This window comes from Protopterus annectens, chromosome 3.part0, assembly GCF_019279795.1.
Source record: "Protopterus annectens isolate FY-2018-M chromosome 3.part0, PAN1.0, whole genome shotgun sequence".
NCBI lineage: Eukaryota > Metazoa > Chordata > Ceratodontiformes > Protopteridae > Protopterus > Protopterus annectens.
The window spans coordinates 1,744,949,365-1,745,021,453 of NC_056731.1; the positions used below are offsets into that span (position 1 = coordinate 1,744,949,365).

Below are 72,089 nucleotides of genomic sequence, written 5' to 3' on the forward strand. Positions count from 1 at the left end.
GCTGGAAGTGACACAGTTTAAATGGGCTACCTTTGAATGGTAAACATACTTGAAAGAGTTATAATTTGATTGCATTTGGAAAATGGGTTTTCTTTCCTCCCCCTTCCTCTCCCAGTATACTTGCTGGTCCAGTTAGACTTAGTGCAGTCAAGAATACAGAAAACAGTGATTTGAGGACAGAACCTCCTTATCACTAATATGTTGACTAAAGACAGCAAAACCCACTTGTGGGCAGTTACAGGTACTTGGTCCCTTTCTCTAGTACAGTAGGGTCTATATTAGATGATCGAACTTCCAAAAGTTCGACTGTCATATGGTCGACATCATATGATCAAACTTTCAGAAGTTTGAACATCTAATAAAAAAAAAAAACCTACAAAAATTAACCTACTTGAATGTTTTAAGCAGGGGGGCAAGCCCCCATTCACCACCCACACCCCATGATCTTTAAATATACCAATTCTGAGATCGCACTACAGTGCAGAAAAGGGAAATCTTCCCATTCCGTGCTGTACAGAGATCTCTGTTAAAATGTTCGAACTTTCAAAAGTTTGATCATATGGTGTCGACCATATGACGGTCGAACTTTTGGAAGTTCGATCATCTAATATAAACCCTGCAGTACCTGGAAAGTAGTAGGACAAGTAACAAAGCCAGTTACTTAAATGAGTTTAAATGCAAGCTGTAAAAACAGCTACATGAGCATGCTGAGTGGAGAAGTAGTAGGTGCAGTGTAATATGTTTGTTGGCAGAGATTTGTGACAGTTTGGAGTTGAGATTGGAAAAGGGACTTGACCTAGGAACCCTGTTCAAGTGCAGAGGATGCTGATGAAATCATGCAGGTTAAAAAAGAAAAATGACATTGCTACCTGATTAAGGAAAAACTGTAACTCTAAGCTGCTTGAAGACTTGAGTACAAACAGTTCCTGACTGTAGAAATTGAAAGATGACTCTGAGATAAAAGCTGTTCCAGCGTATTATTTCAATACTTTCACCTTTACCGTTCTGTCATTGAAACAAATGTCAAGCATCACAGAATCCAATGGTTTATAACAGGTCTTTTCAAACACTATTTGCTCAAACTTAGATCACTCACGCTTTGTTGTAATAAAGTGTAAAACCTCATAGGAATTTATTTCAGTCTATTCTTAGGTTAAAGAATAGCAGGCAAAGAGTGATCATTATTTACTTGTAGTAGCAATTGCTCTTTCTCCGAGATGAAGTGAACGCTGAGTGACAATATGTAATTAAGGAGATGCAAGGCTGCGGTGGGGCTTGTCCCCTACAAAAAATATTACGTCCAGTTTTCACAGTTCTGTGAACTCCTAATCTCTTTGTGCACATATGTACAGTTATATAACATATTCAAGGAAATGGGATTTCTGCTCTGATGTATAAGCTATTGTGCTTACAGCTTGTACATTGCAAGGTAAAATAGTAGATCCAAATGAAGCACTTATTTCTTTGTGATTGGGAGAATCTGCAAGTCATTTCATGTACTAGAATCACAAGCACTGTGATCTTTCTTTTCAGTTATTGTCATTAATAACAGGGACCACAGAGGAAGTCATTACAAAGTGAAACCAACTCCTAAGCATCACCTGAATTGTCTAACAATGCTTTACAGTCCCTAGATTTTGAAATGATAGCCATTTGGTAACGATGTAGCTGAAATCGAGGAACACAATACTAAAGGGGATCAGCAGAAGTAATTAGATGCTATGTATTCTGCACCATGGAAATCCCTTCTCAAGTGCTTTTCATGACAGGGGTATCAATTTACTTCTATATTATTCCCGCATTCACCTCCTTTCAAACCTGAATGGTGAATAATCTAATTTTTGCATAAGTGGAAATGGGAAAACTGCTGTTTTTAACAAAACATCCTACTAGGCTTTTCTTTTAGCTATATACAGGGGATAGGTCTGAGACCATGTATTAGATGTCATATGTCTTGAACATAGTATAATGCTACCCACATGTTCCTGTTCTTTCTTTCTTTCTTTCTTTCTTTCTTTCTTTCTTTCTTTCTTTCTTTCTTTCTTTCATTCTTTCTTTCTTTCTTTCTTTCTGTTTCTTTGTTTGTTTATTAGCTGGAATAATGGACTGATCCATACTCATCACTTTCAGCCAGTGTTCATGGCATACCAAGCCAGAATGTAGTTCTAATACAGCCATTAACGAATATAATATACTGTTCATATGATAATGACATTTCTGAGTTCATACTTAATCCCTCCCATGCAAATTAAACTTGCAAAATGAAAATGAGGTTTTGAGTGGGAAGCTGTGAGCTCAGGTGCAGGATAAACTAACTGGGCTGGGTGTAAAGGGCATGCAGAATCTAACTCAAATCCCCATGAAACCTAAAGATAGTAGGCATAAAGCAAACTGAGATGCAGCTAAAAACTCATATCAGAGAGCACATACAGAAGGTTAATAGAAAGTAGCAAGGGAAGGATTCTCACCAAAAGCAAAAGGGAGAAGGAGAGGGACTTTGGGACGTACATAAATAGCAATCCAGCCTTTGATCATCACGTGTCTACAGTGCTGAGGGAATCATTCTATGTTGCACAAATTATAAACAGAGGTATGGCAACTAAGTCCAAGGAAGTCATTGTACCACTGTATTCAGCATTCATCAGACGTATCGTTGAGTACAATGCCCCCTTTGGTATGTACCAAACCAGGCATATCCGGCAATTGGAATGTCCACAGAGGTTCCCCACTAAAAGAATACAGGGCATAAGTAATATGTCCTTTGCAGACTGCCTCAAGGCCCTATCCCTGTATTCTGTCTCCTACAGGCTTTTTAGGGGAGATCTATGCCTGGCATACAGGACATTGTCAGACCTCACTCTGATGGACATCCTGCATATCCACAAAACAAACAGCACCAAAATTACCCATTCTAAAGACTTACACCTTATCTGTGATATAAACAGGACCTGCTGGAGAGATAGGTATGTATCCCAAAGACTACCCTGTCTATGGAACAGGCTCCCCATCCACGTGAAGCAGAATTCTTCCCTAACCCAATTCAAGTGCAACTTGGACAATTGGATGGGAAACCAGAAATCCATCCCTGATTTGTCTCCTATGTCTCTAATGGACAGAGGTAACCTGCAAATGGTTCATCTCCCAGACCTATGCTTATACTTATCAAGGGTATCAGAACTTGTCAGAGATTTGGGATGCATGGCTAGGCTTAAGAAGGCCCTTGTGGTCATTAGCCTAGTAAACACCTATGAACCTGTAAGAATGAAGAAAGGAGTAGAGATGGAAACAAGGGGCAGGGCTTGACAAGGAAAGTTGCTTTTTATTTATTTTTTCTTTACATCTGTTGTTCCTTGGCACAGTGATGGAGAACTGCATTCCATCTAATTTATGGAGATTTGAGATGTAGCTGTTGAAAGAGTTTAGTGTAGCACTTTTTCAGTTTTTTGAACCGCATGAAATGAATATCTTACCTCATTACCCAAATATCAACAGCATGCCTTAAATGGACAGAGAGAAAATCAGAGAACCACTGAATGATGTTGCTCAGTAGATGTACGCCATGATTAGGGATTTACGATAAGAGGTGTGTATATCACTAAATAGGTAATGTAAGTTAACTAATCATAGGAATATGAACACGTGCATAACTTTACATAAAACTTAATGCATAAATGTAATACTCCATCTCACTAACAAACTAAGCAGTTTTACAGTTCATAGGTAAGTACTAGGCTAACTGTTTTTGCTGACCATTTTTAAGCCTAGCCAGTTTCCCTTCTTCTGCTCAAATTAACTTGAACCCATTTGGTTAGAGACTGGCCTTATCCATCCCATGGCCAATAATTATATATTACCCCTAATGAGAATAACTGGAATCATACCATAGATAATTTGAGGGGACTCATCCAACGGACAAATAAAGCATTTAGGAGATGCCTCTGTCCATTAGTGTACATGGTAGTGCTGGGGTAAATTTTCTGTTTCCCATCCATATATCCAAGTTGTGTTTGAATATTGACAAGAATGAACTTTGATTTATGTGTATGGGAAGTCTGTTCTAGAGCAGCAGTATCCTCTGCAAGATATACCTGTGCCTTCAAACCATTCTGTTTATGTTGCACAATAGGTTTAGATCCCCAGACTGAGTATTTCTGATGCCATTTGACTTGGTGATATGCATTAAATCTATCAGTACTGGGTTGGAGGATACCTTGTATGCCAGACACAGCTCACATCTTAGCAGTCTGTAGGATACCAAGTATAGTGACAGGGCTTTAAGTTGGTCCATGAAGGACATATTGTTTAGGCCTTGTATCCTTTTAGTAAGGTATCTTTGTGGGTGTTCCATTTGCGGCATGTGTCTGGACAGATACATGCAAAAGGGGGCATTATATTTAATGATTGGCCTAATGAGGGCTGATTAAAAGGGGACAATAACATCCCCAGATCCAGACACAATCCATTTTTTTTATAAGCTGTACAATATAGGACTTTCTTACAAAAATGGACTCATGTTGGTCAAAAGTTAGGGCACTGTCCACATAACTTCCCAAATCCTGAACAATTGGGTCAGCTCTTAGAGAAGTATTGTTAATGTGGTAGTTCCCTGGAACAGATGACTTCCCAAAGGATACAGTAATGCATTTTTTGGGCATTTAGTTTCAGTCCATGATTTTGGCACCGGTTATTTAATTGTACTTAGTTATTTACTTTCATCAACTATGGTGAAAGCTGTGTACAAGATATTACCTATTATACCCCTGCTATTTTTGTCTGGGTTAAGCTAAAGGGGTATAAACAACACTGGCAGAATGGTTCATGCGCTGCTCTTTGGAGCATATTCCAGTCTCAGGTAACTTTATCCTGAAAAGACACATAGAAGAAGACTAAGGCTCTTAGATACTGGGGCAAGGGGAAGGGGTGCATTTGTTAACTTGGTTTTAAATATTGCATCATCTTGTTATGATATGAAGCAATGGAGACAAATGGAACTCTAAAATAAAGTGCCTCAATATGGATAAGGGACAAAGAATAGGTATCTTGGACTTGGTAGGGATGTTACAGGTTGAGGCAATCCCACAGCACAAGTGAAATGTACTGCACAGTCAGTATAAGAAAATAAGGCAAATCTATTCTAGTTCATCTGCTTCCAGGACCATATAAAGGGATTAATCACTCTCTCATTTCTTAACCCTAAAGTATGCATCTATTAGCCACAGACAACTTAGAATAACAAACGTAAAAATGTTATTTAAGTTAAATGTTGCACTTCAAATAAGGGTACAATACTCTGTTTACCAGTGGTGATAGAATGTATGGGAAACTTTATACTACTGAATTTATTTATTCATTTAGTTGACATTTGTTAATTGTGTAGGTAGGCTTGTCCATGGTCTGTTTTCGGCTGTGACCTGAGTTATTGCAGGAGTACAAGTAAAGTAATGAAATGCTTATAGTAATGCGCTTATAAAAATTGTGTAAATGCAAAGATTATATACATTAGTAATGCACATTTGTGAACAAATAAGCATAAATTCATGTTTGAATTTAGACGTGAGAAGGAAGTATACATAGAAAAATATTTACAAGGAATAGCCTGGAATGTGCCATTAGTAATACTTTCTATGCAGTTATATAGTACATTGATTAAATCATGCAGTCATGTTGCCAGTGGTGGGAGAGTTAATACCATAATCTTTTATAATATCTTTCTAGAAGCAGTGTCATGCTGTCTACAAACATATAAAGGGTCAGTCTTATAAGAAATGCTAGTTTACATTTGGTTTCTTCATAGTGCAGGTTTAGATTATTAATATTAAAATTAAGGCTGTATTTCATGCTGAATGATCCCAAATATGAAATAAACTATATTTATATGTTATTACTGAAGTAATGGATATTATTTTTGATTCTCCTGGTGCTGGGTCACTGTAAGTAACAGAATGTGGTTACCTGCTTTGGGGCGTTAACTGTGCATGAGGCATGGGGACCACAGATGAGCATGACAATGTTGGCACATTATGCTAAGTTGCTCATGTAAGACAGGGCAATAGTCAGTTTCAAGATTATGTAGTGTGTTTCATTCCTGAAATTCTTATAAATCCCAAAACCTAACAAATCAAGTAATCCCAAAATACTTTAAAAATACAGACCTAAATAATACTGGGTTATAGTTATAAAATAGTAATATTAAAGTAGCATGGATTAGGTAAGTTTTCAAGTTCAGATTTACTACAGTGATTAAATATAAGCAGCATTACAACACAAACAGTATAAATACATCACAGTATAAAACTAAATTTAATGAATAAATGAAGTTTGTGGCATTTAAAATAGGTCATAGACCATCATAATAGGTGGATCTTGTGGGATCTCTTAAAAATGGTCAAATGGAAGACTCTTATCCCCCTGGGGAAGAAAGTTCTACACCTAGGTGGTTTGATAGCAAAAAAACAAATATCTGAGGTTTTTAAATGTGATCTGGGAACATCCATCAAACACAATAATTACGATTGGAGCTCTTTCAGATAATGGGGATGCATATCATTGAGGGCTGCATGCAATGGCACAAGAACTTTGATGGCAATATGTGGACATATTTATTAACCAGCATGGACTTTACAGAACTAGACTGATATGATGGTGTTTTATGGTACTTGTAAGTAACTGGCCTTTGAAATTTTGCATCATTTGTAACCAATCAAGTTCCATGTCTGGGAGCCCTAGTTATAAGAACTTGCAATAGTACAAATGAAAAGAGATCAGGATACACACAATGACAAAATGTTCTTAAAGATTAAGTTGTCTGGTGTGGGCAATGTTTCTTTATAATAGAAATGGAATGATACAACAGAAGACATCTAGTCCTTCATTGTCAATCTCTTGCCCGTGACCACTCCAAGATTCCGCTACATAGGTGCTTAAACTTTGGAAATGGAATCAGGTAGCAATAGCAGCGGAAAGGAAAACCAATGTAAGCCTCAGCTGAGTTTAACATACATATGTATTATGGGAACTTGCTTTAATAGTAGTTTCTGCCACTTTAAAGAAGAAAGATAAATGACTGAGGTACTGACAGACTGGATATCTAATTTCTGTTGGTGTCTAAGATGTCTTTATCATTTGGTGTTTTTTCAGGGAGCTGTGGCCTACCGTTCTGATCTGATTAGGTAGCATTACCACCTTCTGTGCAACAAAAGGTTTAGAAAACCTCCATCCAAAGTACATACAGGAGAACAAACTAGTACAGTGTAGTGTGTACCTTAAACGTAAGATATGCTCTGGAAGACTTAATTACTTACTCCACTCAGGCTGAAGAACTTCTAATCTCTGAATGTCCTCAGCCTACTGTCCTTAGCAATATAGCAATGCTGAAGCTTAGTTCTTATTTCCTACATAATGAATTATTTTAAGTTTTTCATATCTGTTTACATTAGGAGTTTAGCATACATTACTATTTTTCCTTTCATGGTTTTTATTCTTCTGCTTTACTCAGCTCGCCACTTTTTACCAAAGTTAGCAGTTTTCCTAAAGTAATCTAGAAATCTATTGTTCTATCGCTACCGTTATGTTTAATGTTTTCAGCTACAACTGTCTGGCAGTTGCCTTAGAGAATCAAGGAACAGTTAGCAAGCTGTTTCCTGTGGTCCACTGGTGCAAGGTTTGATTCCTTCAGTTTCCACTGTATAACCATGTGACTCTGAGCAAGTCACTTAACCACACTGCTCCTAATAATCATCTGCTGCATACAAAACAGTGTGATACCCTCATTTACTTGTAGGCAAACCCCAATCATTGGATTCATTCCCAGACCTGACTTGTTGTGTCTTCCTGGAAACAGGAGAAGCCTTATTAGGATAAATATCGACAGGGTAATTATGGGCCATGGGCTGACTCTACATTGTAAACTCCATGAATCTCAGAATCTTTGAAAATAAATTAGGGTGAATGACCTCAGCCAGTCTACACTAGATGAGGGGCAGAGAGCCATGATGGACCTCTCTACAGATATTCATAAGGATGAGAAATCCTTTGTGTCTAGCAGTATTTTTCCCTTACCTAGAATGAAGCCTAAATGCAAATCATCTACCACTGGCTTCAATGATTGACAAGATAAATTATGTCATTCCAGAAGGTTCCAGTTTATGACAGCCTGGCAGAACATGACCACGAGGGAAGGGTTCCATTCCACCCTCATATTGCCTTTATTAGGTACAGTGAAATTACTAGACATTCCAACCTACCATAAATTTCAATCTGCTAGGCAGCAAGTGTCTCTGCTCAACACAAAACACTACAAAGACAAAATGTCTGACTTAGAAGCATGTCTTCACCTGGAAAACACACTCATTTATGTAGCTACTAGAACTTGGTTTCAATCTGTGGAAAGCACTTTTTCCTATTGTGTGGCTTATCACATATTATTCGTCCAGGCCAATACTACCAAGGGCATATCCATATTTATTGTAGATAGAGAACCATAGTATATAACACTGATTTAATTAAGCGCTTTCGGAAGGGTCAATACCCTTCCTTCTTCAGAATAAACGAACAAACAGGAACACAGGCAACAGTTCACATTTAAAAGCACATAACTAATTAAACAATTAAAACAACCATGTGATAGCTATAATCATCTTTGCTTATTTATCCTGATTAACCAAGTCGAGCTAGAAGTTAAATAGCATTTGATATCTTGCTAAAAAAGTACTACATGACAAAACAACGTAAAAATAAAACAAGACAATCCACGTTACATTATGCATGCACAAGTGTGGTTATTGTTGCATAAAATATTTTAAAAACAATTAACTAAAAATTTAGCATAACAGCTGTAAATCCAGCCAAGCTGAAAGCATGGCACTAATTCTACAAAAAGTATGTGTCAGGGAACCCCTCTAACTAAAAGGAAGAACTAGCAGCATATTTGACAAGGTAAAAATGGAACAAAAATCTTTCTTCATGAAACTATCTTTTTAAAACTATCTTTTTAGAGCTAGTTTTTTCAAAATGCAAGAAATAGATATTTGTTCATTTAGTCCTGGAGGAAAGCAGGCTGCAGTTTTTATTTGCCAATGCAATTCCTCCATCTCAAGCTGAATTTGCCATGGACCTATATATGGGGCATCATCCACCTGTTTCAGTACTGTAAACTTAAACTGGTGGCTTGGGTGTTCAATGGTATGACAAGCCAAGGCATTCGTTGGTTCTTTTTTGGAAATAGCATAGGAATGCTCATAAATATGTTGTATTAGCTTGCGCTCAGTCTTTCCTATGTAGAAAGCGTGGCAAGCTGAACAGCTTGCCACATAGACAACTGCTCTGGTGTTACAATTAAATTTGCCCCTAACTTTGTATTCAATGTTATTGATTTTAACAGAAGTTCCTTCTTTTATGAATCCACATTGTCTGCAAAACCCACATTTTCCCATACCTAATGTGTGTGTTCTTATCATTGGTTTTCCAGCTTCTAATAGAGTTTTGAGGTTAACCCCTCTTCTAAATGTAATAGCTGGGGGACCCTCAAACATCTCTTGAATATTTCTGTCATTTGATAGTATCCTCCAATTCTTACATAAAACGTCCCTAATAAAATAATGATCTATGGAAAAAGTGCATAGGAACCTTAAATTATGCTGGTTGTTACTGTTAATTAAGTTCCTATGTTGCCTACCATTACCCTCATCCTCACCTGTCTGGGGGATCAGTTGTGTACCTAAAATCGGGCTAAAATGCCCTACACTACGCTTTTGTACTACTTCTTCCATGATCTCCTCCACAACTTTACATGGATAACTTCTGTTATAAAACATATTTGAAAGGTTAATACATTCCATTAAAAAGTCCCCCTCATCAGTAACCATCCTGGCCGCCCGCACCATTTGCCCTTTTACAACGGCTTTCTTCTGATGGTATGGGTGGCAACTAGAATAGTGTAAGAAACCATTAGAATATGTTGGTTTCCTGTAAATACTGCTTTTAAACCTTGAATTCTGCTTATCCTTATGTAACAAAATATCCAAAAAGTTGATGTGAGTGTCATGAAATTCAAAGATGAATTCCAAAAAGTTAGTCAAGTTGGAAATGGTTGCAATAAAAAAAGGAATGTCATCAGGGATTTCTTTCCATAAAAAGAACATGTCATCCTGGTACCTGGTGTACCAGGCGACATGCCTTTTAAATGCAGGGTCTTGAAACAAAAGGGTGTTTTCCCATTGCGCCATGATGCAGTTAGCGTAGGCCCCTCCACAAGGCGAACCCATCACCACACCAGATGTCTGTATATATGTACGCCCTTCAAACCTAAAAAAGTTAGAAAAAAGGATTTGCTCTAAGAGCGTCTCTACTAATTAATTAAATCAGTGTTATATACTAAATTTATTCAGTGGTTTACACCATTCATTTGCTCAGCCTTCAGCTCCGTTCTTCATCTCTTGTGTGTTCATATTTATTGTAGATGTCATAATTGTGCATGCCATTCCAAATGATCACCACCTTGATTTAGTATAGGTCCAAATCAGTAGCAACAAAACTATTTTTTAATCTACAATTATAGGTCTCTCTTTTTCCACAAAGGAACAAATCTAAACATGCCCATAGCTGGAAGTCAAACCAAGCACTTTATTATTAGGACACTTTAATTACCCAGATATCAACAAATCAGCCTGCACTTCTAACAAACCGTACACCCGGGCTTTTCTTGACATCATCATTTCCAGATCCTAGGACTAAATATTTACTATCCCTATACCTAGCATAAGCAAATGTCTTTGCCCTCTGCCTAGCTTCACAAGTATTCCAGTCTGTAATTAAATCAGTCCAATTAGTCATCACCTTCACCTAAAGACCAGCATCCCTATAAGTTCTCTGTTTATTATTTGTAATCTTCTTTATTAGAAATATGATTGTTAGATATTTTTTTTCCTTTTTTCTTCAGGCCTTTGTAAATAATATACATAGTTTATCTTCTTGTTTGGAGAATTTTATTGTGTTATTCCTTTATTATTAAAATGTATTGAATTATTATGACAATTTTATGGAAAATAAAAAAATTCTGAATAAAGACCAGCATCCCTAAGTCCCATAATTCATCTCCATTCAGGGACTTCAGCCAAACCAGCATATTACTTTCCCTTTCTGAAATGCATAAATGGTGCATTTGCTTCAAATCCCCAAGCATAAACATAGTCTTAATTAAAGAATGCTATGGCCCATTAAGTGAATGAATAAAGAAAACTGTCTCCCTCTATCATAAGCAAACAATAAATCCATCAAGCATCCAGTCTGGTAGGTTAATAGAATCAATACATTACATAACAAAAATGTACACTTCTAGCCTTATACAAACGATGCCCACTCCAAACTCATAAAAAAAACTTAATTAGTAAGGAATTTAAGAATACAGAGCACAGAGGATACCTATAAGCACAAGATAATCACCAACATCATGACAACCATTAGGCCGTCTTAGCTATGTATGTAAAATCCATCATAATATCTACCCTGCTCTGAACTCATTGTAAATGATACAATCCAAATGAATCCAGAATCCACAGCTAACACCTTGACTAATAATGACAGTTAAAATTCACTACACATACCATAACATTAGCCTGTCACCAGCTTATGCCAGCCATCTGTCTTTAGTATTAACCAAGTCTCAACTGTGTCTCCAAAGAAAAAAAAAACAGTAATAATAGCTTAAACTTGAGATATCACCTAGCTAAACTACAAGATATGTACCTGAAGAAGGGAGAAATATTTTACTTGTCCAATCAGCTAAGGTCATCCTCCACTGATCTGGGTAACTAGGTAATTAAAGGCCCATCAGTCTCACTAGCCTTATCTATGCAACTATGAAATGAATTATTTTTAGAGCTACCAATAAGAACATACAAGGCCTACAGGATCTAGAATCTTCCCCATTTGGCTTTGTCACTGGTGAGTTCTGCCTTCTTCATCTTGTTACTTTCTTTCAAAACGTCAGCAAAGCCCTAAATTAAGAGCTTCCTGTCCACAGTACTTATCTGGACTGAGCCAAAGCATTGGATACTAATCCCCACTTTTGCATCATAAACCTTTGTAGTCCTGTGAATTGCTAACTGTCTGTCAGACAGAATGCACTCAAGCAGAATAGATTGTACCCTCTCTAAAGAAGATTCTGACTAGTTGTATTACTCTCAGATCTGTCCTAGGCTTTATCTTCTTTAGAAAAATATTTCCCAAAGTAAAGGCAAATGCTAATAATCTTGGATAAATAACTTCACAGATGACTGCAAGATAGGAATCATCATGACCTCCCCCTCATATTTACTAATAGTCAACTGATGCCTCCCTCACATTAACTGGTTGCCTAATCATAGTTTTACTCGAAAATGCAATGAAATGTGGTGGTGTCACCTTTTGTAAAACTAGGACTCTTGTGCAGTATCTGTTAATTTAAATTCATCTTAACACTGAGATCATGGATTTACTAACTTACATAGATACTGAGTTATCTTTAAGTCAATATACTGTCCACATTGTCAGAAAATTCTCCATGCTTTCCTCACCTCATTTGCTATATGTGCTTGTCCAGATCACAAGCCATCCTAATTCTTTCTTTTACTCTGCCGTCATTCAAACCATCCACGAATATAATTGCTCCGCTCCATTTTGAATGCATAACTCTAAACAATTTTCTCAGCTACAAAGATCCCGTCATTTCATATACAAAAGAAATTCAAGGTTGAAAGAGTAATTTTATTTTGATAAGCTACAACATTATCATTATTTTCTGTGGCCTCTACATTCCAGCAAGGTGATCTGTGCCTTGACTTCTGAACTATGTCAAACTCTGGTCTCTGAAACTTCATTTTCCTTGAAAAGAAAGAAATCCTTTGTGAATACCTCTTAAAATGTCCTATTTTGACATTAAAATATCAACAAGTCCCTATTCAGGGGTAAGGTCATCACCCAGTTCTACCTTCATCTTTGAAACAAACTTTCACTATGTATTAGACAGTATAAAATCCTAGGAACAATCAAATGCTAATTAAATAAATGAATGAATGGGATCCTATAAATTTATTCTAGGAGTCAATGGCTGCAACCTTCTAATTATGATAAACTAATCACCATCACATTTCAGTCCTCTGCATCCCTTGTTGGCTTCCTTTTTCCTTCCCTTTCTCTAACTTTTTCCTGTTTCCCTTCTCTCAAGTATAATACTATCTAAAAATAATGTAGGGATCCTAAATAAACTCTACAGCCTATGATTATCATCTGAACTATTATCTCACCTTGAATGTTTTTTTTTTTCCTGCTATGGCACTCTTGGGTAAGCCTACAGTTGGTGACAGCATAGCTTCAGGTGATTGCAGCATTGGTGGTCAAGAGGTTGTACTACAAATGTTTAATATCATTGTGCATTTCACCACAAAGTGCTGCATTATGGTGAACCAGTAGAGAATTTTCTGCAGGGTTTTGCCATTTTCTCCACTGTGGTGCAATGGTGGAGTTGGTATACATAATTTAGGGAGGTGTGGAAGCAAAGTCCCACACATGGGGGTGTGCAAAGTTTTTTGTGTGTTTTTGTTTTTTGGTTGACTGTTTTTAAGATTTTATTTTCGATAAATGGTGAGCCAAAAAAGAGCACTGTGATGGCTCACAGGTAAATTGTGGTTAACACCTATGAACAAATGAACATAGTGTAAAATTTTTACAAAGCTGTTCTTTAATGCAAAAATATCATTGCAGAGTGCTGCTGCAAGCTCATACCTGCAAGAAGTTCAGGGTAATGTAAGCAACCTTCAAATGTAAATATAGCTTTGAGATGCTTATTTAATGTAAATGGACAAATCACCAATTTTAGGAAAAGCTATTCTTAATATTACAATGATAATAAATTATTCTGACTGTGTTTCAGTATTCCAATTAAAGTAAAGAGGATCATATGAAGCTAAAAAAGCCAGTTATCAAGTTCTAGCTGTGTCGTCTCATCCAACAGATAAACCAAGAGTTGCAAACATCCCTTTTAAGAACTAAGTTACTATGCCAACAATTCCGGATGAAATTGTTGACCAGCTGTGTTCATTGGTATAAAAATTACTGTTCAGTGATAGAATTGTTTACTTATTGATGTATAGCCACAGCCTGATATGGGAGTTAGGCAGGTAACGCTGAGATAACAAAACTCAAGATTTAAAGTAGGCTGATGTTGTAGTGATAAGATGTTTTAACTGCATGACGAACCTGATAGATTATAGTGAATTACATATTCACCTATTGTCATATCTAGCTAAGAAGTTTAACTACTTATATCAGTTTACCTTTATAGTCCTACCTGAGGAAATTCAGACTAAATATTTTATATGAATTACAAATAATTATCCATTTCATAAGGCATATAGTAGGACTTGATTTGTGCCACATTTCTTAATCTTTTATTTCCACCCTATTAGCTATGATGACCCTAATAAAGTTTAAGATATCTATTATATAATTCAAGTATTAAAACCAAATTGGTGCATTTTATGGTTAATAATAATAAAATGTTGGTTTCCTTTAAACTAGATTTTATATATATATATATATATATATATATATATATATATATATATATATATGTATGTATTTTAACATCTTGATTATATCACTATGAAGATTAAAATGGTCTGCAGTTTCCTAAATATAATTTATTTTCTTATAATGGTACATGGGTTTTTCTCAAAATATATTCTTCCTGAAATTTTTTCATCTAGTTATAATGAGGGCTCAGTGTTCCCCATACACAAGAAGCATTTTTTTTGCATCCATGTAATTTGATTAATTTCTAACTTCTCTCGAGCCTTCTTTTTATTTGCATGATTATTAAGAAATGACTGTAGGTTGCAGTCAGTTGTATTCATTTCTTTCATTGTGACCTCTTTGATCCATATCAGTTTGACTTTAGTTCATGACACAGGAATGAAGGTACTTTCATAAACTGTAAATGTCTTCTTGATTGGGAGGAATCAAAGCTTATATTTAGTCCTGGTTCTCTTTCTTTACCTCTCATTTGCCTTTGACATCATGGATGAGACTGCTCTCAATAAGTTTTTTTTTCAGGTGTTAATTCATCTTGCATCTCCTGGCTTACCAATAAGGCACCATGGGGTCTCAAATTTTAAGCTGTTATTACTCACAGTTTATGGGTTACCCTTAAGAAATGACATTCACAATAAAAGTATTCATTACCATATTGACAATGATATTTGTCTATAGCTCTCCTTATCTCAGGAATGTGTACGATTTCACAGTCTTAAGGCACAGTCTGGAGGACATCTAGTTTCGAATGTATTCTAGTTGCTTAAAACAGCATATCAAACATTGAAGATATGCTGGCACATGTCAGTCTGCATCCTTCACAAACTCTACTCCATTTTGCTTTCATCTTTTATGCCAAAAATAAGCTCATGTCTTATGTGCAAAATCATGGGAAATACTGGGCAAATCACTAGGATTTAATGGCCAGGCATCAGCAGGCGACATCATATTTCCAGACAGTATCTCTCAGATTAAACATTTTATACCTGCTTCAGACCTTACCACAGTGGTTCATGACCTTGTGTTGTCCCATCTGGATTTTGCAATGTACTTTACCTTATACTTCTCTACTATTCGAGTAGTTAGGATTCAGTGTTCTCACTGCTGCAGCTGAGTTCGATTTCTGGTCAAGAAGGTTCAATGCACTTTTTGACAGTGTCATTGGTGCAACAGGTAGCACACTCACCTTTGGTGCGGAAGGTTGTGGGATCTAGTCCCACACCATATAGGTGGATTGCTGACACTGCAGTGCAGCTATATGATGAGAGACATTATGGAGCTCTCAAACTATGTGTTACAGGCTGGTATGTGTCTAGCATTAAGCATCATGCTACCTTCACCAAGGATGATTACACAATATAAACAAAAGATAACTGACTTTAATAATTGGCTTAGTTTTTTGTGTCATTCTAAGGAGATACATTTTTTGTCAATGTGGGAGGATGTGGTTAACAAACATTGTTGCTTTACCAAGGATGCACCTGACCCCTCTAGGCTTTCAGATATTGGCTAAAACATTGTCCTCACCCATACAGCCTTTTTTAGGCAATGCCAAATTGACAAACCTTTCAACATAGCAAAATATACCCAATTAAATCTAAAGGTATTACTGCTCACTGCCAGAAGTCTAAACAAGAAATTCTATTACTGAGACATGGTCTAAAGCCACAGACAGCACACAGGCAGTGCAAGGCTTCAGTCCCTTCCACACATTTAGACCTGCACCTACACAGACGGGGACTAAAGGTGTAGCTGTCTCAACCTACATCAATAACAAGCATACTTCAAGGTTGGTTAAACAGAATGATGCACTGGAGTTTCTTCACATCCAAATTGCCATAGGCAAAATCCCATACCATATCCTACCTGGCTCTAAGTCACCTTCTACATCCCCTGAAACCCATAGCTTATACTTAGATCTACTGGAGACACTCAATAAACAACCAAACACAATACTCCTGGGGGACTTTAATTATCCCTCTATAAACTGGGAATCCTACACAACCCACATTTGCAGGTGCAGAGATACCTATGTAGGCTTTGTAAACGTAAACACCCTGGGCCAGTTAGAGAATACACTTATTAGAGGTACAAACATATTGGACTTGGTACTCACAAAAATTGGAGAATGCTGGATATCCCCCAGTGCTGTGTCCTCTCTGGTAAGTTCAGACCACATAGCAGTCTCCTTCAAAATAAGAATCAGTGCTGTAACCCCAGCAAACCCTGTAACTTTTAGAAACTACTCCAAGCCAAGCTACCTTTTAATAATTGATAACTTAGAAAAAAATTCAAGCCCCTCCAGACCCAGATAACACAGCAGCCTATGAGGAATACTTCACAGAAGCTCTGTACAACCATGTCAATGACTGTATAAAGACTACCATAAGTAAGTCCAACACTAACTAAAAAAAAAAAAAAACACCCTGGTGAATTCCAGAATTAAACAAGTTGTTCAACATAGCTAAAATTGGGAAGTGCGATACCAAAAATGATAAAAACTCTCTCATTAAACTGAATTGATAACTAAGTGGACTAATTAAGTCAACAAAGCAAATGTTGAGGTAAAGATATTGTCTCACAGTCCCAGGCCAGTGACAACCATAAGGTCTTCTTTAGCAATATCCAAAACCTCAAAGGCAGCACACAACGGTGTGCTGAACTGTTGGTAGATGAACCATGTTCATAGACCCAGGAAATATAAGTAAATCTACTGGCTGACAAATTCAGCTCCAATGTTACCCCCCACCAACCTCACCTCCAGCAACCTCCCAGGGAAAAACAGCACCTAACATAACTCCTCCATTTATCAGTAGGAAGCAGTTATTAGAAACTCCTATAAGGCCAAAAATACAGCTTCAGTGGGCCCCAATAATATCCCAGGATGTCTCCTAAATAGCCTGAAATATGATTCATCAGCGTCACTGAAGTCAGTCTTCAACCATAGCCTCTGCACAAGCTCCAAGTCACATGAATGGAAGACTGCAGCGGTCATCCCTGTGCACAACAGTCGATCATCACTGGATCCTGGAAACTGAAGAGCTGTTTGTCTGATTAGTCTCATATGCAAAGCCATGGAAAGCATTATCATGGAAATGATTAACAATGGCATAGGAAAACCCAGCCTAGTTTGATTTTGTCAAAGGCAGGTCATGCCTACTGAATCTAGTACACTTCTTTGAGAAGGTTACCAAGGCAATGCATGATGGCACACAGGACATATTGCGTACCTTGACCTAGTTAATGCATTACCCCACTCAAATATTGTAAACAAGTTCAAGGAATTAGGCATAAACCACTATGTAGCTCACTGGATAGACACCTGACTTGCAGACAGGACACAGGAAGTTAAGATTAGAGAGACCACCTCCAAAAAGAGGCTGGTCACAATTGGAGTCCCTCAGGGCTCTGTCCTAGGTCCGTTCCTCTTTAGCATCTATTTTTCTGAAATCTGGGCCAATGTCAAGGGCATCTCACTTACCAAGTTTGCAGATGACTGCAAGCTAAAAACAATCACTGAATCCCCCCAAGATACTTACTTTATCTTACAGGAAGGTCTAACACACACAAATGACTGGTGCCAAAGCCATGGCTTAAAACCCAGTGCCAAGAAATTCATAAAAGTTCCTTTTGGGAAGTCAGTTACCTCAGGAAACTACCTCATTAATAAAACACCAATAAAAGAAGACACAGTAGTCAGGGATTTGGGGACTCATATAGAGAGTAGCCTGGCTTTCGACCAACATATTTCTAAGGTAGTAAGAAAATCATTCTATGTCACTCAACTTATAAGTAAGGGCATGGCATCTAGATCCAGGGAAGTATTTGTGCCACTGTACCCAGCCCACAGCAGACCCATCATTGAGTATAATGCCTCTTGAGTATGCACCTGACCAGGCACATGCAAAAACTGGAACATCCAGAGAGGTTCCTCACAAAAAAAATATAGAGTGCAAACATAATATCCTGTGCAGATTGCCTCAAAGCCTTATCTCTAACCTCAGTTTACTACAGACTGTTTAGAGGTGATTTATGCCTGGAATACAAGGCATCCTTGGATCCCACTCTGATGGATGAACAGCAGCAGAACTAGTAGATCTAAGGATTTAATTTTGCTTACAACTTAACTTACAACTTACCTAGGGCATGTTGGAGGAACAGGTATGCATCTCATGCATCTCAGACAATCCCCATTCTCTGGAATAGGCTTCTCATCCATGTGAAGCAGAGCCCTTTTCTAACCCTATTCAAGTGCAGTCTGGATCACTGGATGGAAAACTGGAAATTCACCCCTGACCTACCACCCATCTCTGTGATGGACAAAGGCAAGAGTTAAATTGTGACCTAATTAACAGACACCCTTTGAAATAATCTAAGGCACAATAACTCTTGGGACACATTTGGGTTGCATGGCTAGGCTTATAAAGGCCCCATTGGTTGTTAGAATGGTATACACCTATGAACCTATGAAATACCCAGTGATGGCTTTGCTTGCCTTTAGCAGGTGCAGAATTCAATGACCAGTATACTTACTGGTGCCCCCCCATACAAGTCATATCTTTTACATATTGTGGGATATACATTACTGACTGCTTGCTGTGGTGACATCAGTCTCTTAGTTCTTATTTTTAACATTTCATTACCTAAGTGATTAAGTCCCTGTTATTTGAAAGAGTACTTTTGCACTACTAGGCAGCTCATATCATCAGGTCAGGTACAGTTAGTTGTTTTTATGCTCATTTTGAGATATTGGGGGCTACTATTTTGCCTACCTGGCACTACTCATCAAACAAAATTGATCATCTTTCCAAATTTAGGCATTACAAGGCTTGCATATCATATCAACCCCTTAAATACCATATGTATAGGAGAGTTTTTCTTAACCTACATATTAATCATGCCTTATTATCTTTTTAATCAGTTTGTACCATAAATTATTGCAATGTGTTCTAACCCTGGGCTATTTTTTTCTGTAAGTTTTTCTAAACAACTTAATAAATGAAAGGTTATATATTACAGGAACACAATAAGCAATGGGCCATACATAAATCTCAGAAATATTTTACCTCTGGCCACGCTTATATGGAAAAATCCGTCACAGAATCTGGCTCCTAAATTCACAAAGTTGAACTGCAGCCCATAAAAGTATTCTATTTTCACAAGCCATGTGTCTCACTGCATTTCTGTCTCTCTTTCTCAGTCTCAATTTGCTTTTGAATTTTGTGTTGCAAGTACTTGTCCTATTAAGCTTTTGCTCTTTCAACAACTCATTTAAATTAGTTGCTTTTATTAACCAGTAAATAAAGGATGCTGCATTTTTTCCACAACCTCTGTTTATATTTATTTATTTATTCCAGTTTGATGACCGGGGAGGTCCACTGGGCTCGGGGAGCCTGTTTTCAGTGGAGGCCCGGGGAGAAAAGCTCCATAATACGAAAGTTACATTACATGATGAATTACAAAGAAATATTTGCATTACAATTGATAGATAGCATTCAATGCAGAGTACAAAAATTATAGATTTGTTCATTAGAAAGTCAGGCATAACAATATCATGGCTAGATGTTACTGTTTCGTTACATAAACATTCTATATATGTGAGAGAAGTTAGGAAGGTGAGAGGGTTAGCCAGGAGAAAAGGAAGAGAAGAGCTTGGGAGATATGGGATGGAGAGCACAGTTACATTCCCTGTGTAGATAGAGGTAGGAATGAAGTTGAGTTTTAAAGGTGTTAAGGTTGTCACAGGTTCTCAGTGTGGAGGGCAGAGCATTCCATTTTTTAGCTAGGGAAAAGGATAGTAGAAGCTGACTAGCTGGGCGCTTGGGTTTTCGGATGGTTATTAGGTTTTGGTGAGTAGATCTAAGGGATCTGAGAGGGGTATATGGTTGTAGAATATTAGATAGTGCAGGGCAGCTAGTAGGTTGGAATAATAATTTGTGGAGTGTGGTGATTTGGAGGAAGACAAGTTGATTGGGGAGTTCAAGCCAGTTTAAAGAGTGAAGGGAGGTACAGTGATAAGAGGAGGATTTGGCCTTGGTAGCGAATCTGGAGATTGTATTGTAGCATACTTCCAGTTTGGAGGTAAGAGTGGAAGATAAATTAGTAAGCAGAGGAGTGCCATACAAAAGAGAGGGGAGGAGAGGAGGTAGTGGCCAGAGTTTGTCTGGCAGAGGGAGAGAGGAAGTGGTTGTTTCTGTACAGTAGGCCTAGTTTTATGTGGGTTTTCTTGATGTCTAGCTGGATGTGAGTGTTAAATTTTAGGTGGTCATTGATGATGACACCAAGATGTTTGTGGGAGGGTACGATCTCAATAATGGAGTTGTTAAGGCTGGTAATTTGAAATGAGGTTTTTATCAATATGAGTGGATTTTGAAGAAGAGAATGGAAGAATCTTAGTTTTGTTGGCATTTAGTGAGAGGTGATTTTGGAGCATCCAGTTTTCGGTGGTAGAGAAGGCAGTTTGTGTTAGAAATTGGAGATCTGTTAGGTTAGAGGCGCAGCAGATCAAAGTGGAATCGTCTGCATATTGGACAATTTTGGTATTAGGTATGGCTTTGTGGAAATCATTAATAAAGATGTTAAATAGCAATGGGCCAAGTATGGAACCTTGGGGTACTCCAGTGGGGGTGGGAAGGAAAGTGGAGGAGGCCTGGTCCCATTTCACAGCTTAGGATCTGTCAGAAAGATAGCAGGAGAACCAGGAAAGAGTTTTTTGGGAGAGGTTGAGATTTGACAGATGGTTTAGGAGATTGGGTATAGAAGATGGTATCAAAAGCTTTAGATAAGTCCAGTAGAACTGAGGAAACTATGTTACCAGAGTCACGAGCTAAATTGATGGAGTGTAAGAAAGAGAGAAGGGCTGTATTGGTACTGTGTCCTGGGTGGAAGCTGTGTTGGGTAGGAGAGAGCAACTTGTGTTTGGTAAGGAATAGCATGAGTTACAGGTGTATGCATTTTTCAAGAAGTTTGGAGATTGGGGAGAGGATAGCTATAGGGCGGAAATTGGAGATGTTACAGTTTTCACCACCCTTGTGAAGTGGAAGGATAAATGCAGAATGTCATAGTCTGGGTACATAGGATTCAAGTAGTGATCTATTTATTAGGATGCTGATAGGGAGAGCAATACCGTCTGTGGTTATTTTTAAGAAGGAGGAATAAATGCGGTTGGGGGCATTGGTGCAAGGCTTAAGTTTGGAGCGAAGTTTTTTTATAAGGTAGGTGGAGACGGGTTTGAGTTCAAAAGCAGGGGGTGGGGGAGAGGAGGGAGGAGAAGTTTGAGTAGAGAGGGGTTTAAGGTTATTGTTGGGGAAGGTCTTAGTTAGCTCAGCAATAGAAGAGGTGAAGAAGGTATTGAATAGTTCGGCAATTTCAGGATCAGATTTGCTAGTGTCAGGACAGGGGTTGTTTTTAGTAGTTTAGTAAGGAGGGAATTAACAGAGTTCCAGAATTGTTTGGGGTTTATTGCATGATTTATTTGGAGTTTAATGTAGTAGGATTTTTTATCTTTAATGACTTGTTTTTTGGCTAGGTTTCACAGCTGTTTGTATTTAAGTAAAATTTCTGGCTGTTTATTTTAGAGGTAATCTTTCCAGGTTTTGTCTCTTTGTAGCATAATCTTTTTGGTGTCTTTGGTTAGCCATGGGGTGGTCTTTGCTTTAACACTTTTTGTTCTTATTGGAGCTAGGGAGTTAAGGACAGTTAATGTTGAGTTGAAATAGTCAACGGCTGTGTCTAGAGGTACAGTTTTTAGTGGGTTCCAGTTAGTAAGCTTAAGGGAGTCAGAGAAAGTAGTAGGGTTGAAGTTAGTGAGGTTACGAGTATGGATGAGCTGGTGGGAGTGTGTGAAAATGGGTGTAGCTCGATGGGTGAAGGCAGGGAGGTGGTCTCCTAATGGGTCAGGAATGACACCAGATTTTATGACTTTGTTAGGGTGAGATACTAGGATCCAGTCTAGAATGGAGCTTGGGGGGTTGGTTTTGTTGGGCCTAGTAATGGAGTTGGTAAGTTGAGTGAAGCTGAAGAGATTGATCGACATGGTGGGATTAGGGTTAATGATTTTTTGCCAGTCAATATTTTCACCCTAAGATGTAGGATTCAAGTTTAATATTAGAGGAGGTCCAGGAGAGGATGTCTTCCAGGGTATTGGTGTTGTTACCAGGATGAATATAGTGGGAAATTATGCAGATACTTTTATGGTTGTTTATTTTTAGTAGGCCAGTTACAAGTTTGGTGTTATTAAAAGAAGGGATGGCATTAGGGTAAGGAGTAATAGATAGGTGGTTGGAGTAGATTAGAGCCACACCACCACCTCTTTTACTTAGGCGGTCAGATCGGAGAGATTTGAATCTGGGGGGAAGGAATTCAGAGTCATTTATGTGTGGTTTTAGCCAGGTTTCAGAGATGGCTACAATGTCAGGTAAATTGTGGTTGAGCCAGGCATGAAAGAGGGCTAACTTATTTCTTAGGCTTTGGGTGTTGATGGTGAGGAATTTGAGGTATTTATTGGTGGATTTGTTGTTGGTGCTTGGGTGGTTTGTTGGAGAGAAGTTTGGTCCTGGGTTGGGATGGATGTCACCGGCTAAGCAAAGATAAGAGAGAAGGGGAATAAGTTTGTTTGGTTTGTGCTTAGATAGGAGTGGTTGGTAGAGAGTGGGTTTAGGTTTGCAGAATTTGGTAGTGATTGGAAAGAGTTTTACTTTTAAGAGAAGGATGGGGTGGGAGGGTACTAGGGAGGCAGAGATATTGTGGAAGTGAATTGAGAGGTGGGGGTGGGGAGGAAGAGGTGATGGGTGTAAATAGAGGTTGGTATAAGAGGTGGTGTGGTATAGGGGAAGTAGAATGAGGATGAGGATAGATGTAAGGGTAAGGATTTTAGGAGGAAAAGTGAGCAAGGTAGTTGTAGTCTGTTAGAAATGATAGAGGAGGTAGTAAAGAGATTTAGGTGGGAGGGGGTATGGTAGAGAGAGTCAGATAGGACAGGAGGGTGGGGTGGAGTAGTGGTGTGTGAGGATTGGTTGGTGGGAAGGGAGGGAATTTAGGAGGAAGGGGTGGAGTAAAGGTGTGTAAGGGTTGGTTGGTGGAAGGGGGAGGGATGTTTGGGATTAGAGTAAATGTAAGAGTAGTGGGGGTGGATGGGAAATGGGGGTAGGGGAGCGGAGTGAGCCCGCAGGGCGAACGGAGCGGGATGGAGCAGCAGGTAGAGAGAGACCAGCTGAAAAAGTATCAGCCACTACAGTGCAGAGCAGAGGTAAGTAAGTAAAGTAATGAAAGACTGTGTGGAAAAATAGTGTTACAATTTGTGAGAACACTGGGGAAAAAAGAACAGTATAGGGGGAGGTTTGTACCTTAGTTTGTTAAGTAAGGAGGGGGTGGTTAAATGGTGTTAGAGAAAGTGGAGTGGGATTAGGTAAACATTGTAACTTTAGAATTAATTAGAAATAATGTTGGACTTACAGGGATTTTATGTTAAACAAGCGTAATGCAGAAGGGTGCTGCCACCTAGTGGAGAAAGAAAAAATAACAGGCAGATAAAATAAAATAAGATAAATGGGCAAGCCTCTTATGGGTTACAGTGGCTTATCTTTTTATAAAGTAGCTAGTTATCTTACAGTTTCTGAAACCCTATAGCTGTGTCAGAATGGTGCTACTGTCAGCGTGATTTACTATGGCAAAATGCTATACCTGTGTTTTTATGAGGTGAGAAACCACATCAATGGACTCAGGTACATACCTCTCAACCTAACTGCTCAATAATTCTGTACAAAGCGAAACATAATGGGGCGGAGTCTCAAATCTTGAACAGTTTTTAAATACTATTCTAATTTACTTAAAATTTAATAGAAAAATATATTTTCAATCAGCATGCATTTAATGAGCAATAACACAAATTAAACTTTAGTGACTGGGATTATTCAATAACTATAATCCTTAGTGATTTGCCAAAATATCAATTTTTGTAAGGGCTAGGGCACAAATAGGAGGCAGAATTAGGGACATTCTGCAAAGGTCTGGACAACTGAGATGTATGCACAACAATAAAGTTATTCTACCTTTAAATGTCGGGAGCCAGAATTCGCCACATAACATAAGCACTCAGGTCACTCCAGAACAAGTACAAATATGACTCTGTCATTGTTCATGTTGGTGTAAATGACCTGAGATATACCTCCCTGGACTACATGAAAAGAGACATAGAAGAGCTCTCTGATCATGTAGCCCAGGCTGGTATGACCCTGACCCTGAGTAGCATCCTGCCCTCACCAAGAATGATACCTCAGTATAAAGAAAAAATGATCAATTTCAACAATTGGCTAAGCTTCTGGTGTCATTCAAAGGGGATCCAGTGTCTGTCAGCCTGGGACGACATGCTCGACAAGCCACGTTGCTTTGCTAGAGACAGCTTGCACCTGTCACCCCTAGGCTTTCCAAATACTGGCCAAGGCTCTTGGTGCCCCCATAGTGCCTTTTTTAGGCAAGGCTCAAAAGTCAAACCCACCTCCGTAAACAGCACAATTAATAAAAAACTGAGGGTTATGCTACTCAACGCTAGGAGTTTAAATCTCAAAATGCATGTGCTCGAAGCACTTCTCAGTATGGAGAAGATCGACATCTGTGCAGTAACTGAAACCTGGTTCATGGCTCCAGAGAGCACCCCAGTACTACAAGGCTACAACTCATACCACACGTTTCGGCCACAGAACACAAACCGAAACACAAAAGAGGGGGTGTATCCATATTCATCAAGGATACCTACACCTCCAGGGTAGTGGCGCAGCATGATATCTCTGAGATCATCCATGTGCAACTAACATCGGGCAAATCTGCAATGCAAATTGTGGCCTGCTACAGATCACCCTCCATGACCCAGGACCACCACTCCACCTTTCTGGAGACACTGGAAAACACGACGGTCCTACCAAACACCCTGATATTGGGCGATTTCAATTACCCTACCATTCACTGGGAAAACTACTCGAGTACAAATTCCCAGGCCCTGCGCTTCCTGGAATTCATCAACTCAAATGCCCTGGATCAGCTGTTAAACTCCCCTACCAGAGGTGAAAACATATTGGACTTGGTCATCACCAACATGTGCGAGAGGTGTTCCACACCAGAGGTCAACCCATCACTTGTTAGATCAGACCATAAACTAATCACTCTGGATGTCCACACCCCACCACCACCCCCAACTAAGGAAACCACAGTAAAAAACTTTTCTAATGCAAACTTCACCTTACTTAAGACAGAGGTGGTAAGTTTCACAGCCCCCACGCCAAAGGATAACACTGCCCAAGATGCAGAAACCTTTACGAATGTACGCTATGAGCACCTACAAGGATGCATGGATCGTGCCATCTCTAGCAAAACCAAGACTCACTCCTCTAAGAGAAGGAAACCAGTTTGATGGACCCCTACAATAAACAGGCTATACAATAGAAGGAGGAAACTAGTTCAGAAAAAAAAGCAAATCCCAAGAAGGAAAGACATTCCTGATCAGTATCAGTAAGAAACTGAGGTCCCTCATGAAATCATCCAAGGCTAACTTCAAAAGAAAAATAGCCAAGGATTCAAAAGATAACCACAAAGCCTTCTTTAGCTATGTTAGGAATCTAAGTGTCAACTCACAGATATGCAATGAACTAGTGCAAAATAGCACAAATATACTGAGCCTACTGATATTGCCAACATCCTGACAGATAGATTCAGTGCAAACTTCATCCCCCTCTCACCTCCAAAAGGGCCCACAACAATACTGGAAAAGTGTAGTGTCCCAAAAATCACAGACGCACAGGTGAAAACAGCCCTTTCAAAAGCCAAAAACACAGCATCAATGGGACCAGATGGTGTCCCAGGCTGTGTCTTGCACAAACTACAGAACAAACTAACCCCACACCTAAACACGCTGTTCAACCTCAGCCTCTCCACAGGCTACGTGCCCATAGAATGGCGCACCGCAATAGTTATTCCTCTCCACAAAGGAGGGGCCATAACTGACCCTGGAAACTATTGCCCCATAAGCCTGACTAGCCTGGTCTGCAAGGCTATGGAGTGCATCATCATGGAACTCATTAACAAAGACATTGGGAACCTCTAAACACTTGACCCGACCCAGTTTGGCTTTGTTAAGGGCAGATCATGCCTACTAAACCTGGTTGACTTCTTCGAGACAGTCACCAAGGACATAGACGAGGGAAAGATGGTTCACACAGCCTACCTTGACATTGCCAAGGCTTTTGACACCATTCCCCACTCGGGTATTACAGAAAAACTCACCAGCCTGAACATAAACCCCTACGTCATGAGATGGGTTGCCAACTGACTTACAGACAGAACTCACACGGTAAGAATAGCGGGCTCCAGGTCCAACTCTAAACCAGTCAAAAGTGGTGTCACACAAGGCTTGGTCCTGGGACCCCTACTGTTCGGCATATACTTCTCAGTTGTACAGGCAAACACAGGAGGACTATGGCTGACCAAGTTCACCGATGACTGCAAAGTGGAAGCCATAATTGACTCTCTGGCTGACACGGACATCCTCCAAAAGGGCCTTACTGAGACGGACACCTGGTGTCAAAGTCATGGCCTCAAGCTAAATACCAAAAAATGCATAGTCATCCAGTTTGGGAAAAACAAAACACCCACGAATTACCACATAGGTGGCAGCTCCCTTAATACAGAAGAGGTAATAAGAGATCTGGGGACCTAGGTAGATAGTAATCTCTCCTTTGACAATCTTATTGCCAAAGTAGTTAGGAAATCCTTCTATGTGGCCCATCTAATTGCTAAAGGGTTCGCATCTAGAAATAAAGAGGTTATAGTGCCCCTCTACTCGTCACTCATTAGACCCATCATAGGGTACAATGCCCCATTTGGGATGTACCTCACAAGACACTTCCAACAGCTGGAAAGACCACAAAAGTACCTCACCAAGAGGATTACTGGTCTCAAACATATGTTCTATGCAGCCCGACTGAAAAAACTCCATCTGTACTCAGTGGCATATCACTTACTCAGAGGTGATCTCTGCCTAACTTACAAAGCCATGTCCAACTCAGAATTGATGGACATGCTCCACCTAAAGAAATCCAAGTCACTGAGAGCCACACGCTCTAGTGAGCTAAACCTCGCCACAACAATAAATAGAACATGCTGGAGGGATAGATTCCTGTCACAGAGACTCCCCATGCTTTGGAACAAAATTCCAAATTACATCAGGCAGAGCCCCTCACTAACACTCTTCAAGAGAAGCCTTGACGAGTGGATGGGTAACAGAAAATACACCCCTGGGATCACTTCATTGGCTCTGCTTGACAGAGGATTAGTTAATTAATCAATGGGGCGGCGAAAGCCGACACACTCTGGCTAGGCTTATAAATGCCCTCGGGCAGATAGCCTAGTACCTACCTATGAACCTAAAGCCACCTAACCTGTCTCTGGCCTAGAGAAGCTACCTTCTTTAGTGAAATAATGAGTTATGAAATTGATAAGATGTACAATGTTTTAAAAGCATTGTGAAAACAACCATTACCAGTGCACAGCTGGATTCCTAGCTATAGCTGGGAAGTGACACCGCTATGCTAGACATTCCTAAGGGGGATGAGAGGTCCAGCATTCAGTGTACTACAAGTACTTATGGGAACTAGAATATACAGTGAATCACATTCAATTTTAAAATAGTTGCTTCTGTCCTGATAACCTACTATTTTCAGCTTTGCCAAACTTTTAACAGAGTGAACTTTTGCACATATATGATTATTAGTGCACTTGGCAACAGCTCTTACATCCTAAGCTGGTCTTAAGGGAGTAAAGGTTACTCTTGACGTGAAAGGTTCCCATTGGCCCCCTGTGAGCATCGTTTGCGCTAGAGGTAGTACAAAAGTGGACATGCTTTCAGGAATTTTTAAGTCTTTTATTCATTTGTGCACCTAGTGGTTTGCTACTGCTATACAAACCAAAGACGATGGCTACAATGCACGATTTTGTTGGCACTTGGAAACTGAAAGACACCATTAATTTTGACGAATATATGAAGGCGTTAGGTGAGGAAGAATATATTGAGTGACTGAAGGCTTAGTGGAGTAATCTTTCACAAATATGTTGCGTCTATCTAATCTTTTCCCCGTTTAATATATTTTTTAAGTGTTCTGACACCAAACAAGTACTCCAGAGACACTGTTTCTTCAAGCTGCAAAGTTTAAGGTTGCATCAGGCACTGTTATCTATTGTTTTGAGTATTGCATATGAAATTATACATCGGAGAAAATATATTCATGTATGTATTTTAGCTGAATTGAAAAGAAGAGAGAAGCAACTTCCGTGCAGAATATATATTACATTGCAGTGGATTATAGAATACACCTGAAAGCAATTGTTTGACTGACTTAGGGGAATTAGCAGGGGCAGTAAATGGGTCTTTTTGCGTTTAGAGAAACCATCGGTATCTCCTGACCAGTGAAAAGGCTGTGTGTGTGTGTGTGTGTGTGTGTGTGTGTGTGTGTGTGTGTGTGTGATTATTATGAGGTGACTGAAATAAATGCATTCTTCTCTCACACGCTGCAGTTTGGAAATCCTACATTTACATGCAGATGATAATTACACTTAAAATGCTCTTTGATATTTGTAAATCAGAAGTTCAGAGCCTATGAGGTTTTTATCATAAAACAGATCAGTTGCATGATTGCATCACTTCGTTCATTCATTCTCTGTTTGCGCCTACTGTAATTGTAATTCTGATAAGGCTCGCGAGTCGCGACTCGCGGAGGAGACTAGATATTATATTGGCCTTCAGGAGGTATGACTGAGAAAACCTGTGCTAAATAGGGCGCCAGCCCACTGCAGAAAAGGGACCATTTTAGATAATTCAGTCAACAGATTTTAGTTGAGTTAACAAAATCCTCTATGCTTATTAGATGGCAATTGTGTTGATTTTGCTGTTGTCCTCACAATAAATGGCATGTTTCAGGACAGAAAACTTTAATGCTGACAAGACGTTTTTTGATATGTAGTGGTCAATATTCTGATGCTACTTTGTTATGCCGCACCGGTTGACATTTTAACTGTTTTTGCATACCACTTCAGCTTTAATTTATTATGTACAGTATATGTTACAATTCGCTCTTGTTTGCGTTTCAGATGTAGGCTTTGCTACCAGAAAAGTTGGAAATGTAGCTAAGCCCAACTTGATTATTTCTGTAAATGGGGATCTTATTACCGTAAAGTCGCAAAGCAAAATCAAAAACACAGAAATAACCTTCAAGCTGGGAGAGGAGTTCGATGAAACTACAGCAGATGACAGAAAAACAAAGGTGAGCTCCGTTTCACACTGCATGGTATAATAACAGAACTACTGTTAGTGTTTTTTTAAAACTGGTTATAGAGATTCATTTAATTACTTTTATCATTCAGGAGTCAGGACTTGCTAGATAAGAGTGTCTTACTATAGAGATGAGTTAGAGTACCACGCGGTGTTACAAAGCGCATACCTCTGAACCTCTTACATTACGGGGCAACCACAAGTTCCCAAAATTTAAATATTGTACTTATAAACTGAGAAGGTCGTCAGAATGACAGGATTTGTGTTAGCATGCATTTTCTGAAGGCTATGAAGTCTGAAACTCAAATGTAAGTCATTTAATTCTAGTGGTTTGTTACAAAAACACAATTTTTTATGAGAAACAGACCAAAAATATGAGGCAAAAATCTGGACATTCTGCAAAAATATGCACAGCTGAGAGGTAATACAAAGAAACAGACGTCGTACATATATAAAATGGAGTGCAACTGTTTAAAGCAAATTAGCACTAGGGAGCTGTTTTTCAGAATGGGAAATAAAGCACATAAATAAGAGAAAGTGCTTAATTATGTACAGAACTCACACTCAAAAAAAATTGTCTGGGGGGGGGGGGTTAAAAACGCAGTTAGGATACCAGGTAGCTTTTTGTTTCTCCTTAAGGCATCCTTACTTTTGCATGTAGTATATGGGGACATAAACATTTCATAAGAGTAGTTTAGGTTATTAAGTGTATAGCCTTTATTTGTAGCAAAAAGGGTGTGGTGCTTCTAGACCATTCTATACACATATTTTCGTAAAGTGAGAATGTAGCTGTCTTCCTGCATGATGTCAGTAATACTTATACAGCTGTTGTCCTTGAAGGAAGCTCTGTGGAAATACTTTTAGTTCATTCTGAGCGATTACCCACAATTCATTAACTGTAAACTAATAAACAGCTGTAATATAATAAAACATAGCAGAAAAAAACAGACAACCTACTGGCATTTATGCAGTTACAATTAAATATTTGAAGGTGTCTTTCCTAAACATTGAAAGCGTTCAGTAGTTTATCCATCCATGTTTTTTATTGTACTGGATGTACTGACATAATTATAGGAGTGGATAGATTAGGCTTCTTCAGTAACAACTGACTGTATATAGTTCACCATTTCACATGCAGTCATAGCTCATGGAGAGTGTTTTTATACTGTCATTATAATGCATATGCAGTTGCCTCTGCTTTCTGAATACATTAGACTTATTTTTTGTTGAATATAAACAAGTACTTGAACATGAAACACATACTTGCTGTTGTTGTGTCTTTCGGCTTTTCCCGGTTAGGGGTCACCACAGCGGAATTCCGGTCCGCTAATGATTGGCAGTAGATTTTTACGTGCCGAGTTGCTGGCCCTGACGCATAGTCTTCAATGAAGCTACGCCCATTCACGCATGTCTCCACACAGAAGACGCTCTAGCTGAGAATCGAACAGGACAACGTCTTACTGTGAGGCGACAATGCTACCGCAGCACCACCACTGCAGTCTGAATATAAATAAGTACATGTATTTTAATTGCCTTTCTTTTGTTGCATTATGCCAAGCAGTCTGCAAAGCTAGAGTTCATTAAAAAAATCAACATAGGCATGAAAGTTGTAACCATTTCATTTTTACAGTCACACAACAGTAGACTACTTTTAAAGTCATCAACCCTCTATGTATGTTACATTTTATGTTTTTGTCACATGACATTGGATTGATTACTTAATTTTTACCAAAATTTCAGTAGATAATGTGTTATCTTATTCAAATACCATGGGTTCTAGTGCCCCCCACATACTAATTAAGAAAGGCAATAATTAATTAGCAGTATAATACTGATTGAGGTTTCTTCAGAGTGGTATCAACGTCATTATCAGAATCCTGTACCATCTGAAGAGTAGCAAATGCTCATTAACAGATCAAATGAGTTACAAATTCATCATTTTATTAATTGGATACACTAAACAGGCATATACCACACATTTTCTACTCTATTCACTTGTTAAGTTTTTCATGCAGCACATATTATTGATGGCTATCTGAAGACTTTTAAAATATTGTTTAGAGCTTATCCATTTGATGTGTACTATAATAATCACAATAACTGAGATTAAACTATATATATATATATATATATATATATATATATATATATATATTCCTCCATTTATGAAATACACTATACTTGCCAAAAGAAAAGTACACATTGTAATAAAAATTGCTGATGAATTGGGTATGCTTTATTACCTTACATACGTGTGGGAACGCTATATGTGAATCCATACTGTATGTAATTTCATTCTTTGTGTGGCTCAATTGTAGTAAATATTGTGTGATAAATGAATATCAGATTGTGTTTCTTATGGTATTAGACAGCAAACTCAGAGTGAGTCTGTTCAGCATTTGTTTTTTGTATTTTACTGGCATTCTCTCATCATTTTCAGCTACTCTACCCTTTGCATTTGGCTGGCTTTATTACTCTTGATTAAAAGACTAAGTAGTAAGCTATAAATCACAAGTTACAGCTTATTAACTTGCATGTGATTCCAGCAGCTGCCTCTTCCATATTATGCAAATATGAGTGCCTGCTTAGCAAGAATAACATTTTTGCTGCTCTTGGAAGCAAGTAGCCAAAATGAAGTAGTAAACAAAGGCCAAAAATATAACAAATTACAACATATATTTTGATGTGCTTTTTGACACTAAATTTATGTTTATTCATGTCTAAGAATTTTGTAGATACCTTTTGCTGATGGACTTGGTCTTATTTGAAGGAATGTTCATAATGTGTAATTTCTTCAGTATATGTAATTATATGCAGGTTAGCCCCAGTGCTTTAGTCTAGCAATGTGTTTTCCTTTTTTTTTTTTCAATTCCACAACACCAGTCTCCATTCCATCACTAGCTACATTCAGGTTTTATTGCTTTCCTTTATAGCTGACATACTGCAGTATACAAAACTAATGCAGTAATATTTATAATGTTTCACAAAGAAAATGAATATCAGTTTGCATTTTTAATCTGTTCCCCATAAGGCTTGACAAAACATTACAAAATTAAACTTATATTTCAGGTAAGGCAGCTGCTGTATTTACATAGAGAGGGGTAGGATAGTTTACATCATGTAACTGAAAATCTTTTCCTAAGCAGAGTGTAATTTGTATGTCCACATTTGTTGTGTCCTGCACATGTTCTGCATTCTTTAAGTTGGTCACTCTAGTCGTATTTGCATCTCCATTTGGTAAGCATGTAATAGCAAGATGTTAATTATTGTGGTACATTATTAGATACAGTGCATGTCTGTACATGTTATGCAGGCATTAACAGCCTACTGAAGGAGGCATGACTGTTGATTCTCTGAAAGTATCCCCCTCTTAATGAAAATTTTATGTCTGACAAGTACAGTTGACGGGCATAAAAGCATGCATTTCAATCAATCATTATTAAAGCCCCCAGCCCCCAACTAAAGACAGTGCAAACTTGTTGATGCACACAGCTCTCAGTGGAGCTCTATACTTGGAAAATTAAGTGGGTAACTGACATAGCTTTGCCTCACTTGTCTCCATCCATAAAACCAGATCTGCATATCTTTATTTCTAACACCGAGGATGCTGCAGGAAACAAAATAATATGTGTGCTAGTGTGCATTTAATGGATAGAAATAAAAATGTAGATCACGCTGCCTAATTTTGGATTAATAGGTAAATTCATTTACTCTTTTATTTATTTACATTTTGCTAACCAGGTTAATTCCACACAACCAATGGCCTGTTTTCAGGTGAGACCCATGGTGGTATTCGTACTAAGTTGGGAATATTTGGCCAGGATACCAGGGATTACTCAATATGAATGGATTTCTGGGATCCTTCTTTTTTCTGGCCTATTACAATTCCTTTAGTTCTTTCAGCATTTCAGCTACACACATCAATTCTGTTGGTTCAGTATCAGTAGGGATGGGAAGTTAAATGAGCGATTGACAGCGGTCAAATTGTTTGAACAAGGAAGTGTTAGGCAGATAAGTGATAATTACTGAATTTGCCACTGGAATATTTATATCTGGTTTTCTCCTTTTTTTTATATCTGCTTATTGGATAGAATACCATGCATAGATTAAAATCACCAAGACTAATATTAGTCCAGGATAGGAAGACTGATGTGTATTTTACTGATGTGATGTTCCTTCTCAGAAATTACTGTGTCACATAGTACACTAAAGCACCTACTGTTTTTTTCCCTCAGAAATGTAATATCCTGTCAATATTCTTTGGAAGATTAACAAGCATACTATAAGCAATTTACTATGAAATCTTAGTTTCTGCTGCTGTATTCTTCTTTTTAGACAACAATAACCTTTGAAAATGGCAAATTAATTCAACTTCAGAAATGGAATGGAAAGCAAACCACAATAGAAAGAGAACTGAAAGATGGAATATTAACAGCGGTAAGAGGTTATACTGTCTTCAAACGTTCTGAATAGCTTATTTATAAGCATTTAATGGATAGCTGTTGAAATATATGAAGAGGGAAAATGTTTGGTTTGGAAACTTGTACTTGTATATGTTTTTGTTAAGGCTTTGTGTGTGTGTGTGTGGGGGGGGGGTGTATGGGTGCGTGTCTGTGCATGTGAGAATTTTTGTAGTTATAATGGATAAGAGCTCTGTTCCTTGGCAACCAGACAGGAATTATAAAATCTTTGGGTGGACTATGGCTTCTAGAGAAGTAAACATTCTAGCATCACACTTCCTCTGGCTTGTTGTCAGCAGAGATGAAGTTCTGAGTAAGTGACTGAACAGTGCTTCCTAAGACTTTAGTTACTCAAACAATATCTTTGATATTATACTGGTTTCTTAAAAACATGTGCAAGGAACAGTGTTGATTAACCTGTGTGGAATTTGAATGTGGTTATTACAACTAAATAATATTACAAAAGATCAATAAAACTTTGGGAGACATTTATTTAGGAATCAGTGAAGGAATGTGATTAGTGAGAGAACCTTCGGTAACCTACTGGTGGACAAAAACTGAATGCTCAAGGTTTAATTGCCCAAGGCTCAATCCATCGATGAGCAGAGTTCTTCAGTGCAAAATCACTGTCAGCAAGTTGTGCTGGAAGTGATTCGCTTCTGGGAGTTACTTCCCCCGTCTTTGAGTTGGTATGACAATAAAGTTGGTATATATATATATATATATATATATATATATATATATATATATATATATATACACACACACACACACACACACACACACACACACACACACACACATATATATATATATATGTGTATATATGCACACACACACACACACACACACACACACACACATATATATATGTGTATATATGCACGCACACACACACACACACACACATATATATATATCTATATATATATATCTATATATATATATACACACACACACACACACATATATATATATAGCTTTTCCTGTTTAGGAGTTGCCACAGTGGAACTCTGGTCCGCTAATGATTGCAAGTGGATTTTTACAAGGCCGAGTTGCCAGCCCGATGCCCAACCTTCAAAGAAGGCACATCCATTCACACACGCACCTAATTGCATGTCTTTAGACGTCACTCAATCACAGGGAGGACAAACAGACTCCACACACAAGGCGCTCCAGCTGAAAATCGAATGGGAGAACCTCTTGCTGTGAGACAGCAACACTAACCGCTGCACCACCATGGCCCCATATATATATATATATATATATCTATATATAATGTAAAAGTTCAGGAGGTGTGGGGGGCTTGTCCCCTACATCAGGGGGTGCAGGGGTCAAGTAAAAAAGAGTTTTCAACTGTTTTTTTTTTTTTTTTTTGGCAAATGAAGTTCAGGTATTCCATTCCTGTGTGCATTTGCTTTCATCCACTCATAGTGGGGTGTGATTCTTCAATGGCAAATTACGCATCAATTCAAATGTAGATTAATAAATTCTGCATTAGAAGCTTTGTTATTATTTGCCTAATTCTATTGCTTGCAAAGAATTTCATATGACATGGAGACAGAACATATAATGTGTGATACATATATTTTAAACATTTCATCTGTTGCTTTTCCTGATTTTAAATTGTACTCTAAGAGTACTAAATGACTTGGATGCTGAAACCATATCATTACTTGTAAAAAAATTAAAATATTTGGGTTAGTTTAGGAAAGGAATATGAATGTATAACAAATGTTGGATGCTACTCAAGCAGGACCTGGAAATAAATCCAGTTAAATATATTTTTTATATATTTTACGCTTTAGAGTATATGCATTTGTGACATCCCCACTCTGGGCCAGTAATCAAGGAGCCCGACTCCTCATCACTGAAACTGGAGAGGGAAATTCCCTAGGAATACAAATGGATACACTCAGTATTTCCAGATGCAGACCTCTCTGCATCAAGCACAGTTTTCCTTAAGAGCACACAGGGAATAGTCAGCCAAGGGTCTAGATTTCTTTATATCTGTTTCCCTTCAGGGCCCCAGTAAGGCTCCTCACTAGCTATAGGGTTAAGTCCTCAGGTGAGTGTCCAAGCCAAGTTCTCCAGCACTCTCTCTGTGAAACCAGTGCTTCATGTCCCTTCTCCAAGTAGCTGGCACACACACACACACACACACACACACACACACACACACACACACAGACACACACACACACACACACACACACACACACACACACACACACACACACACACACACACACACACACACACAGAATGACATCACATACATCTGGCCATGTGACTTCTGGTTCACATGCATTCCTCCATTGCTAGACACTGCCAGGATTTAGCACCTACTTGTCTATAATACACAACAGAAGAGCATTTGTCAGATCTCGTGCAACTTTTAGAAATCCTAAAACAATTACAAACTTCTACTTCTCCTACAGAGAATAACAAACTGGGTTTTTTACAAACATTGTGTCTCCTGCTTCATTCAAAACTGTGAGATAACATTTATGGCGTAGCCCAGTAATTAAATTTCTTACTATTTTCCAAAGTTAGCTGGATCAGAGCTTAATCTCTTTTCTTCCAGTATCCTCTTTTAACATATATATACTTAATTCAGTTACAATACAGTGAGGACTCACTGTTGGTACATTTTTAAGATAAGCAACTTTACAAACCCATTTCCAACACAAGCATCTCTGCAACTCAGTCTGATATTCAAATAACATATAAGTGCTTACAAAATTCCAGCTAGCTGTGCTGGCATATGTTGCACATCAACTGCTGTACTTCTCCTGGCATAGCTGGCAATACCTCACATCATCACAGCATTTATCAGTACTTTTTAGGAAATGTTTTACTGTTACTTCTGACTTGCATGGTGATTTTTAGATTATTTATTACAATTATTCTTCTATATTAGAAAATGTGGGAACGAATATGATTGTTTTTTACTAGTATTTCCTGATGTGGAACTTAGGACAAAAACAGATACCTGAAATATATAATGCATCTTGTGGTAGGGTATCCTACATGAAGCTCATAGAACTTCCGCCATGAATGGTTACCATTAAACCAATATGATTCTGATTCACAAGTTCTCCTGCACTAAGTTGTGCATAACAGAAGTGTTAACATATTTGTAGCTATGTGATGCACATTTCTCAACCTTTGAACACCGTGATCCTATTAGAAATAATGGAAGATATAATAAACAAATACATGTGACAGCCAACCATACTGTATTTTTAAGGTATGTGGTGGTGCTGTGGTAGCGTTGTCGCCTCACAGTAAGACGCTGTCCGGTTCAATTCTCAGCTAGAGCGTCTTCTGCGTAGAGACATGCGTGAATGGGTGTACCTTCGTTGAAGGTTGTGCATCAGGCCTGGCAAGCCGGTATGTAAAAATCAACTGCCAATCATTAGCGGAGCGGAGTTCCGCTGTGGCGACCCCTAACCGGGAAAAGCCAAAAGACACAATTAACCTTATATATTGGATCTACATTTTTATGTGGTGATCACCCCCAGAAGTACAGAAATGTACTGTTGTATTTCTTCTTTGACTGAATGCTGTCATCTGTCTATGGAACTACACACCTGCTGCTATTTTTTCTACTTCTTTTTAAGACAGTAAATAGCAACCAGCTGGCATCAAGTACATTAGAGACCAAGGTCAGAACCTCATTTCAAGACACTGTTGTAAACAAAAAGAGCATATAAATTGCCCTAATTGCCCATAATATTTAAACAAAAGTAAACAGGCTTTTCTTTGTGAAGCACAAAAAAGCTAGGATTCCTTTATTAAAACTTACCTCCTTTGTTAAAACAAAGTGCCAAACTACTGGGGTAAGCAAAGTGAGCCAAGTCTGATCTTAAACTGCCCTTTAGATAAGACTGTTAAGAAAAAGGTTTAGACCTGTGAATTAAGTAAGCTGGTTATCAATGTAAGGCTGTCACAGACCCAGAAGCTGTAGTCAATATTCTAAATTCAGTCTTATATTTACTATGGGGGATATAAGTTTTAGAGCTCCTTAAAGGATTTTCACATCAAAATGATACCTTTGCCTCTGGCCTCTTTGTTCTGGAATTAATCTGCAGTACTAGAACTCAAGCAATGTGTTACCCTTACATTGGCAGGAGTTAGCCATGCAGCTGAGTGCATGTGCACACCTGAGAGCTGTCCCTTTCTTCCTTGGAGGATTTTACTTATAAATTTAGTGATGTTAAATTCATGGTCTGGTGAGTATATCCACGAATCCCTTGTGTGGTTAGTAGTGGTGCAGTGGATTCTCTGTTCTCTCTTCAGCCCATTGCTTAGCTCAGGTTTTGCCTACAGGACTGAAAAGCAAAGCATGTCACGACCTTTAACAAAAAATGTGTTGTAGCAACAAGTAGCTCTTGAGCTTAAGCTGTGCTGAGCAAACTGCTTGGGTCCTTACTCAAGGACTAACGTAATCACCCAGAGCCTTCTAGATTATTATCAGCCTAGCCTTATTCAAGACAGGTCCTGCTGAAGTAATCAACTGGAATTTTACAGCAGATTCTGTCCCAAAAATCCACAGATGTTAAGCATCTTCATCATCAAATGTGATTAGAGTGATTCCCTGTGATATCCTTCTGCTCAGGTCTGTACTCACCACTCTGAAATCCAGGTGCCTAAAACAGGCTAGAAACTATTTGGCAAACTATGCACTGAGGGTAATAGTAAAAGGTGTGTTTTCTGATGAAATGTTGGTTGATGGTGCCATTCTTGTTTAAATTTTCATTACATACATCAGACAGAGGATCTAGAACCCAAACTGCCTCTGTTTATGATGAAAGCGCTAGATTGGGGTTGAGGGTACCTAGCAGACTCGCTTACCACAGTCATACAAGATACTGTTAGTAAGAGAAGAGCTGCTTAGAATGTGATGCTCTTCAGCAGGGTCACAGTAAACTCCCTCAGCGACACTCAATGAAAATCCATGCCTTAGTGGTAAGACGAACACTGAACACTCTGGATTCCTTATTATGCTATGACTTTACCATCTCCTAATGGCTGATTGTGGCCAGTAAATGCGACAGAGCAATGTACTATAGTTTCAGAGAAATTTTTCCCAGGAAGGGCAAGGTACTATTGTGTCTCTGATAGAAGCCATTTTGACTTCATATTTTAACTAGATTGTTTTGAGAACAACAACATTGACCCATGGAATAGCAAGACTCAACTTATGAATATGTGGATTACAAACAATGTCTAAGGCTGTGGTACCTTGGAGTATTCCATTCATCATGAAGTATAGTGATATAGGAGTAAGTACATATAAGCAACAGTCACATAGGGGTCAGAGCCCTCCATGTTGGGCAGTGCAGGAAACAGCACTTCTCACTAATAGCATATTAGTGGCATTGCTGCAATTTTCAAGATTTAATATATTTTTTGAGCAACCAAACTTTATTTTTCATAGTTATAGGATTCATTTAATGGTTTCTCACTTTTGGTAGGGATCCCACTAATGTAACATATTCATTTCTAAGAACCACATTAGGATGGGCATTACGTTCTTAGATGAATTATAGTAATAAACAGCAAAAATAATGGAAGGTTAGTTGGACTGACTTCCCTACTCATGCTCAAACAGAAATTGATTGAGCATCAGTAGCCTGCTGAAACAAAAAAGGAAGAAAGGCATAACAATGAACAGAGGTGCCAGAAGTTGTTGAAGATGGGGGGGGGGGGCATTTAGTGATCTAAAAAGGGCATTTTTAAAAAAAACTATTTACTATCGCAACATAATTTCACTTAGAGGACATTTTAAGCTTAGCCAGTTTTCCTTTTAGTGCTTGAATTAACATTTCCTGATTGGTCTTACCCTTCCAATGGGTGCTAATTGTATATTAGCTCTAGTGAGAATAAGTGTGATCATAACATAGATAATTTGAGGGGACCCATGTAAGAGATGCAGCATTTAGGAACTGCCTCTATCCATTAGTAGCATAAGGGGCAATCCTGAGATGCATTTTCTATTACCCATCCTTAGATCCAAGTTGGATTTGAATATGAACAGGTATGAGCTTTGTTTTACTTGAATGTAGAGTCTGTTCTGAAACAGTTGTATCCTATGTTATATATAACAATCTCTCCACACCATTCAGTTTAGATACCTGGACTGAGTATTTCTGATGCCATTTGACTTGCTGATGTTCAATAGGTACATTAGTACTGGGCCGGATGATGCCTTATATGCCAGACAACAGGTCACCTCTTAGCACTCTGAAGGATACAGAGTACAGTGATAAGGCTTTGAGGTGTCCATGCAATACCTATTGTTTAGGACTTGTATCCTTTTAGTAAAGTATCTCTGTGGGCATTCCTGTTGTATGTGTCTGGACAGATACATGCCAAAGTGGGCATTATACAAAATGATTGACCTAATGAGGGCATTGTATAGAGGGACAATAACATTTCTAGATCTAGTCACAATAAATGTGTTCATAAGCTGTGCAACATATGAAAGACTCTTATGACACTGGGCACATGGTGGTCAAAAGTTAGGTCACTGTCCACAAGTTCCCGAATGCCAAACAACTGGGTAAACTCTCTGGGGGGCGGGGGCTGTCAGTTTGGTAGTTCCCTGGGGTAGACAACTTCCCAAAGGATATGATCATGCATTTTTTGGAGTTTAGTTTCAATTCATGATTCTGGCACCAGTTATTGTTTGGGACAAACCTTCCTGCATGACGGTTAAGTCATTTGGGGATTCGATAACTGCTTCTAACTTGCAGACATCCGAGACTTAGTCAGCCAAAGCCCTTTGTTATGTACTTTTACTTCCAAGAAGTAGATGCCAAACAGGGAAAGGTCTCAGCACCAAATCCTGGGTACTCCATTGATTGGTCTCTTTCTATAGGTAGCCTTCCCCATTTTAATCTCCTGCATCCTGTGAGCCAGTTGGCAGTCCAGCTTTTCTACTATACTTGAATAGGTGATTGTGTCAAAAGGCTTGGCCAGGTCAAGGTAATGCAGTATGAATTGTTTTACCTTCATCTACTGCTTTACTAACAAGAGTAAAGCTTAACATTTGTCCATGATGTTGAGTCTTTCACACTGTTTCTCTCTGATTCTTGCCCTAAGACATGAGATCAGAGCATACATTTGACTGCCCCTGTGTCATGTTTTTGGTCTGTTCCTCATAAGATTTAGGATTTTCTGGCAAATTTATGAGGATTACAAAGCTTAAGGAATGATAGTTTGAGTTTCAGACTTGTAGACTTCATATCCTTCAGAAAATGCATGCATGCTAATGCAAAACCTGTTAGTCTAGCAACTAAGCATATAAGAACAATGTTATACTTGAAATCTGACCTCTGGACCTTTGACCTTTTTCCCGACCCATTACATTTCTGGCTTTATCCTTTGAGCTATGTGACTTTGATTAATAAGAGCTGTGAACAAAAGCTGTTTACCACTTTCAAGCTCAACCTGCTGCATTTTTTCATTTGTTCAATTAAATAAAATAGAAGTGCAACAAAACTGGGCAACTTGGAAAAATAATAATAAATAACCTAACTGAAGACTTAAAATCAGGCAAGAAGCTTTAGTATATTTTTATAAGCAGAATAAAAATCACGCAATATTTTTATTGAGCTTTTAAATAAATTAATGTTTCTTGCATGATTTTAAAAATCTAACAAAGCTGGGGCTAACTTGTAGAAATGAAAAAAATGACAAAGAAGACTTAAGGCATGGAAGGAACTGTATTAACGTTTTTTGAAAACACAGTAACAGCAGGGTCAAAGTTATTCCAGTTTCTTGCCTGCATTAAGTCTTATTTTATCATCATCATCATTATCATCTTCATCATTATTTTTACTGTTATCACTTCATAAATGTCTGCCCAGAATGTACCTGAGTGGGCTGCTGCCACTTCAATTGAGGCCCACAATCCACAGAACTGCACTGGCATATTCAACAATATGACTGTTATTAATTAACAGTAAATAACAGTGAAAACCATAAACATTCGGAAGATGCAATGAAACAATGAAGTGTCAGTTGTAAAAAATAAGCACTTTTGTTCCTTTAGTACTAAGCATGGAATGAAAGCACTTATCTTTTTTTATTTTAGTTTTTAGTTTATAGCAGATAGTGCAAAATACAAGAGCAGGATCATGGTCAAATGGGACCCTAGGCAGGGTCATGGATCACCCCCGCCCCACGAGAGTAGCCCCTCCTACAGCAACCTTCCTACAGCAACCCTCTCAGCAGCAGCTCCCTCCCCAGCCATTCCAGTGTTCTATTACTTGGCTGTTTCTCCCCACTTACTGTAAACACTGTTCAAATATGTCAGTGCACATACTGTTTTCTTATTTACTTCTACAATGATTACAGATTTGTAGTTTTGAGCATTCTTCCATTAAGCAATGAAACAAAATGTATGAACCAATAACGACAAAATTATCCATTTAGAAAATTTCAACCATAAAAGAGTACTCAAACTTCTGTCATTACAGTCCACCAATGTCACTCAGTAAGTACAACCTCTGCAGAATTGAGTCATCAGAATAATTTCACATTAAAGATATCTTTAATTAATGAAGTAGTTGCATTGCATTGTATTCCAATGTTTCACTTACAAATTCAGTGCCTGCTGCCCTTGAATTGTCTGTCACATTAAAAAAAATGGTAAGCTGGTAATATAGCAATAGGGAATGATTGACAAACCGACAACAAGTTCATAGCTACTAGGCATCTCATGCAAAGGAGGACACACTCAGGAGTGTAGAACCCCTATCCACCTTAAAATGCACCAAATAATCATCAGTCAAAAGGGCACTGCAATATCACACTCCATCTATATGGTATGGGAGTAGAATCCACAGCCTTCTGCACTGAAGGCAATTATGCTATTAACACTGCTTTCAAATTGTACATCACAAACAATGACACTGCCATTTGCTTTACAAAACAGCTAGTTACACATTGAAAACAGACTTAGCATGAGCAACAGTAAACTTATCTTCCCTTGAAACTCACAATTCCATGAAAATGAACTGAAACTCATAATTCCTTCAAAATGTACTGAAACACAAACTCACTGTTCAAACAGAATCTGGTAGTTGGTGTAGAGGATTTAGAGTCTTGTCTCCTCACGGTCAAGCCTGATCAAGTTAACTGACTAACCTGCCCTCTCCCCTAACTAGAGCATTACATACCATACCTCCATACCTCTCAACCTATTAGTACAAGAAATCTGGACGAAGCCTTAAATAATGGGGGGGGGGATGCCCAAAAATAGGGACAGATTTTAAATATTGTTCTTACAGCCAAAATAACAGCATTTCTCTTAATATGCATTTTCTGAAGAAAATGAAGTCTGAAACTTAAATGTATGACATTATTTAGTTATTTCAATCCTCAGTGATTTGCCAGAAAACCACAAATTTTGAGGAATAGTAAATAGGATAAAATATGAGGCAAAAATCAGGACATTCTGCAAAAGTCTTTCATACAAAGAAACGAACCACCAGTTTAACTAGCACACACACTCGTACACTCATATACGCATTCAATCACTCACACTTACCTCAGAACAGCTAGTTTAAATTCCATGGGTAAATGTGGACTGAGCTTGCGTCCGCTTTGGTATATGCACACATGGTCCTCAAAGGAGAAGATGCCACCACCACAGAGTGTTGCTTGTTTATTTATTTATTTTTTCTGAAGCCTCTTAAAAGTGGAAGGGTGCTCCCCCCCCACCCTATGGTTCTGGCACCCTTGACAAATGCCATTTATAAAGAGATTTATCATTTTTTCAAGTTGGTGTGACCATGGTGCTGGTTATATAAGTTTGGGAGTTGTGGGGAGCTTGCCCCACTGCCAAAAAAGGAGTTTTCACCCTTTTGGTTTTATGGCATTTTTTCTGTCTTTTGAAATTTTGACTTTCACTAAGGCATCATTTCATAGCAGAAACGAACTGAGTTATCTAGTTAGACCTATGAAAAGAAATGCAATTTAATACATTTCTTTAGTCTATACTGATTACAAGACAGGAGGGATAGGGTTAATGTAGCTCAAACTTTGCTTTATGTTCGTGAGACTATGGCAGAAATGCCACTGTACTTTTCACATTCTAGAACATGGAATTATACAAGGTCTCCTCCTAAAACTTTATCTGGGCTGCTGCAGACCCACCCATATCAAAGTCACACCAGACACTATCAGTCAACTGTAATAGAAGTCACCATCCTGACCTGAATGAATTTAAACTGATATCTATAAGCTCAGTTAGGACAGAATAAATTATCCCAGAAAGTAGCCTTATCTCCTCTACTGTGAACTTGGTGATGATTACTACTGCATAAAATATTGTGTGGACAAATAATGCTCAAGACTCATAATCTTATTATAATTACCTTACCAAACTAAAGTAAATTTATCCCACTCCTCTAAACTGGTTCACCAGTTACTTATCAAATAGGCAACAAGCAGTTAAGTGGAATAAAGCTATTTCACCATTCCTAAACATTCCCACAGGTGTGCCCAAGAGGTCAATTCTAGGTCCCCTTCTTTTCAATATTTTTATTAATGACTTCAACCACGCCATCCCTAACGCCAGCCTCATCCAATACGCCGATGACTCAACAATTATATGCTCTGCCACCTCCATCTCCTTATTAACAAAACTAACCCAAGAAGCCTTCTCTTCCACTGAACATTGGATGCTAGGCAACCATCCAGCACTGAATGCTACCAAGACTAAACATGATATTTTTCCCCTCTAAAAGTATCATCCTTGACAAAAACTCTTTCTCTATCACCAGCCAAAATAACACACCTCTAGAAACAGTATCCACAGCTAAACTGTTAGGAATCCTCATTGATGGTCAGCTAAAGTTAGATAGCCATCTATATGCAAATATAAAAAAAATGCATAAGAAGCTTGGCATGTTTTATTGCCACACCCGTTTCATCCCTCCCTCCACCAGGCTCGTTCTTGCTAACACATTCCTTATCCATTCCCTTATGTATGGAGCTTCTATCTTTACTAATCTGCAATCATCCCTTCCCTTATGTATGGAGCTTCTATCTTTACTAATCTGCAATCATCCCTCAAGTCAAAACTCTCCTCCTTCTACCATAAAATCTCTAAATTTGCAACTAGCCACAGATCAAATACCCATCACTGCATTTCTCTTCAACTGAACTGGCTTGAGTTGCCCAATTATCTTACCTATATTCAACTTATCCAAGCACATAAAGTCATTTTCAGCCCCACTCACTGTCCCTCCCTTGCCTCTACTTTCCAAATGCATTTACCTAATAGACATCTTTGATCCAACTTCCAAAATCTAATAGAACTACATAAACCTGCACACCCTCCAGGCAAACATCTTCTATCCTTCTGTCTTGCAAGCCACTGGAATTCTCTCCCACCACTTATCCGTACCACTAACAGACTCTCTACTTTCAAAAACCATACTTCACTCATACCTAACCTCACAATGGGAATGCTCTTGCTCCTATCCTACATAAATTCCTGAACTTTAATGCTCACTACAACTAATTACATCTACAAATAGTCTCTAATAACCGTATAATTCCTGTAAGAAGTACATCTGCTCTACAAAATCCTTAATTTGTTGGTGAGGAATTTTTCAAGTATCAGCTCCTTCAGTTGCCTATTTTCTGCAACTGTTGTTACCATGCATTTTTCTAACTCCCGTAATAATTTTTATATCTTTTCTTAATTTTTATAATGTTATAATTTCTGTATGTTATGTTGTTGTAATTTTATAATACTGTACTGTTTTGGAGCTTTTCTCCCCAGGACTCCATTGAAAATGGGCTCCTCGTGGCCCAATGAACCATCCTGGGAAACAAACTGCAAATAAATAAATAAATTATGTATGCATTCATATATAATTCCTGTGTTCATTCAAGCCACTACTAATGAAGTATGTCTCAAAATACAGATTTGCAGCCATCTCATACTCTACACATCACACTGAATCATGTTTTATTCATTCTGTCAGTAATCTATCATGTAAAGTGAGTTCCTTGTGCTATGCCTTTGAAATACCTTGCTACCATGATCCTTCTCAGTGCTGCAGCACCCCTGCTCATATGTGACTCTCACTACCTGTAATATTAACACACACACACACACACACACACACACACACACACACACACACACACACATACACACACACACACACACTTTCCTGGAATTTGTTTAATATGTTACCTTGCAGATTTCTACTTGAAGTTTCAGTCGCCCCCCTTTCCCTCATTTTGTTAAATGTACGTTGGACTGGTGACATGGCTTAATGTATTTTTTGTGATAGCCAAACATAAAATAATCTGTACAACTCTTATCAAAAGAAAACGTAGGGTGCTGTTATCATTTCCAGTACTAACACTATCAAGTTGCACTTGTTTATGATTTTTTATACTGTGCATAAGTTTCTGTCCACAACAATTATTCAAATTATGACACTAAACAGGTTTCAGCATATAACAGTACACATTCATTACTATCAAAAACAAGAATGATGCCATTCCAAAAGCAGGACATCAAAGAACAGACACAGGTAAAACCCTTGCAAAACATCCTGAGCGATACTTTTCAGAACCATCTAATAAGAAATATGGAATGAATATGTGTAGACTGGTTGTACTGGCTGCCCATTGTCAGTATCTATCACCTGTAACATGCTTTTATTGAAGTAGCTGTGTATAACACATGAAATAAGAATATGAACTGACTGATATTTGCAGCAATAAACAGCATTAGAGATAAGTCTTGGTCTCTAACAGCAGTTTGAGAGTGTGGTGTATTTTCTACAGGAAAGCTTCCATTCTAACTAGATAATTTTGCTAGGATTATTGCAGAATTCTACAAAATAAACCTTTTTGGCAGGCTTGTACAGCCCCAAATGACACTTGAGCAAGGTGTACGGTCCAGGCATTTTGTCAGTCACAATCCTCAAAAGAAGTTAATGGAAGGTGGCTGTTCTCCTTACTCCTCAGAAGCAGCAACAATTTGCAGGGTGCAAATGGTAGAGCCCCCTTGCAAGGGGGTTCCACGAGTTTTGGCCAGTGAAAAAGCAAGTGCTTTTAAAATTTCATTTTTAAATCAAAAGGTGCATTCTTTGAGACTACTTTCAACTTGTCATCCCAGACCCCATTTCTTTTTATGTTGCCTGCTTTGGCTGATTTGCAAGGAACTACAATGGTATTTCTCTGGTAAACTTACTCTGCTCGTTAAACCACTGATAGCGCCATAGTTATACAGTACCATGGTAACCTAGAATATGTGCTAATACACTCTCTAAAGTCATGTGATGATGCACTTTCCCAGGTCTTTCTTGAAAACCACCAACCTTGTTTTCTAGTGGACTTGCCTAACAAACAAAAATTAACAACCAAACTACCAAATACTACTTTTCTGTGTGTGTTACAGACAACTTAAAGTAAGAGCCTATTTTAATTTTTGATTATTTTCAGGACAATCATTGATTCAAGAATGTGGGGCCATGCAGGGTCAGGGAGAAAGCCATCCCAAGAAATGGTACTTCTGAAAATGCTGAGAACATTTGAGAAGCAATACTTTGCAAAAATTCTTGTTAGAAAGAGGAGTGGATATTGTAAAGGGTGCCAGCCTAGCCAGATTCTATCATTTGTAAATGAATGTACACTACAGGATTGTTGTCTTAAATGTAAAGAAATAGTGTTACATGTGGAACTGGAAAAAAATGTGACAACAGTGCACTCTACTAATGCAGTAAAAGCATGTTGTGACCCTTTGATCTAAAGTTGGCTCCAACCTGGCTAGATGAAGACATTCTTTCTATTGTTTTAACCAAGAGTTAAATTGCTAGATTTTAACATGCAAATGTGTTTTTATTGCTATGCTTCCTGACCAGCTGCAAGATAACAAAGGGAGATGTTAAGAATGTAAATGCAGTTTCTGTTAGCCTGGGAACACACGGAAGTGTGAAGAATGATGTAATGTGTAACCTGGGAACCCCAGGAAAGTGTGAATAATGTAATGTAAATCAGAACTGCAATTTCAATTTAAACAGAGAGACCAGAGAGGATTAAGCATTTTTGTCTTGACCATCCAACTCATCAGCACTCTGCCTGTTTTCTTATGTAAGTTTATCTTAGACTTGTGTTTTCTTTTAGAAATAGCTAGAAACTAGAAAGATTAGACTGTGTTTTGCCGTGTTGTCAGAACTGTAGTACTGAATTATTTTAAGTATTTCTCTGTGCTCTCTAAACTCTTGACTAGCACTGTGTAGTAAGAAGTATTGTCTTGTGTTTTTATTATTATTAAATATTTTTAAAACCTTTCAACTGTGGCTGTTTTGGTGTAGAGATAAGTTAAGCTCTAAGAGTACATTGTATGTATATAAGGATCCTGTACCAAGTCACTCTAATAAGCCTTGACTGTTTAGTCATACTGCCAATTGGATAGTAATATTGCACAGTAATAACTGAACACCCTTTTAAGGGCATTTGAGTAGCTGATAATTATAAGTGGGTGGTGGTAGGGTACTACCGTATAGTCTGGGGAAAAGGGGGCACAGCTGGAGAACCTGTGCCAGCCTTCCCCAGGAGTGTCTGTGTGGTTGTATAAACTCTTTTCAAAGTGTGTGGGTGTCAGCTACTTGGGCAGGGACATGAAGCACTGGTTGGACAGAGAGGGTGGTAGAGGTTTTAGCTTGCCCACTAGGCTGAGATCTGGACCATATAGCTGTGCCAGTGGGGAGTCTTATTTGGGACCTGGAGAGCAAGGGAGCAACCAGCCCCAGAATGGCTGTGATCTCTGTGTGCTCTTAAGGGAAATTGCACTTTACTGTGAGTATTTGTTATCCTTTCCTCCTATATGAGATGCCCTCTCTGGTGTTAGTGGTGAGGATTGAGGCTCCTTGATTACTGGGCCAGGGTATGGGTGCCACATATTAATTGTTGGCAGTGTTTGGGATATCCACATCACATATTAATTGCTTGGCAGTGGTGGGATATCCACACCATATATTAATTGTTTGGCAGAGGTGGGATATCCACACCACATATTAATTGGTTGGAAAATAATAATTGGCTTGTAGTGGTGTGGGTAGAGTGAATACCTGTAGCCTTTGTGCAGTGAGCTTTGAAGGTGTTTTATACTCTAAAACAGCCATGCAGTGAATACTCAGAGTTCAGCTCACAATTGTTTTATTTCTTTTGTTAGCTTAGTTAGTCAGGGTGAGCAGGCAGCATATTAGCAGAGGAATATGGAAAGCTGACAAGGAGCCAGCTGGCGGAGATGTGCCAGACTATGGTACTGGTGCATGGAAACCTGACTAAGGCAGACCTGATTGCAGCCTTGGTTAGAGCTGCATCAGAAAACAGCAACTTGGAGGACAATCAGACTGGCAGTGGAGATAAAATACCCTCAGAATGGACAGCTCAACCTTTCTGCAGAGGACTTAAAAATCCATCTTGAGCTAAAGAGACTTGAGTTGGAGGCCAGGCATTTGGAGATAGAAGCCGAGGAAAAGGAGAGGCAGAGGAAGCATGAGAGAAATGCTGACTCATTGCCAGAGTCATGAAGGTAATGGGGAAGGGAGTAACTGGACCGCAGAAGCACAACAGGTCAGTAAATGTCTTCCACAGTTTAAAAAGGGGGATAATTTTGATAGTTTCATTCATATGTTTGAGAGGGTATGCAAACAGTATAGTGTAAACCAAAGGCTCTGAGTCTGGTTCCTGACTCCCTTACTCCATTGTAAAGCTGTAACTGTATTGTGTAAAATGTCTGATGTTGCATGTTTTGATTATACTGCTGTAAAAAATTGTCTATTAGAGTTTTTTAAGCTAACACCTAAAACGTATAGGTTTCGTGAGCATAGACGCAAGGCAGATGAATGTGTGTGTGAATATGTTGCTGAGCTGAACACTTATTTCCATAGGTGGGTGTGTGGATGTCAGGTCACCACTTTTGAAGGGCTGGCAGACATTGTGGTGAGGGAACAAGCCCTTAGCACTTTGCCTGAGGACATGAGGATCTGGTTAGCTGATAGACAATGTGCTACTTCAGATGAGTTGGGGAAGATGGGAGACCTATGCCTGGCAAGCATAGCAGCCCTGCACAGGAAGGGGACCCCCAGTACTGCTCATGGGTCTAAAGGAACCCATGGTGGAAAGCATAGACTGCCCCAACAGAATTTTCCAGTAGCAGGGAAGCCACTATTCCAGGTACACATCCAAGAGCTAGGGTTAAATGTTTTGAATGAAACCAGTGGGGCCATGTGGCATACAGGTGTCCACGGAGGCAAGGAGGGGAACAAAAGTTGAGGGAGCCAGTAAGTGGGAAAGACAAAATGCCAATAGTAGGTTGTCTTGAGACAACATCAGTACTAAACTACCATCCTACAGATGCCCTGAGAGGGAAGAATTTGGATGAGGCAGTACCATGTGCTTATGCAGTTACACACATTGAGGCTAAGAGACAAGCATGTGGGCCTGGTAGCCTGGGGGAGACCCAGACAGACTGCATACTTGCAGCCAGGACTGGTGAGGTGGTTACTTCAGGGAGGAAGCTACCCTGTAGCAGTGAGACTGAATGTGAGCCACAATGGTCCCTTGGACAGAGTGACTGCAAAGTTAGAGGCGAGTAGTAGTACCCAGGCTGACAGTGAGGCACCACTGTCAGAGAACACCAGATTTCCTGTGGAAGGGGAGCTGGGAAGGGTTACAAGAAGAGAGTTGAGACAGGCTCAGCTCTCAGACCCTACATTGCAAGGCCTGAGGCAGGTAGCTATGGAGGCACCTGATTCTCAAGGAAAGGGGGAATCTGTATACTGGGACAAAGGGTTACTGTACAGAGTGGACCCCTGAGGGAGGGCTGGGAGGTGAGAGAGTACAGCAGTTGGTAGTGCCTAGAGCCTACCATCTGGTGCTTCTATCCATAGCCCATGAAATTCCCTTTGCAAGTCATATGGGCATAAAACGTATGAAGAGGTGTATTATGCAGAACTTCTATTGGCCCGGAATTTCCAGAGATGTAACAGGGTACTGCAGGACCTGTGAGCAGTGCCAAAAGGTAGGCAAGGCAGGAGACAAGGTGATGCCTTTGCCTGTGATTGAGGAGCCATTTCAGAGGGTAGCTATGGATATTGTGGGCCCTCTGAGTACTCCAAGTTCCACAGGGAAAAAAGTATATCCTAGTGGTAGTGGATTATGCTACATGATACCCTGAGGCAGTGGCTTTGTCCTCCATTGAGGCAGAAAAGGTGGCAAATGCTTTTAGAGATTTTCAGCAGGGTAGGTTTCCCAAACAAAATACTGACTGACAGAGGTGCCAATTTCATGTCAGACCTGCTGGCTTGTCTGTGGAAGTCCTGTTGGGTGAAGCACATGAAGACCACCCCCTACCATCCCTAGACTAATGGTCTTGTTGAGAGGTTAAACTCTACAATCAGGTCCATGCTAAGGGCATTTGCCAACCAGGAATCCACAGGTTTTTCACCCTTTGAGTTGCTGTATGGGCGTAGGGTGAGGGGACCTCTAGATGTAATTCGAGAGGAGTGAGAAGGTGAGTGGGAGTCTACCAAGGAGTCTGTTGTGGCATGCATCCTAAACCTCAGGAAAAGGCTTAGGGAACTCATGGGCTTGGCCCAGGAGAACCTGGCAGAACCCCAACAACAGAAAAAGGTGTAGTACTACAGGAATGCTCGAGCTAGAGAGTATGCTGTGGGGCAACTGGTAATGGTTCCTCATTCCTGTCAGACACAAAAAGCTGCAAGCAGCTTGGGAGGGACCCTACAAGGTGGTAAGAAAGGTAAGTGATGTTAACTACATGGTGGAACTACTAGGCAGAAGGCAGGGGCACAAATCATACCTTGTTAACATGATGAAACCTTATCATGATAGGGAGGCCCTTGTTCTGAGCATTTGCAGTGGATTGCAGGAGGAGTCTGAGGGAGATCTGGGGACTGATCTCCTCAGTGAGGCTCGGGCTGACACCTCAGTGGAAGAGGTAGCAATGTCCCAGCAGCTATCTCCTACCCAGGTTCGAGAAATCCAAGCAGTGTTGCAGGAATTTGGGGACATGTTTACTGGGAAACCAGGGTACACCCACCTGGAGCAGTACCAGTTGGACACAGGACCCCAAAAGCCTATTAGACAGGCCCCTTATAGAGTGCCTGAGAGAGTCAAACAGACTCTGAGGGAGGAGGTACAGGAGATGTTGGAACTAGGGGTGATTCAAGAGTCCAACAGTCCCTGGGCCTCCCCAGTGGTGCTGGTGCCAAAGTATGGCAGCACCAAGTTCTGTGTGGACTACAGGAAATTAAATAGTCACACACGGTCAGATGCTTACCCCATGCCTAGGACAGATGAGACCCTAGAGCAGCTGGGTGGGGCTAAGTATCTTCCAACCATTGATTTTACCAAGGGTTACTGGCAGGTGCCATTGACTCCCAGTGCTATAGAGAAGTCAGCCTTTGTGACTTTCGGCTTGTATGAGTTCACAAAGATGTCCTTTGGGATGAAGAATGCCCCAACAACTTTCCAGAGGCTGGTAGATCATATCCTAGTAGGAGCAGGAGGGTTTGCTCTTGCTTACCTAGATGATATTGCCATCTACAGCCATTCCTGGCCAGAGCACCTTCAGCATGTCAGGGAGGTGTTGGGCAGACTGCTGAGGGCACGGTTGACCATTAAACCGAGCAAATGTCGGGTGGGTATGGCAGAGGTCTCCTACCTAGGACATAGAGTGGGGAGTGCTAAGATAAGGTCAGAACCTGCCAAAGTGGAAGCCATTCAGGCATGGCCTGCACCTGTTACTAAAAAAGCAGGTGAGGGCATTTTTAGGGACAGCAGGGTACTACAGAAAGTTCATCCCCAGTTATAGTGCCATAGCTAAATTGCTAAATTTAAGCATGACATATATTTTTATTGCTATACTTCCTGACCAACTGTAAGATAACAAAAGGGAGATGTTAAGAATGTAAATGCAGTTTCTATTAGCCTGGGAACACAGGGAAGTGTGAAGAATAATGTAATGTGTAGCCTGGGAGCCACAAGAAAGTGTGGAGAATGATGTAATGTAAATCAGAACTGCAATTTCAACTTAAACAGAGAGAACCAGAGAGGATTAAGCATTTTTGTCTTGACCATCCAACTCATCAGCACTTTGCCTGTTTTCTTATGTAAGTTTATCTTAGACTTGTGTTTTCTTTTAGAAATAGCTAGAAACTAGAAAGATTAGACTGAGTTTTCTGTGATGTCAGAACTGTACTACTGAATTATTTTAAGTATTTCTCTGTGTTCTCTGAACTCTTGACTAGCACTGTGCAGTAAGAAGTATTGTCTTGTGTTTTTATTATTTATTATTAAATATTTTAAAACCTTTCAACTGTGGCTGTTTTGTATAGAGATAAGTTAAGCTCTAAGAGTACATTGCATGTATATAAGGATCCTGTACCAAGTCACTCTAATAAGCCTTGACTGTTTAGTCATACTACCAATTGGATAATATTGCACAATAATAACTGGACACCCTTTTAAGGGCATTTGAGTAGCTGATAATTATTAATGGGTGGTGGCAGGGTACTACCGTATAGTCTGGAGAAAATGGGGCACAGCTGGAGGACCTGTGCCAGCCTTCCCCAAGAGTGTCTGTGTGGTTGTATAAACTCTCTTCTCAAAGTGTGTGAGTGTGTGGTTGTCAGCTACTTGGGCAGGGACACGAGGCACTGGTTGGACAGAGAGGGTGCTAGAGGTTTTAACTTGCTCACTAGGCTGAGATCTGGACCCTATAGCTGTGCCAGTGGGGAGTCTTATTGGGGACCTGGAGAGCAAGGGAGCGACCAGTCCTGGACTGACTGTGATCTCTGTGTGCTCTTAAGGGACATTGTACTTTACTGTGTGTATTTGTTATCCTTTTCTCCTATATGAGATTCCCTGTCTGGTGTTAGTGGTGAGGATTGAGGCTCTTTAATTGCTGGGCCAAGTGCACCGGCGTCACAGATATTGTCATTATATTAGTGAAAATTAACAGCATCAATATAACTTGGGTGATCATATGCGTGATACCGAGATTAGCATATGTGATTGTTGAGGCCATAAGCTGTATTATTTTGATCTTGGATATAAGTATATTTCTATGTATGTGTGTGTGTGTGTGTATATATATATATATATATATATATATATATATATATATATATATATATCTTTAAATAGATAAATATAAAGATTTGATTTGATTTTTTTTTTTTTATATTCTCGTTTGCTAAAGTGGAATTGTGCACAATAGTGTTAATGGGGACCACACCAAGATATGTTTGGGAGTAGCCATTATAAGGTGAAGTATCACATCTTGCTGGTTTGCTGAATTCTCAGAAAGTCCATTTCTGACAGCAGTGCTGTCTTTGTTTTTTTTTTGTTTGTTTTTTTTTTTTTTATCTTTAGTGGCTCTGCTTTGAAAAGTGACTATGCGTATCAGGGGAATGCTGTTTGTTGTGCTAATTAAGGTGGCAATTGAAAAGACTCTGTTGTTAAACATAGTTTCTATCATGACATTTAAGAGACTGGATGGGGCAAGGGGAACTAACTAAATAACTAAGGACAATTAGCAATCCAAACCACACACATGCATAAAACACACACACATCCATATGTGCATGCACATATAGATATGCATATAAATAAAGGAATTTTTGAGAGGTTAAGGAAAAACATTGATGGCTGAAGAAAGAATGGAAGGGCTGCAGGCAGGATGAAATAAAGGTAAACACCCAGAACAGTTAGGGAAGAATAAGTATGACAATAAATTACGGTGGTTCAAGACTGACAATATCCAGTATGATTAAACTAAAGCCTGTGCTGGGAACCCTTCAAATGGTTTGATGAGTGGCATGTTGAGAAAATGAAGAAATTAAGACATGGTGTCATGTTATAAACTGAGTGTTACGCCTGACAAATTTGAGAGGCTCTACATGATAGGTTATGTAAGGGTTTCAGTAAAAGAAAGAGGTGACTGAGCATAGATAACTAAGGGCAGACATTGAATGGTAATGACATGATTCATATTTGAAGTTGCAATAGATAGCAAAAAAGTGTTAATGCAGGGGGAGATTTTATATTATCTAATATTATGGAATTTGGTGTTGTAGATTTATATGCTGGCAAGTACATCTAAACATTTCTTCTTTCTCTTCAGAGATGTATCATTGGAGACATTGTCTGCACAAGGACATATGAAAAGGAGTAAGCTCTTACAGAGTAGAAGACTACAACTTAACAAAGAGACAGCATACTCCATATAATTTGGACACCAAGCAATTACTTTTTTTTATTCTTCAATTACTTTTTTTAGAATTTTTGCAACAGCATATATTTGAAAAATGTCTGAAGTTGCTTGTAAAAATATGTATAAATAGTGGCATACTGTGATTTTTTTTTAAAATAAAACTTGTATTTCAGAATGTTTTACTTTTAATTGTGTGTGGTGTGTGTGGTGTGTGTGGTGTGTGTGGTGTGTGTGTGTGTGTCCCTCTCTCTCTCTCACTCTCTCTCAGTATATCTAGTGCTGACAGGTATAATATTTGTGTTGGAACAGAAAACTGCAAGGTACAGATAGTCTCTCAGTCTGAATCTTATATTCCTTCAGTGGTGGGATGTGTTACATGACTGCTAACAGGAAAGACGGACTCTGTAATGCTGTTTATTCCTGGAGTGTGGTGGTTCACCTTTTCTTGACATATATATTGTTGTGTTTTTTTTTAATTCATCATATTGTCCAAATATGCACTGCTCTTCCCACACCGTTCACTGGGCCCCTGGGCCCCCATCTCCCAAGTCATCAGTCAGATAACTGCCCCTACCATTTCCCTATAGACCATCGGTACCAGCCCTGATAAGTTGGACTCTACTTGCTTTTGTATGTCTTCATCTTTTCACTCTCCACACAGACGTTAACCTACAATAAGCTATGATATAAATGCAATATTGCACTGCTGGAATCTGCAGGGTTTATCTTTTCCTCATTATATCCAGTCCTATACTTTATACTGTCTTTCAGAGATAAGTATTCATAAAAAAAAATCTGAGAAAGCAGGATAATTGTAAATGGTACTACAATTATGAATGCACAAAAAAATACTGGTAGTCTAAAAGTATGTTCTGCAGCGACTGTTTTAGTAAGAATTAGCACATGCACAAACATTATGCTGTTCAAATTACTTACAGAACATTGCAAACAGAAAATGTTTCTGCACTAGGACTTTATGTAAGATTAGTGCTGCTTGCCTTCAAGCCTTGAAGACTATATGCAATTTAGTTGTATTTAAATTTCCATGAGTGTATTAAAGTTTGTAAAATCTATGTCCCTTTTGTGAACTTTGAACTACCAAGAAATTGATACAGGCATCCACTACCATTCTTCAAAATCTTCTCCAAACTAGTGTCATTAATCTTACTCTCTAAAAGAGGGCTCAGTTTCATATGTTCTTCCAATCACATATCTAGTCTGAGAAAGTATTTACATTTTTCCCATACCCTGTCTACTAGACTGGTTGTACTGAGTAGCTTAGTTCGTCTTTTTTTTTTAACTGTTGTCTAATAGTCATATCTTTCCATCTGGGTCAATTTCTATAAGATATTTTGTTGGGTTCCTTTTCAGCTATAAACCCGTATTAAGTTCCATTTAACTGAAGCATCTCAGTTATGTATATCTGAACTATAGCAATGCATTATGTACCGCTACCATCAACAATATGTCAAGCTGAACACAAAGATCAAAACATTCATTTAATACATTCACAAAGCAAAAACACCTAAGTTCAACACACAGATCACAAGCACATACTTGCCTAGCTCCAACCAGACTCATTGATGCATAACTGATAACATACTAAACACCATACTGATAACATACTAAACAGCAAACACTACTAAACCCAAAGTACAGTTCTCACCGCATAGCCCTAAGACACCCTACATACTCACTCCACAAATATATGTGCAGTATCATTCCACTATTGCTAAGCCGTTCACAGAGATACTTACTAAATAAAACATTTACAAAACAGGAAGCACCAAGAACCACCAACACCTTCTCAGATACAAATGTAATCAAATGTTTTCACAAGATAGTGAAATAGAATGATAAGTCCTGAACCACACAAATATCAAAGGCCTACATATTCACTGCCTCTTTGAATTAAAAAAAAAACTGAGTAAAGCTGGTGAACTATATATGTGCATATGTGTGTGTGTGTGTGTGTGTGTGTGTGTGTGTAAACCAGAGGTGCCATCTCCAGCATCTCTACCAGAACTTGGGCAGCTGCAGAATATGAAATTTAGCCATCTGTAATGCAGTTTTATGAGCAGTGACCTTTGACTATGCTTTTAAATTAGCTGGAAAATATCTATACAGTGAGCACTTCCACATCTTCAGTTCACCAACCTTTGTGACAGACATTCTGAAGTCCTGGTAATTTTTAACCATACTTACACCAATTTCACCCATGCTAAAGATTTGTTAAGTGTGCATATACAGTATAAAATTGTCTAATTTCTGCATATCTGAGGACGGGTTGTATCCAAAACAGTGCTATGTTTCTCCAACTACTCTGGTGTGTTCTGTTTCTCAGCCAATGTTACCTCTCTGGGTGGGAGTCATTCTGCAGTGAAATACTAGATTGCTTTTATCACATTTGTTCTAGCTTTATTGTTCAATTCATGCTTGTCAGCTCCATATGAAAATACTGTGTTTTCACTTAAAATATGAGTTTTTTGTGACTTATGAGAATGAAGTTCCAGAAAAAGCAAAATAACTAAATATTCTGTTTTAATTATCAGTCTTTCTTTATGGTGCAGTGACCTCAGAATGTGAATCTTTAAAGAAGATGAATAGTGGGGGCAAAGCCTCCAAGATGGGGATTTGGGGCCCTGTATAAAATAATTTTTAATTATTTAGTAACTAGGTGCGTGTATGTGTATGTGTGTGTATGTGTGTGTGTGTGTGTATATATATATATATATATATATATATATATATATATATATATAAAAATATATTCAGTATGTGAGTTTTAATACAAATGCAGCTGAGCAGTTTAGATTTATGCTTTCAGGTTACAAGTGGGCATAGAGCAACCCTTTAACCTGTAAGCCAACTGGCCATCCAGTTGGTACTTTGCTGCCAGCACCTGACGGATGCCTACTGTCGGTTACTGTATGGTCTGTCCATTCTTACCGTACCATTATACCACCAAGGTCAAGTTGTCATGTTCTGCTCTGAAAAATGGTGGCGTTGTCTTTTTTTAATTTTTTTTTTATTTATTTTTTTTTTACTGCCTGCTGTCCTGGTACTGACACTGCATTAACAATTGTTATATTTCTGCTTCATTTAACTTCTGCTTTTAATTTCAGTCTGCCAACAATTATTGGCTTGCTTCTCTTTGAAACATCAGCCTATGACTGTTTCCTTTTTATCCAATGGATACTTCCTTAAGCGTCAGTCTATGTTTTTGTTTCTGCCCCAAAATATGTAATTATCTCCTTCCATAATTTGACCTTCTCCTGATGGGCCTCAAAACCAGACAACTATTTTTTCTTTTTCACTTTCCCAGTAACAGTTGTTGGGTGTCATTATGTCAATATACCTTCATATTTCAACCATTTGGCACACAATTATTTATAAATTGAGCTGTTTGTTGTATTCACTCGACTTTGGGATGGATTCCGTAAAGTTCACAGAATCCAGTGCATTATACCAATATCAGAGGAAAAGTTATGTTTAACTATGTAATATGTAAATATGCCACAGTGACCTCAGAATATCTCAGCACACAATGGAGTATTTCAGTAGTAACAGCTGACTATATATCACTTACAAACAATCTAAGTAATGAAAAATCACTGTCAAAGCCTAAAGTACATTAACAAAGTTATGAAAAAGAATCTCACAATCTATGCACCCTGACATTCATAAATACAGGAAAGATTTAGTTACAGATATGCAAGTCCAAACATATATTATCTATCACTTACAGATTTCAACAGAATCCATACATTTTCTAATAAAAAATGAATAAAGGCAGTGGGCAATCAAAGCCACATCACCTCAGCTAACATTAGTTAACAATGAGGGCAGGGCATGTGTGGAGAACAAAGGTAACATACACACCCAAGGAAATTGGGAGACACAGAATCAGACATGGAGTATGGATGAAGAAGGATACACAAGAGGTATACTGGAATATAAAAAAATCTGAGTGAAAGTCATAAGGGTGTGGGCAATGTTTTTGGTGGGACTAGGCCCCATTTTTATTTTTTTAAGAATAGAAGGAAAGGTAAAGATAGGGAAGAAGGAGGAGAACGTCATTGCAGCAGGTATCCCCATAGAACAGATATCATAACACATGACAAAGGATGGAAAAAATAATGGCAGCTAAGTTACACAGACAGCAGACTACTCAACATGGGCAATGGACATTTGTCAAAAAAGGTAAGATTGCATACCAGCCATGGTGAAATGTAGAAAAACATATCTTCCGATGCACTATTATGTTATGACATGTTGACAACTGTGGCAATCATACCTGGAGGTGTATGATCGATGGTACTTGTGTGTTGTATAGGCTAATAAATAGGGACCACAATACACATTGTATAAATAAACACATATCCAGTAGTCTGTCAGCAGTGCAAGTGCAAGCAAAGCAGTGTCATGGATGCACAAATGCAGATCTTGGAATGGTAGATAATTCTAGCAAAGAACAGAGCAGAACCTCTGACCATGCATGTAAAAGGCAAACAGCCAAACATAGTGCCAAACAGCAATACTGCAGCAAAGCAGCAAACTGGCTGTTACATATACAACTAGGTGTACACTACCCAAAGAAATGTGTAATGGAATGCATATATCACACACATATGCCATGCCAGAGGCAACACACAGGTGTAGGCATATATATGGCTGAAACAGAACATACATAAATGCAATGTCAATACACATACATACACCAATGACATGTAATAATAATAATTGGTCACAAATCTAACAGTCATCATCATCATCTTCTTTTGGCGGTTCCCGTTATGGGTCACCACAGCGGATCATCTGTTTCCATTTCTTCCTGTCCTCTGCATCTTGCTCTGTCAAACCATCCACCTGCATGTCCTCTCTCACCACATCCATAAACCTTATCTTAGGCCTTCCTCTTTTCCTGTTACCTGGTAGCTTCATCCTTAGCATCTTTTTCCCAATATACTCAGCATCCCTCCTCAGCACATGTCCAAATCAACATAATCTTGCCTCTCTGGCTTTATCTCCAAACCTTCCAACCTGGGCTGAGCCTCTTATAGGTTCATAGGTTGGTACTGGGCTATCTGCCTGAAGGCATATATTAGCCCAGCCACATTGTGCGGTATTCACCGCCCCTTTAGTAGTTCCCTAGACCCTTGTACTCTAATAAACTTATTCCTAATCCTGTCCACCCTCATCACACCCAATGGAAATCTTAACATCTTTAACTCTGCCACATCCAGCTCTAACTCCTGCCTTTTTGTCAATGCCACTGTCTCCAACCCATATAACATAGCTGGTCTCACTACCCTCTTGTAGACCTTCTCTTTCACTCTTACTGGTACTCGTCTGTCACAAATCACTCCTGACACTCTTCTCCACCCACTCCATCCTGCCTGTACTCTCTTCTTCACCTCTCTTCACACTCACCATTACTCTGAACTATTGATCCCAAGTATTTAAACTCATCCACCTTCACCACCTCTAATCCTTGCATCCTCACCATTCCTCTATCCTCCCTCTCATTCACACACATATATTCTGTCTTAGTCCTGCTGACCTTCATTCCTCTTCTCTCTAGAGCATATCTCCATCTCTCCAAGGTCTCCTCCACCTGTTCCCTACTCTCACTACAGATCACAATGTCATCTGCAAACATCATAGTCCACGGGGACTCCTGTCTGATCTCGTCTGCCAACCTGTCCATCACCATTGCAAATAAGAAAGGGCTCAGAGCTGATCCTTGATGTAATCCCACCTCCACTTTAAATGCATCCATCACTCCCACCGCAGACCTCACCGCTGTCACACTACCCTCGTACATATCCTGTACCACTCTTACATACTTCACTGACACTCCCGACTTCCTCATACAATACCACAACTCCTCTCTAGGCACCCTGTCATATGCTTTCTCTAAGTCTACAAAAACACAATGCAACTCCTTCTGACCTTCTCTGTACTTCTCCATCAACAGTCTCAGAGCAAACATCGCATCTGTAGTTCTCTTTCCTGGCATGAAACCATACTGCTGATCACTAATCATCACCTCCCTTCTTAACCTAGCTTCCACTACTCTTTCCCATAACTTCATGCTGTGACTGATCAAATTAATCCCTCTGTAGTTACTACAGCTCTGCACATCACCCTTATTCTTAAAAATCATTACCAGAACACTTTTTCTCCATTCCTCAGGCATCCTCTCACTTTTCAAAATTTCATTAAACAATCTGGCTAATAACTCCACTGCCATTTCACCTAAACACCATCATGCTTCCACAGGTACATCATCTGGACCAACAGCCTTTCCATTCTTCATCCTCTTCATAGCTATCCTTACTTCCTCCTTGCTAATCCATTGCACTTCATGATTCACTATCCCCACATCATCCAACCTTCTCTCCCTCTCATTCTCTTCATTCATCAACCCTCAAAGTACTCTTTCCATCTGCTCAACACACTCTCCTCGCTTGTAAGTATGTTTCACTGCCACCCAGTGCCTGTCTTAACTCTTCCCTGAGCTCCACCTCACAATTACACTTTTTCAATTTCCACCATTTGATCCTTGGTGCTGCCCTCACACTCCTCCTCTTCTTGATCACCAACGTCATCTTACAAACCAGCATCCTATGCTGCCTAACTACACTTTCCCCGGTCACCATTGTATAGTCTCCAATCTCCTTCAAACTGGCCCTCCTACATAAGATATAATCCACCTGTTTGCATCTTCCTCCACTCTTGTATGTCACCTAATGCTCCTCCCTCTTGTTAAAATATGTATTCACCACAGCCATGTCCATCCTTTTCGCAAAATCCACTACCATCTGACCTTCTGCATTCCTTTGTTTAACACCATACCTACCCATCACTTCCTCATCCCCTCTGTTCCCTCCACCAACATGCCCATTGAAATCTCCTCCAATCACCACTCTCTCACCCTTGGGTACAGTCATCACCATTTCATCCAACTCACCCCAAAATTTTTCTTTCTCATCCATCGCACACCCAACTTGTGGAGCATATGCACTAACAACATTCATCATTACACCATCAGTTTCCAGCTTCATAAACCTCACTCTATCTGACACTCTCTTCACCTCCACAACACTCTTGGCATACTTTTCCTTCAGGATAACTCCTATGCCATTTCTCCTCCATTCCACACCATGATAAAACAATTTGAACCCACCTCCAGTACACCTAGTCTTACTCCAATAGTACAGTCCAAAGAGAATATCAGGTTGTGCACATAAATTACAACAACATACAATGTTTAACACACAAGTATAATAAGAGCAAGGATGGATTGTAGTAGCCAGCAAATTGTATGCAGATGTCCTGCATCTGTATAATGGCCATACAATACATGGCAATGGACAATAATTGTAGCAAAGGCAAACACATCTGCAAAATGTATTACAAAGCTATAAACGTCGAAGGGAGGTGGACAACCTTGGCCGACACCAAGGAAATCTAGGGTAAAGCAGGACAACAAGCTAAGGTTAGATGTTGCAAATGCATGTGTGCACCACACAGGATGCTGTTGAAACCAACCCAAAACACATTTAAGCAAATAGCAAATGTATGTCACATGGTCAAACTGCATTGCTGACATCAACAAAAATGGACATGTATAAATCACACATACACAGTATTGTGCAATCATGTAACATCAATAGGCATAGGTAAGCAATCTTAGAATGTCCATTACATACACGGTCGTGACAATATGGAATAAACAACTGCAGTCATAAGATCCGACCACAAAGTGGACACTTTCGAAGTCACCTTCTCTCCCAAACCCCCCCTAGCTAGGATCAAACATGAAAACTTCTCTAAAGCTGATTACAGCCTCCTGAGGGATGGTATAAACAGCTTCAAAGCCCCTTTCCCCTCTGTAGGAACTGGCACCAATGTCCAAAACTAGACCAAAGCACTATATGAGCATTTATGTAGATGCATGGAATCAGGAATATCTGACAGGACTAAATCATCTGCTGTAAGGAAGAGTAAACCTGCCTGGCGGACATCTGCAATAAATAAACTCTAATTGCTTTCCAAGAAGGAGCATGTACACAATTGGAAGCAATGTCTCCTTAGCCTGAACAAGCAAATAAGAGCACTAGTGAAATCCTCCAAAGCAAACTTCGAGTCCAAATGGGCCACCTCTATTAGAGACAATCATAAGGCCTTCTTCACATATGTCTGCAACCTCAAAGGAAGCACCCAGATCTGTTCAGAACTGGTGGTTAAGGACACCACATATACAAATGCTGTAGATATAGCAAACTTGCTGGATGACAGATTCAGAGAAAACTTTACCCCTCTGTTCCCCCCATCAGTAAATTGGGACATCCCCAGTACCTGCCCCTTCCCCTTATATCTAGGGAACAGGTCATCACTGCTCTCTCAATGGCAAATAAATACAGCCTCCATGGGACTAGATAACATCCCAGGCTGCATCCTACGTGAACTCAGGCAGGAACTTACAGCACCATTAGGCATCCTATTCTACCAAAGCCTGAATACTGACTTCATCCCAACTGAGTGGAGGACAGCCACTGTCATCCCTTTACACAAAGGTGGAGCTTCCACCGATCCAGGAAATTATAAACTCATCAGCCTAACTAGCCTGATCTGCAAGGCCATGGAACAGATTATCATGGACTTCATGAACAAGGACATTGGCAACCTCCAATCACTTGATCCCACACAGTTTGGCTTTGTCAAGGGGAGGTCATGTCTGCTAAATCTGGTCAACTTCTTTGAGACAGTCACCAAAGCCATGGATGAGGAGAAGATGGTGCACAATGCCTACCTTGATCTGGCCAAAGCCTTTGACACTATTCCCCACTCAGGCATAATAGATAAACTCTCTCAACTAGGCATCAAGCCATATGTTACCAGATGCGTAGCAAACTGACTCACTGATAGAACCCATATAGTTAAAATAGGGGAAGCCACCTCAAACAGTAGACTCGTAATAAGTGGCATACTCCAGGGTTTGGTCTTGGGGCCTCTGTTATTAGGGATATACTTTCCTGAGGTGCAGGCCAAACCAGTGAGCTATGGCTGACCAGGTTTGCAGATGACTGCAACTGGGTGCTGTCATCAGTTCCCCTAGTGATGTGGACATCCTCCAAGAGGGTCTCACTCAGACAAATGACTGGTTCCAGAAACATGGCCTCAAGCTGAATACCATAAAATGCATAATCATCCCCTTTGGGGAGAGTGATGTCCTCACAAATTATCACATTAATAACAATGTCCTAAGCACACAATCAGTCGTGAGGGATTTGGGCAACCAGGTTGATAGCAACCTGACTTTTGACCACCATGTTGCTTCCATTGTATGGAAATCCTTCTACATGGCCCACCTCATAAGTAAGGGTATCTCATCCAAGGACAAGGAGGTAATGACATCCCTGTATTCTTCCCTTATAAGCCCCATTATTGAGTGCAATGACCCATTCAGCATATACCTCGCAAAGAACATGCAGCATCTAGAGAGACCACAGAGGTTCCTCACCAGGAGAATCCAGGGCCTCAAACATCTACCATACACAAATAGGTTAAAAGCCCTATCCCTCTACTCAGTTACATACAGACTCCTCAGAGGTGACATCTGTCTGGCATACAAGGCGATCACAGACCCCACCTTGACTGGACTGCTGCATATCCGCACGTCAACCTCCACTCAAGTAACCCACATGCTCGTCCTCAACCTGGTCTGAAACATCAACAAGACTTGTTGGCAGGACAGATTTGTGTCCCAGAGACTCCCCCATCTATGGAATAGACTCCCTCTTCACATCAAGCAGAGTACCTGTTTACCCCTTTTTAAGCACAACCTGGATAACTGGATGGGAAAACAGAAAATATACCCCTGGGATTCCATGTGTGTCCCTGCTGGACAGGGGCATTGGGTGCTGATTTGTCTAAACATGGGCTAAACTCTTGCCTAGGCTTATAAGGGCCTCAAGGCTAACAGTCAAGTAACCTCCAATGATACTATGGACCCTGCTCATTACTGAGCAAAGGACAGTCCTGTGAGAATCATTACAACATATCAACAGTAAGTCAGTGAATGCTCACTTGTCAAAGGTACAATGGTGCTTCAGTATGGATCAGACTGTGCAGAGACATGTATATACATCATTTAATGTATACAACATTTGCTGAAAGGTATGAACTTATGTGAATAAGGAATGGATGTGGAAATGTAACATAGACCAAACACGGTATACTGTACTGTTACTGAATAAATTATAATTACCGCTGTGTATACATGAATATTAAATTGATGTTCTATGCAGTCAGTAAATGTGGTAGTCCATATGTATGACATTCTTTTTTATAACCTAACATGGCATCAGCATTACCAATATGTGTCACACGACATGACATCATGCCAGTGTGAAAGGATGACAACTGTCATCCAAAACACATCAGCAAGGACATGTCCTTCTGTTGCACATACCTGACATAGCAATACACAGATCTTACCCATATCAATGTGGTAGTGCTGGACTATGGTCAACGTGTTGTCTGCAGGTTTCTTTCACTAAAACACATGATTACAGTGTAATTGTTGCAACAGTAGCTGCATGGTTATTGTGGCAATTAACATGCAACAGTAGCTGCATGTTAATTGCCACAATGCCTGGACAGCCAAATGTAGAAGGAAAGTGCAATATGCTAATATGTGTCATGCACACATTGAAAAATAGTGAAATGTCACACAATGATATCTGCATTGGATGTTTGCACCTGTAACACATATGCATGGTGGCTAAATGGAATGCATGAACAAGAGTGCATATACAGGACAATCACTGATATTGAAAACAGCATGGTGGCAGCATTACACAATTGGGAGCACACAGGCATTATTTATGGACCTGAGGGGCTGCCTTTATGGGGATGAACATTACATATGATCTCTTAGGCTATCCCCCTGAGTCACATAGTCATGTCCCTCATCTGTATAGAAAGCACATCAGTCACCACTTCATGGATCTGATCCCAATCATCGTCTTGCTGTCATTCCCGGTGTTGTCTTCTCCAGGGTGCAGTTTGCATGATAGCACATGCGGGTCCTACTTCCTTGTCATCATACTCATCATGGTTATGATTGTCATCTGAAGACTCCAGCAGTAGCCTGGTTTGCACTCATCATCTACGTCTGATTGGTGATCATCCAAGGGTTCCATGGTCTGTCAAGATGAATCACAACACTGGGCAGAAATTACATATGTATACCTGATACTACCTGTCTGCATAACATATCCACTGTGACACATTGAACAGATATAAAACAGTCCATGAAATGTTAAAATATATTATGACCATAGTCCACTGCACTACTGTATGCAATGTATGTCAGTAATCAAAACCATAACAATGAAAAAAATGCCAGTCAGGCCACACATTCTATTGTAGTTCATAGGCTCATAGGTGTTTACTAGGCTAACGACCACAAGGGCTTGTTTAAGCCTAGCCATGCATCCCAAAACTCTGATAAGTTCTGATACCCTTGATAAGTGTAAGCATGGGCCTGGGAGATGAATCATTTACAGGTTACCTGTGTCCATTAGAGACATAGGTGCCAAATCAGGGATGAATTTCTGGTTTCCCATCCAATTGTCCAAGTTGCACTTGAACTGGGTTAGGGAGGAACTCTGCTTTACATGGATGGGGAGTCTGTTCCATAGGCAGGGTAGTCTCTGGGATACATACCTATCTCTCCAGCAGGTCGTATTTATATCACAGGCAAGGTTTGTCTTTAAAATGGATAATTCTGGTGATGTTTGTTTTGTGGATATGCAGGAGGTCCATCAGAGTGGGGTCTGACAATGCCCTGTATGTCAGTCATAGATGTCCCCTCAAAAGCCTGTAGAAGACACAATACAGGGATAGAGCCTTGAAATGGTCTGTATAGGACATTTTACTTATGCCCTGTATTCTTTTAGTGAGGAACCTCTGTGGACATTCCAATTGTTGGATATGCCTGGTTAGGTTCAGAAAAAAAGAGGTCATTGTACTCAATGATAGGTCTGACGAATGCCAAATGCACTGGATCAATGACTTCCTTGGACTTAGATGCCATACCCTTGTTTATAAGTTGCGCAACATAGAATGGTTTCCTCACCACTGTAGACATGTGATAGTCAAAGGCTAGATTACTGTCTATGTGTGTGCCTATGTCCTTGACTACTGGGTCAGATCTAAGGGGTGTGCTGTCAATAGATGGATGACTTCCCAAAAGATATGATTATGCATTTCTTGGCATTTATAGTCCATGGCTCTGACACCAGTTGTTTGTCTGTGTCAGATCCTCCTGGTTAACATTTGTGTCAGTGTGAGATTCACTGACAGCTCCTAATTTGCAATCATCTGCATATTTGGTCGGCCAGAGACCACTGACATTGCCCCTGACATCTGAGAAGTAAATGCTAAAAAGGAGCAGTCCAAGTACTGAGAGTGGAAGACCTAAGATTCAAACCTGCAACTTCAAGCTATGCCCATATTCTAACACTGACACCTACCTGCCTAGCGAATCTATCTTCCATGATTGTGCATGGTATTAATGCAGTGAAAGACTTGTGGTTATGAATATGCAGGGATGGATTACTAACATGGATCAGGGTTTAGGATTTACAAGAAGGACAATGTGCTGGCCATTTAAGTAAATAGTTTGCAAGAATGAATTCATGTGCTCACAACCAGTAACAGCAAGTGAAAATCTTCATCCTTCAGACAGTAGGACAGTGTCATGTATCACATAGCATCTGTTAATAGATAAATACAAGGTGCTATAGATCAAGGACACAGTAATGTATGTGGGAGGACTACATGTAAAGAAATTCCTTGGCAAAGTGCACATCATAAATCAAATGCATACATCACTGTATCTCGCTGTTCTGCATTTCATCTGTATGTCTAACCATCTGACTCCCTCCAAATATAAGGATGAGGTGGTTGTTGAAGCAAATTTAATAATGAATGTAATAATGAATGACAAATTACACTTAAAAGCAATTATGAAAAGCTTAGCATATTTCACAAACCTTTTTGGCAGAAATATAACAGTCTGTTCTAAACTTCATACATAACATTATCCTTAGAGCGGTGCTGTTGACAAAATATTTTGAATTATGAAGATATTCATAGAAATTCGGCAAATAACTGGGTTATTCATAAGTATGCACAAAATAACTGTTAATATCATTGAGCAGGTATGTAAAGCAGAATTTTCAACAATGTGTGAAAGACACAATGATAAGAATATAACAGTATGCTTCCCCTTTGCAGAATTGAACCCACAGTACAGAAACATATACACATGCTGGCCTCTTTCTTTACCGGCTGAGCTACCAGCCAGCATACATTTCTTTTTAACAAATAGAGAGAGTGTGTGTGTGTGTGTGTGTGTGTGTGTGTGTGTGTGTGTGTGTGTGTGTGTGTGTGTGTGTGTGTGTGTGTGTGTGTGTGTGTGTGTGATAACAGATAAATACAGAAGCATCCAACACATAACCACTATAGGTCATCATGATCTATGCAAAGAATGGCTATCAACACATTTTCCAAATGAAAGTATATGTGTAGGCAGTTGGACAAGCAATCCTCTTGAGTTAAACAAACAGGACTGCAATAAGAATGTTCACTTTATTAAAAGGAACAAATAAGATCTTATTTATGAATGACTAGACATAGACAGGTGGACTGGGCAATACTGTCATAATATTATGGAGAACTACAAAATGTGTAGTCTTCAGTGGCCTAGATGCTATAGGCATCAGTGATACACAACCGTAATGGATGTGTGAAATAATGTCATTCTATGTTTAAAAACAGATGTACATCTACAATGGTCAATGTACATTATTAATATTAGTAATTAATAAACCCCAGGGGAATAGAACCCATACATATATGGAGAACAGTCACCACATGTTCTTAAGTATCCAGATGAGTTAATTGTCAGAACAGCTAGTCAATGCTTATAAAAGGCATGTATCTGATATATCTGAGACACAGCAATATCTCTAAATTCTGTAGGAATGCTCAGGTATTCGTAGTATTATGACACTTACTGAAGGTATCCACCAGTTGTTGACGCACAGTGATGACCCTCCAATGAAGCTCCTCTGCTTTCCTCTAATGTAGGTCATCATAGCAATGGTAAATCTGCAGTCCAGTCTAGTAGATCCTCATATATTGTCGATGCTCCCTCACAATCCGGTTCCAAATATCAATCATTTTGAAGTTCCATGGTCTGGCTCTCATGTGATGTTCCACTCCAGTGTAGACAGTCAACATCTGTATGGTCTCTTCCTCAGTCTAATTGGGCATCTGGACACTTCAAGGCCTCCTGGAAGTAGCCATCTCAATAATGTTGATAGTCCAATACAAAGATACACAGATCTGAAAATTGCTCACTGAGGTCTCATTCAGTTCACAGGTAGCAATGTTCTGATCAGTAAATGTATCAAAGTAATCAATATTTAAAAGTGGCACCTATGTCATGTTATCAGATCATTGGAAGATAACAGGCACATGATATACATGGTCCTGTTTAACAATACCTGTTGGGTACTTGCACGGAGCACCTTCCTGTTACACCAAGCTATTGGTTAATGTGCCAGATTTCAAGAAGATATGCGGACATGTGCAAATGGGATTCCAAAAATTTGAATTTTAATGAAACTCATTAATTATGGATGGTGCAAATGGGACTTAAAAGATGTATGCACTTTCAGTTATACTTGAGTCATAGGTAGCTGCTAAGGTAACTTAGCACCTGCTAGCTTTGCTGTTTTGGGGAATATTAACTCATTATACCTTTATGTTAACATTATTCATTATCAAAGGTATCTCTTTAGATTGACACATTTATGGAAAATATGTGCATTATGAAAACTGTCTGTAACGTACTGGAAAAGTGTGTGATTTACCTGTATGCATATAGGTGTTGACATCTGCATCAAGAACATGCAGTAATTTTCCATATACAGTTGTACAGACTGATCTAAATAGCAAAACTGAAGAGTACATAAAGACAGATTTACAGATTATCCATATATATTGTAATGTGCTGTGGATTCCGATAACATCTGTATGTACTATGTATTAGATTCCGACAACATCTGTATGTACTATGTATTCGATTCTGACAACATCTGTATGTACTATGTATTTGATTCCGACAACATCTGTATGTACTATGTATTCGATTCTGACAACATCTGTATGTACTATGTATTCGATTCCAACATCTGTATGTACTATGTATTAGATTCCGACAACATCTGTATGTACTATGTATTCTTTTTGCTGTTATGAATACTTACTCATTGATGATTAATAGAACAAGTATTATAGCCACTGGATCAATATAACAAGGATCTACACTATTTGTGGCCTGCTTATGGATCTTGAGGCATTCCGACTCTTTCTAGAAGTTGTTCAATTGATAATTTACAGATATCTGTGCTGATGTGGACAGCATTCACTGTCCTGTAATGATTGTGTTGATATGAGGTCATCATTTCTAACATGTCATATGAAAGTCTGCTTTTAAATACTTGTCTGTTTAGGCTGCACTGGCATTACACCTACAGCCATCACACATTTTTATTGTAGACATATGTTTGTGTAGCATGTTTATGTGAAATGCATGCAGGTTGCGGCTACTATGCCATGATGGTGTGTTTGGACCTCTATTCTCCACAAATATCTACTGCAAGGAGTTTGAGTCCCACAGACAATCTCTACAGATATCACAGGTTATGTTGATTTTACAAGTGTTATGTATGCAGGCATTATTTATGTTTTTATATGTCACATTACTTTATGTCACAGTGAGAATTTCATAGAAATTTGCATTGCTCAGGAATGCATGTTTACAGAGGCATAAGCTGCCCATATAATCATCTCCATAAGTGGGCCACCTCATGAATTTTAACATGCACATATCACTGTATTTCAGATGGGAAACAGATCTAGGGGAAATAATATCCCCCACAGAAGAGAAGCTCTGTGACATCATGGATGGAGACTCCTTGGAAAGGCAGGGAATACAGTATGGAGAAATGAAGTCTGGGACGACCTCACCAAAATGATTAATGTGGTGGGAGGTAACAATAGATCCCATGAAGCCTGACGCTGATGCTGCTCTGACATGATGCTCTCCATACAACCAACAGGTTATAACGGTAATAAAGATTAATGCATGTCACCGGTGGTGGCCCATCATTCACCACCTGATTAGATCTTAATTTTTCTTACATCCCTGCATATGGTGAGTGGGGAGTGCTGCACAACCCAGGGGTGGGATAGAAGCATAGGTGCCGGAAGCTGTTAAAGACTGGGGGGACGGAGGGTGACAGGGGCACTTAGTGAACTAAAAGGGAAACTTTTTTTATAACTATTTGCTACCAGAACATAGGTTCAC

The 72,089-nt window shown here is 39.2% G+C and overlaps 1 protein-coding gene across 1 annotated transcript; it reads left to right on the forward strand.

Annotated features, from left to right (window-relative positions):
- The first annotated feature begins 28,462 nt into the window (after positions 1–28,462).
- On the forward strand, positions 28,463–55,805 carry LOC122797000 (myelin P2 protein-like). The gene is made up of 4 exons (XM_044065768.1): positions 28,463–28,604; positions 29,698–29,870; positions 34,214–34,315; positions 55,541–55,805. The coding sequence occupies exons 1-4, from the start codon at positions 28,526–28,528 to the stop codon at positions 55,589–55,591; spliced, it is 405 nt and encodes a 134-aa protein (XP_043921703.1). The 5' UTR covers positions 28,463–28,525; the 3' UTR covers positions 55,592–55,805.
- Positions 55,806–72,089: the final 16,284 nt, after the last annotated feature.

What these genes read in the sequence shown, in the direction of transcription:
- LOC122797000 (XM_044065768.1), top strand. Translation starts at nt 28,526, where the DNA reads ATGGCTACAATGCACGATTTTGTTGGCACTTGGAAACTGAAAGACACC. An exon ending in CGAATATATGAAGGCGTTAG is followed by an intron (nt 28,605 to 29,697) that starts GTGAGGAAGAAT and finishes TTTGCGTTTCAG; the next exon opens with ATGTAGGCTTTGCTACCAGA. An exon ending in CAGATGACAGAAAAACAAAG is followed by an intron (nt 29,871 to 34,213) that starts GTGAGCTCCGTT and finishes TCTTCTTTTTAG; the next exon opens with ACAACAATAACCTTTGAAAA.